This window comes from Lycium ferocissimum, unplaced genomic scaffold (assembly GCF_029784015.1).
Source record: "Lycium ferocissimum isolate CSIRO_LF1 unplaced genomic scaffold, AGI_CSIRO_Lferr_CH_V1 ctg60, whole genome shotgun sequence".
Taxonomy (NCBI): Eukaryota; Viridiplantae; Streptophyta; class Magnoliopsida; order Solanales; family Solanaceae; genus Lycium; species Lycium ferocissimum.
In genome coordinates, this window is record NW_026726189.1 from 431,466 (window position 1) to 492,413 (window position 60,948).

Consider the following 60,948-nt stretch of genomic DNA (forward strand, 5'->3'; position numbering starts at 1 on the left):
CGTGTTATAACTTTAGCCATTCTTTTGACCACATAGAGATGAAGCGTGGGATGGTTGAATGCCTTCCACTCTTAACTAACTAAAGCTTTCGGATTCGAACTAAAAAATGCTGAACATTTCGGGTGAACTCGCTTTGCCCGTTTATGAAGTAAAAAATTTGCAGATGCAATGGCTCATGTGAGTACTTTGGATGTCCTCATGAGGCGGAAGGGTGAGATCAGGAAACTAATTTGTTATTTTTTGCCTTTCGAGTTTTGTAAAGCTCTACTATTTCAGATTTTTTGTTATTGTTATTGTGAGTTGTAGACATCCTATTCAAGTGAGGGTTCAATCTTTGCTCAATTACTGTTATAGATGAATCTTCTTGATAAAAAAATTTCATGATCGGAGTACCAGTATTTTGCAAACATCAAAGCTCCTTCGGGGTGAAATAAATTATTTTCTCCCATAGACAATTGTACGTTGCACTTTAAAGAAAAATATCGATGTCCACTATGAGTGTACTTGTCATAACAGACCAGTCAAATAACCGAAATGCAACATACACCGAGAATATCATCTGTAAGGAAATATTACGTACACATGAATATATGACATGTTTGCACCTAATAGCATAAAACTGTGACTCATTCTACATTTTAACTACTAAACTTAATTTGGTTGTTCAAATTTTATAGGTTCAGAGAATAATCTAATCATTTGTCGGTCAACAAAAAAGTCATTTTAATAGGCTAATTGTTCATCATTTTTCCGCTGAAAAGTTTGGTATGCTCTACAATGCGATTTTAATATGACTTACACGATATGTACTGATTGCGCGCATGCATGGGACACACGTGTGTTCCAAAACTAGTGTGTATATATATATATAAATAGAGAGAGAGAGAACTGCTTTGGTTTTACTATTCAATGCCATGCTATTTCACTATGTTCTGTCTGGGCTTCAATTTTTACCATAATGGAAATTGTAAAGACCAAAAGAAATACTTATCTGCAGCAAAAGAAGAAACTTTCTTGATTCAACTTTCCTAAGCAAACTAGCAAACGCGTTCATTACTAAAGTACTATTTATCTTGCGTTTAGATTAATAAATTTCTTTTTTGGTTATTTGATTTGGCTTTGGTTATATTAAATTGAATATGTCGGAATATTACAGTTTCTTCTTTCTTATATAGACAGGGAATAAGGCTCTGCTTTTGTTTGGTTTTCAAGGCTCATGGTTCAACCAGTTTTACTAAGTGCTTTAAGAAAAAATATGTATTTATTTTGACGCTAAAATTAAACAAACAAAAAAGAGTAAAAATGCTTTGAATTTATTGGTTCTTTGAATTGTATATTCGTATGAGGTTTAATTCTTGAAAAACTTATTTTAATTAAGTATATCAAAATTCACCAACAACACTTTTTGACAGTTCTTTTTCTTCTCACTCTAATGATTCAATCTACCTCATTTTAATTTTTGAAAGTTATAATCTGAGTATAATATTACGGACGGAATTTTTATGTCCCAAAGGGAGTACTGCAATTCGGAATATGATCGATAATCAACCCTTCAGATATGAAGTGAGAAATGTCATATTTATTTTATCATGTTAAATATATATTTATTTCAAAAGATTGTATCGAAAAGAAATTCATCACGTCAAGGAAATATAAATGAAAATCAGGTGTGATGTTACTATCCGTCAACTATAAATACGAGTTATTTCTACAGTCCCTTTCCTTGGTTCCTTCTCTCCCTCTTTGCAATAACAAAGTATTGCTAGAAAAAATATGAGTTACTAGTCTTTTACATAATTTCAAAGGCTTTCATAATAAACATTAAAAACATTTTTTCTGTATAAACAATTCTAATAGTAAAACAATGGAGATAATATCTCAGATGGTCACTCAATTATGGATGTTTCACTCAGAAAGTCACTCAATTTTATTTTCTAACCAGAAAGTCACTCAACTACGGGCAGTGGTGGAGCCGCAGCCCGGCAAGGGTGTTCAACCGAACACCCTTCGCCGCAAAAAATTATACCGTGTAGACATGTCAATTATTATGTATTACAGACATCTGTTACATATTGAGCACCCTTAATATATAGATTATATGAATTCGAACACCCTTGACAAAATTCCTAACTCCGCCACTGACTACGGGTGTTTCACTTAAGGTCTGTTTGGAAAGCCACCTGGTAATTGGAATTGGTGTAATTACTACCCTAGTAATTACACAACCTAGTAATTACACAGTATTGTAATTACAATGACCTGTTTGTTTGTCATAATGTAATTACAGTGTAATTACAAGCATGCTGTTTGGTTGCACAAGTGTAATTACACAGTTAGTTTAATTTAAAAATAAAACTTATTAACTATAAGAATTTAAAATTAATAGTTAAAAAATATGTGCCTTTATAAATGATATTAAATTAGCTATAAAATAACACATTGTTTCTTGAAAATATGTTAATTAATAATCATATATTTGTAACTAATATTGTAATCACATTAATAATATTTTTATTTTAATTGATTATAAAACTTAAAAGCGTCCTTTTTTTACGAGAACATCATGGGATTTGATGTTTGAAAAAAAAAAAATTATAAATATAATGCCACAATATTATTCAAATGTTTAACAAAAATTCTATCAATTATAAGTGAAAAATAAACAACAAGCAATGTGAAATAACAAGTCAATAGTACTAAAGCAAATAAATTAAAGTCGAAAATATAACCTAAATTCAAAATCCAAAAGAATTTTGTTTAACATAATACTCTTATGTCAAATTCCAGCATTACATAAGTAAGTTCCAACGTAACATAAGTATATACTCCTATAATTCAAAAGAAAGGGAAAATATAAGTTTATAACCACATTCATAACAAAATTCTACTTTAATAATGTCACTCATTATATGCCAAGTTTGTTAATGACTCATTCTTTCTAATATTAAGAGATGTAGTTTCAAAAATTAGAATAATAATACGGTTATGCTAAATGAATAAAAAAAAAATATGAGCAATTGCATGGAACCACAAGAAGTAAAGGTTAGGAATGAAAAGAAAGGAAATGAAATATAAATAATATAAAAAGAAAAATATATTTTAAAAAAATAAAAATAATTAAAAAGTAAATATAAAAAATAAATTAATTAATAGAAATAAAAAAATAAATTAGAAAAGCAAAGAAATTAAAATAAAATAAAAAATAAATTAAATAATATAAATTAAAAATAAATTAAAAAAGAAAAGAAATAAAATAAAATAAAAAAGAAATAAACTAAAAAGTAACTTTGTAATTACAGGGTGTAATTACACCCAATTCTCAGCCACCCCTTGAGAATTGGAGAGTGTAATTACACCCTGTCAATTACCCCCAATTCCCACCTAACTGTGTAATTACCTGGTTAAACAAACAGGCCTACTGTGTAATTACACCCAATTACATCCAATTCCAATTACCTGGGTGGCTTTCCAAACAGGCCCTTAGAAAGTTACTTAACTTTGTTTTCTAACTAGAAAGTCACTCGACTATGGTGTTTCACATACAAAGTCACACAACCTATTTAAGTGGTTTTTAAATTACATTTTGATGATTTTTATTTAAACCAAAATTGTAAGAAATAAACAAATACCCATTTTAATTATTTTATTGACCAGCCCAGTAAAAATATATTGACCAAGACCTTTTATTTTACCCCAATTTCCTCCTAAATCATCCTATAAAATTATAATGGTTCCTCCTCTCACCCTCTCTCGATTTAGGGGGCTACTAAGTCTATGTGAAACTGAGAGAAACAAGGATCGGATTCCTTTTAAAAATAAAGAAAATGAAAAAAATGAACAAGGATCAGATTATTTGATTAAATTAAACCTTAGACAATCAGAATAAATGGTACCATAGGAAAATGATAAATTGAACTATGTCTAAGCTGTGAATTATATTGAATAGCGTCGTCTTTTGGATTGCTTAAGAGAAACCTTGGTGTACCTAACTCGATAAAACTGTTAGTTTTCACCATTGTAATTTGGAAAAGCTACATATATATACATATTAAGGAGAAATATTTAAGAAACGTGACGATAGTTTTCCTTATTTACAAAATATAACGATATTTTATGAAACATGACGGATTTTCATATATTTTTTGTTTTTTATTTTTTTTCGGAAAATATATTTTTTTTAAAAATAATTTTTATATTTTAATTTTTTTTTTTTTGCTCAAAGGCTTAAAAAATTACCTCAAATTTTTGTGTATGAAAGTTGTATGAAAAATGTATGAAATGTGTATGTGTGAGAAATTTTTAATATAATTTTCATACACAAAATTGTGAGCGAAAACTTTAAGCCTTGAATATTGTATGAAAGTTGTTATAATATTGTCGTAGTTGTATTAATTTTTCAGAAACCTAATATGAACTTTATATACAAAAAATGTGACAGAAATTCTAAGTCTTAAATGAGATATACACATTTCATACCATTCTCATGCAGAAAATTTTGAGCGTAATGTTTAAGCCTTGATCGAAATATACACATTTCACAAGTTCTTCATACATAAAATTTGAGCGAACTTTTTAAGCCTTGAGTAAGATATACACATTTCTTACATAAAAATTTGAGCGATTATTTTAAGTCTTGAATGTTGTATTAAAGTTGTATACAATGTTGTTGTAGTTGTATGAATTTTACAGAAATCTAACATGAATTTTATACACAAAAATGTGAGCGAAATTTTAAGACTTGAGCGAGATACAAATTTCATATTGTTTTCATACACACAATTTTGAGCGGATTTTTTAAGCCTTGAACGAGATATACACATTTCATACATAGATTTTTGAGCGAAAAAATATTTAAAAAAAAATAAAAAATATATATATATTTTTTTTAAAAGCATGTTTTGTATAGGGTTTGTAATGTTATGTTTTGTAAATATAAAACTATCGTCACGTTTCGTAAATATTTCTCCTTTTAGTTTTGTATGATGATTTAGGAGGGAGTGAGGGTAAAATAAAAGGTCTTGGTCCGTATATTTTTAGTGGGTCGGGTTAAGTGGGAGGTCAAAAATAAAATAATTAAAATGGGTATTTGTTTATTTCTTACAATTTTGGCTTAAAATAAAAATCATCAAAATGTGATTAAAAAAATCACTAAAATAGGTTGAGTGACTTTGTATGTGAACCACCAATAGTTGAGTGACTTTCTGGTTAAAAAATAAAGTTGAGAGACTTTCTTGAAACACTCATAGTTGAGTAATTTTTCGGGCAGAAAATAAACTTGAGTGATTTTCCGAGTAAAACACTCATATTTGAGTCAGCTGAGATATTATCTCATAAAACGTTACATGACCAAACACAAATTGTTTTGTTTTTTTATTTTTATTTTTGTGCTTTCCTGAAAAGCCGTTTTGGTAAAAGTGCTTCTAAAAAACAGTTTTTGGTAGCTTGGCTAAATAGGCATTTAATTTTAAAAAGAAAATAAATACCCTACTCTAAAAATAACCCAAACGCTTAGCAAAGCCGAACCCCCACCCCCCCCCCCAAAAAAAAAAAAAAAAAAAAAAGGCACCGCTTACAAACAGTCATAGTTTCATATGAAGGGATGTGACTGGTGAATGGAAACTTTCTTTTTCTGCTGTTATTATCGCTTATATATATATTCCTACTTTTGGATGGTCAAACATCTGCTTCATTTTTTGTTTACGTGAAGGATCTCAAGTAGTAGGTATGTTCTTGTTCTTTCCCCTTTTATTTACCTAATAATTTCTCAAGATAAATTTCTCTGTTTTTCTTCTTTACCTTCTGAAAGCACATGGTGACTGTCCGTATACAAAGGGAATTTGGCATGTGTTTTTGGAAGTACAGAAGCATTTATTCAAAGAAAATAAATTTTGACTTTTGAACCAATAGAAACTTATTAAGTGACCAATTTTGTGATATCAAAAGTTTTGCAGTTTTAGATTCTAATCTTTGAGAACTACGATAGTAGTAGCAGTTTCTCATAGGACAACACAAATTTAGGCTTTCATTCCCATCAGAATATGTTCTCTTTTATTACCAATAAAAACAATGATTCGTTGATGTCTTCCTTTGCAGACTCAAAAAAAGAGAATGAAACGAGTTAAGGGCATGGGAAACAGCAACATAGCAGAGGGAAGCAACGCTATATCTGTGAGTGTGAAACTGCAGGATGATTTAATAGTTGGGGAGATCATCTCCCGCTTGCCTTTGAAGCTTGCAGTTATAAAGTTATAAGCAAGAATTTTAATAGTTGCATTTCTGATCCTAATTATTCCCAAACTTTGCTCCAACATGAAATGGATTGTTCTACACAACTCATCTATACATTAAATGCTTCATTAACAACATTCCACAAAATCTCCTTAAACGCTATCCCAGCCACGCACTGTGAGATGACTTTACCCGATGACGTTGAAGTTTTGGCCTCATGCAAGGGTCTGATTCTTTTGACTTTGACGAAATTAAGGTTTACTGTGTTTTCAATCCGATAACTGGAGCGCACCAATTGATACCATACCCAGAGCCTACAACTTTTATGATATTTGGTAATCCAGGCCTAGCTGTTGATTACTCGAGTTCAGATCAATATAAATTGGTAACCATCAGTAAGCTGGCTGAAAATCCTAAGCAACTTTACAAATTTAACTTACTTTTATCGGAGCAATCTGGCTTGTGGCGTGAATTCCAACTGAGAAGCAATACTTTCAGTGATTTGGCCGTCGGTAGTCCACCTGTTTACTGTCATGGCTCTCTGCATTGGCTCAGGAGTGACGGTAGTGTTATAGCTTTTGATACAAACGGAGAAGAGGCTATAGTTTTGACCGTCCGGAGTTTATTGATCGTTTCAATACCATCTACGGTAAAGTTTTGACTGGTAACGATATATGGCTAGGAGTGGCGCAAGGTTTACTTACCCTTGTTTGCATATTCGAGAAGTCTGTTGCCATTTCTACTTATGATTGTGCAAACAGCAATTGGAGGGTTCCCCGCACTTTTGACGACGTGGTTTCTGCTCCGGACGGAATTATTAATGGTTTTCCAATCTTGATCGACAGCAAACGGGTGTTTTTCGTGGTGAAATATCCCCTGGCAATGTATGATCTATACGAATATGATAGTGAGATCAGTAGGTATAGGAAAGCGGCGGTTTTGGACATAGTTAATTATCCCCTGCATACAACCAACATTAGCCAGTCTTCATGAGACGCCCTCGGAAATAGTAAACACTCATCATTTGTCACATATCACTGCAAAGTTAGATGTGTTCAGAAGATTTATTGCCTAAGGTACCAGTAGTTTCAATTCAATTTTGTATTTTATTAGTTCTTGCGATGTCTTAAATGAGACGCAAGGTCAGGATTAGCCGTTCATGTCAAATTTGATGTCTTTTATGTTTAAAACATCTTCTCCCATATCATCTCAACTGAGCCAATCGGCATTTTCATAGAGAATAGCTACCTTCTTTGTCATGTCAAAACAGGACAAATTTATATCTTTTTGTTATTAGGCTTCCAGTTTCAATTTTAATGACTTTTTTCACCTCCTTCGGCAGAAAGATTAAGCAATCTAGTCCAATTCTAGGTCTAAGTCCAATTCTAGGTCTGATTTTTTACTTGAAATAAGTCTAAATCACTTTTAATCCTCCTCAAATTTTGTATATAATCTTGTCCAGGCATTTCCAACCAAGAAGAAGAAGAAGATGAAAGTTCTTCATCTTCATCATCAGAAGAAGAAAATTCAGAAGAAGAAGAAAGTTTATCGGAAGAAGAAGAAGAATCATCAGAAGAAGGAGGCGGAGGTTAGATCCAGAATGGAAGACACAAACTTGGAAGCTTGACCATTCTTCAGAAATAAATATTGTAATAGACGTGGCTTCTGCCCTCAAATAGATTAATTTCTATTCAAGATCCTCGGGATGACTTAATTTGTGAGTATTCTTTAGAAAATTGTTATAGTGACCAAGAAATGTTTTATTTATTCATCAGATTTGAATCAATTGGCGGAGTTTTCTTCAAGCACCATCTCATTACCTTTTTATATGCGCATCTTGATTATTTCATTGGGTGCCTGCTACTTCCCAACTCTGTGTCTTTGCCACCAGGTTTAGGCAAATAAAAAGAAATTACCACTAATATTTTCTGTTTCCACTTGAAATGAATCATCCACATTTATTCGTAATGTTTTTTTAGTAAATGAAAAATACGAAAAAGTTCAAAAAGAAGGAAGAAAGAAAGGAGGATACGAAATGTCATCAGCTGCTGCTTAACTTTCGGGAAACTGCAAATACATTCTTTATAATTTATAGTAATCTTCGTTTTGGTAAAGATTTATCCCCATTCTGTATTTACACCAAACAAATATACGCATGATATTGGTCGTTTCATAACTCATTTATTGCTTAACCTTGATTAAGTGATATATGTATTCTCACTTGTATTAACTGTTAGTTGAGGTTAAACTGCTTGGTTTAATATAAACTAGTAAATTTATCCGCACTTCGCGCGATTATAAGAAGTAATACTAAATTTTTCGAAATGACCTTGCAAAAATCTTTAGACAGAAAAGATTTTGCAAATACAAAAGATAAACTAATTAAATCTTCTATATATGTCTATAGAAAATTATATATGCGTATTTGCTTTTTATTTCTAAAGTATTTTCTGATGTTTACCATAATTTGAAAAATAAAATAAAGAGAAGATATGTGATATACAAAGAAAAAAAATACTAAACAAATAAGTCTGCCCATTCCTCTTTCTTCGCATTATTTTTTCAGTTTTTTCCTTTTCATTTTTCTTTCCATTTTTTTCTCTTTAATAATTTTTTGTACCCTGTAGAACGCCTTTTCCTTGTTTATTTTTTATTTTCTTTGGTCACTTGAAAGTAACTAAAGAATTGTCTTTTCCTTGTTTACAAAAAGACACTCTTATTTTGAGAATCACACGATTTTGCAAATGTAATATTTGTATGAGCAGATTAAGTACAGACAATTAAAAGAATGATTAGCATGAAATTTCAGTGCACTTGCAACTTTCAAAATTATTTATTATGAAATTGAATTATAAAAATTGAATCACTTCTTTGTGAAGAAAGAACAAACTGATAAGGGAAAAAAGACATTGTTCGAGCCTCAATATGTACTATTCGTTTACAGATGGTCGGTCTTTTAGAGAACTTCTTTTGTTTGATATTTCCTTCGTATCCTCCGACTCGATTCTGATCTCAATTCTTTCACTTTTTCATTATTTGTTCCTCTATCTTCATTCTTAGCTAGATCTTCTCTATTTCACTTTCTTGCAGATTTGTTCTTCCTTGAGTAGTTTTTTCTTCAGTTGTAAAGACCTCAATAGAATCAAACTAATGGCTCTTTAATTTCTCATCCCATTTGTCCAAACTCCTGTCCACCTTTGTCCAACGCCTTTGTAACTCTCCACCGTATGCACTCTTGCTTTATTTCATGTACCTTCATTTCATCGAACCTTGCAAAACTTTATTTTGACTCCATTAGCAATCATTTTTCTGGGGAAAAATATACCAAACCATAGTTTGTTAATCGGTTGTTGATCATGTGAACCTTTATATAGATGTGAGAGTGCACAAAATAAGCTTGATTCTTCCAAATAGTATAGTAATTGAAAACCCACGTTATTCAATTTATGATATCACATAAATAGCACATTCATTGTATCATTGTGATGTATTACGTGATATTGAAGATTGTGTAGAATGGATAAAATTTATGGGAAGGAAAACAAAAAGAGAAGGAATGAAAGGGAAAAAAAAATGCAAAAAGAGGAGGTAAAATAAGTGCAATCTAAAGATAGAGAGAAGCTTGAGGGCCATAATCATTGAACGTCCCTTTGTTTTTCCTAGTACAAGGCATTGAAGGTCCTCTGCAAATAGCATTTGAGTAACGGTTGTAGCTTTTAAAATTTGCATTCGACTGTAACCGATTGTTTCGCATTGATAATGAATTTTGGGTTTCCCTCTGCAAATAACCGATTGTTTCCCATTGATAATGAGTGAAAGTGCCCAAAAAAAAAAAAAAAAAAAAAAAAGAGAAAAAAAATAAATAGGAATGGACGCCATAAAGAGGTGTTACATCACCTTGTCTATGCCTAACTTTATAATATATATATATATATAGATTACCAGTGCGAGTAAGTGTTCACCTCTTTTCAAATACCACACTTTGTCAATTACAGTTGAGCTCAAAGGCACTTTAAAAAAAGCTACTAATTCACATTTGCAGCTCAAAGTTGAAATCACAACATAAATATAAGTTTATTGCATCTAGTCCTGAGAGGTTTTTGCCGATCTCCTATTCTGAATAAATAAACTAATAACAAAAGACTGGCATGAACTTGTACAAAGCAACTTCTTTCATTTGTCAACCTTTGATTTATCTCCTGCTGCAAAGGTCACTAGTTTCTTCTGTTCCCACCCTTATTTTATCAAACTTCCCTTTCTCATTCTGATAAATAATCAAATTATAAAATGCAGAAAGGAATGAACTTACACATTCTATAATTAGTCAACCCTTTTACGTGCCAAGAACCTCAAGCTCATGACTTACAGATCAAATTCAACTGCTCGACAATATCGCTGCTTATTTTCATTAAAGAGAGAGTTCATCAACTTCCACTACAATAAAGAAGACCATTGACAACAACAAAAAAAAATTTGTTGCCATAAATAGGTTATTGTTGCAAAAAGTATTTTTGACAACATTTTTTTTGTTGTGGCATAAAATTTTCCCAACAGCTGTTATTGCAACGACGTGCTACAACATTTTTTTTTAAGTTGCCAAAAATACTTTTTGCAACAATAGTCAATACTATATGGCAACAAAATTAAATTTTTGGCAACCAAAAAAAGTTCATTTTTAAAAGATTCATCATATATGCCAACAATAAAACTAAGTTGTTGCCAAATATTGACTTTTGCCAACTATATTATTTTTATTCCCAAAAAAGCGATTGCAATTTCTATACTTTCTTGTAGTGTTCTGTCTAAGCGAATATGTTATATGCCACTAGGCAGTATGCCTAGCAGCTATTTTTATTAAATAACAATAAATAAAATCCTCACCAGGGAGAAGTTTAAGTAATGGGAGTTAGGCCTTACCTTACTAATGAGGTAACTATCCTCCATTAATTAACAAGCGTGTAAAAAATAAGAACATAAAAAAAACAGAAACTCTATGATCAGCTAAATTTATAACATACTCTATATTGATATTACATAAGTTAATACTTAAATAATGAAAAAATATACAAACCAAGAGAAGCGTTGAATTATCATCCTCAAACTTCCTTTTACAAATGAAAGAATTAAAAAGAAGAATGGCCCAAGTAGAGCAATTTGCCGAAGACTTTGGCTTCCTCTTCAAACCGGTTTGTAATCACTGGATAGTTCATCAATTCTCCTTGAATTTATTGGATCTTGTTGAAGTTGTTGACACAGTCATATGGGTCTACTTTGCCAATCACATTGGTTGGTGCCTTGGAACAAACTCATCAGTCGTTGTGTGCCACCTTTTGGGAAAATCGTGCGGGCTTTAGTCTAAAGCAGATAATGTGATACTCATGGTGCTGGTGTTTCAGGTTTTGCAAAAGCTGATCGAATCTACAAACAAGGTTCTTCAGTTTACCAGAAAGTGTTCGATTGTTTGAGCTGTTCGGGAAAAAAAAATCAAGACGATTCTTAAGATCATTAACTGCAACCTACACTCATCAATCAATTTACTACTCTTTCCTCCCATGAGAGCAAGTGTTAGGGCCAAGCCCGAACAAAGAAGGAAGATTAGTATAAGTTGATAAACAGTGTAAAAGTAGTTAATTTGTTGCGAATCCTCACGGACAATTTGCAGGATTGCCCTTCGGTGGGGGTGGTCTTTAATTTTTTCCCCTCAAATCGGTGGTCTTTAATTTTTTCTCTTCGCTAAAAATGCCTTGGTTTCGAATTCGAACTCCCGCTCAGTCAAAAAATTGTACAAAAATTCACAAGGTAGAGTTTGCTTTCAAAATTCTGCCTTAAGGCAGAGCTTTGACTCTGCCTAGCGAATCCAAACATCTGCCTTACGAAAATTCTTTTTTTTTTTTTTTTTACTGAGCTAGGGTTCGAACCCAGAACATCAAGGTATTAGGCGAAGGGCAAAAATTAAAGACTACCAATTTGAAGGGAAAAAATTTAAGACCACCCCAAATGAAGGACGATCCGCGCAAAAAAAAAAAAAAAAAAAAATCCTCACAATACATAGTAGTGATTAATGATTCTTATAGCCTATCCAACTCAACTCGCCGAGAATTGAGGCACGGTCGTTGTCGTAGTACTAGGTCTAAAACATCAAAGCATGGCTGAATGTTAATGCAAGGACATTGAAATTTTTGGGAGTAACAATCAGTGATTCGGAAAGCAGTTTACGTTAACAGCCAAATGAAATTTGTAAAGGGTAACTTACATAAATAGCTATAGTTTAGGAGCTTCTAACCAACCTTAGCTATATTTTTGTTCATTACATTTCGTAGCTAGTTTTTAGCTATTTCAGGTGTATTCGAATACAGTGTTACATTGTATCTAAATATTTCAGCGAGTTAACTCGGTGTATTTGATTGTATTCATAAGTGTATAGATAAACAGTAAAATAGAATAACTTAGTGTATTTGACTGTTCATGAGTGTATAGATAAACGGTCCTTGTTGGTAGTGATACGAGTTATTAATGTATTTATGCATTTTACTCTTCATATTAGTACTATGTATATATAAAAGTTAAATATAGTCAGAAATACGAACTTGCCTAGATACTTCAATGCATAAATACATATATATACACATGTAGTTGTATGAAATATATCGGTCAGAAATTCAGAATTCCATATCTACTGCAATGCATAAATTCACACAAAATACACATGTATCTGTGTGAAATACAGACTCCAATAGATATTGCAATGCATAAATACACACAAGTATACATGTATATGTATGTAATATATCTGACAGAAATACAGACTTCCATAGATACTGCAATACATTCAAAAAATGATGAATACACTCAGATAGATACAAGAAGTCGAACGTATTCCGGCGACACGAGGCCATGGCGGCGACCAGATTTGAGGGGCAAATGTACTCCGAACACTGTATCTTTCATGAAGCAATTGGCAAACAACAAACGCTACTTTCATGGCGACAGACAAAAGGGTGGAGCACAGTGACCATCACTCAGATCAACGAATACATTCGAATCCATTTGAGAGGACTCGCGATGGTGGAAGCGAAGAGGGAGTAGGAGAATAGATTTGGCCATGGCGGCGACCAGATCTAAAACTAACAGAGGCGGAAAGAGAGGCCGAGATGTTGATTTTACGGTTGCATTGAAGTGAGGAAGTATAAGGTATTGCTGGAGAAGAAACGGGAAACCGCAGGAGCGAAGGATCCTAGAAAATTCCATAGCCATGGAAAGCTCTTTGAAGAAGTAGGTTTTGTAAAGAAGAGATGAAGGATATAGCAGTGACCGGTGAGACTCATCACTGCTGAGTAGTAGTTTTTTAGGAGTTGAAGTGAGAAGACTAAATACAATATAGCTATGATATGTGAATAAAAAAATAACTAAATTAAATAGTAGTTATTAACCATAAATACCTCTTAGAGTTAGTAATGTCGGGCGAAGCCAGCCTAACAAACATAGGCCCCTATAAATATTCAGACTAGTGGATTTGGACCATTAGTATTGGACATCGTGGATTCTGTTCTTCAGCTTCTAGAGTGGATGGGCAGGTACGATTTGCACAAAAAGGATCTTGAGATGTTACATAAACATCCTCTTCCTTACAGAACACTTCTATATGATGCAGAAATTGCACGACTTTCCCTTCAAAAGTTCAAATGGACTGGTCTTTAATTATTGTCCTATAGCAACTGAACTTATGTCTGGTGGGGCATAAGTTCTTAAAGTCACGGGACATAACTAATGGGATATTAGGATATTATGATGCGAAAATATAAATTTATACCGATGACCCCTAAATGATTGCAGGTTCTTGCTCCGAATGTTGGATGACCCGTAGTCGATCACATATATAGGAAGCAAAACCAGGTTACTGATCAGCTTGATCAACATAGTTGTACTCAATTTCCTTGTAATTCCATCATTTGTTTTTAACAAAACCTCCAACTTTTGTCCAAGACGTTCTCCACGATGATATATCAGGAAAACTTTACCAACGCAATGGATTAGTTACTTCTACTAATTCCCCAGCAATTCCCTTTTCTAATGACTCTACTGTGAGTCACACCCTAGGACTTCATGTCCTATGACTTGTTAATAAAAAAAATCCGGACCAAGAAAACGTTTCATTTATTTTCTGTAAAGTTGTCTAGCTATCTCCTACGTTAGGTGTTCTGTTTTTGTTCTTGGTATTGAGTCTCTTGATTCTTTTTTTTTTTTTTTTGAATTTGTTGGTTTTGATTGATCTATAAATTACTCACTCCGTCCAATTTAAGTATTTTAGTTTGAATGGTCATGCAATTTAAGAAAGGGAAAAGGGTCAAATATACCCCTTTACTTTAGTTTATTGGCTAATTTTACTCTCCGTTAGCCAAAGTAATCAAATATACCCCTCCCGTTACAAGTTGGGGCAAAATATACTCCTAACGTTAGCAAAGTTTCAAAAATACCCTTCATTTCTAACATATTCCACATAAGCAAGTCTAGTCATTGAAATTGATAATATGAACGCCACATGACATTTAACTTATTGTATATGGTGCCTACGTGATAATTTTTTAAAACACAATCTAGAAAATTGATTTTTTTTAAAACAAATCTGAAAAAAATTGCTTTCATTAAAAATCTAAAACTTTTTTGTTTTAATAAAACCCGCTTCTTAAAAAAAATTCTAGAAAATTGGATTTTTTATTAAAAAATCTGAAAAATGATTTTTTAAAAAATCAATTTTTCAGATTTTTAAAATTAATCCAGTGTTTAAAAAAAATAAGGACACTTTTTAAAAAAAAAAAAAAATTTACAGTTTTCCAAATTAAAAAAAAACATTTTCCAAATTTTTTAACTAAAATATCCAATTTTCGAGAATATATTTTAAAAAAACTGGTTTTATTAAAACAAATAAGTTTGCATTTTTAATAAAAGCCATTTTTTTCCAGATTTGTTTTACAAAAATCAATTTTCTAGATTGTTTTTTTTAAAATTGCCACGTAAACACCACATATAATAAATTAAATGTCATGTGGCGTCCATGTCACCCAATTTCAATGACTAGACTTGCTTATGTGAGAGTATGTTAGAAATGAGGGATATTTTTGAAATGTTCATTAATGAAGCGTATATTTGACCCCAATTACAAAATCTTTTTTTTATTTCCAATACAGCCAAACAAAAAGGAAAAACGGAGTTCTTCCCCTCTCCTTTTTTTTCGTTCGGTTTTAATTTCCTAGTTCATGTAGGAAAGTGAAAATCCTAATGCTCTATAAAATAAACCAATTAGCCCTTCGAAGAAATTAAAACACAACCATCATGTCTTCTGAAAAGCTCTTAACTTTAAAGACGAGCGACGGTGAAGAGTTTGTTTTGGAAGAGGCAATGGCTTTTAGGTCACTAACCATCAAGAATGCAGCTTCAACCAACACCAATAATAATACTCCTCTGTCAATTAATGTCCAAAGCAATACAATGATCAAAGTGATTGAATACTGGACGAAACACTCAGAGAGAGATATATCAGAGGACCAGTTGATGACTTTTGACAAGAATTTCTTCAAGTTAATGGATAAATCAAAATTGTTTGATCTCGTCTTAGCTACTAACTATCTTGCCGCTACAGAGCTGTTGGATGCTGCATGCGAACAAGTTGCTGATAGAATCAGAAGGAAAACACCAGAAGAAATACGTGATTTTTTCAACATCACTAGAGAGGATGAGGAGCAAATCTTTAAAGAGTTAAATAATTAATTGCGTGCTACTACTGGCGGAGCCAAGATTTTCATTCAGGGGGTTCAAAAATTCTAAAAGGTAAATATACGAAGAAGTCAGGGGGTTCAACACCTACTATATATACAAAATAAAATAATTTTAAGTTTGAAAATACACTGTAATTTTTCGCTGAGGGGGTTCGGAACCCCCTGGATATAAGCTGGCTCCGCCCAGTGCTAGCTTGGGCGGTTGAATGATTTTCTAGCAATGCTTCGATTTTTTTTTTTTTTTGGTTGAAATTGTCTAGCTATACCTTGGTGTTCTGTTCTTGTTTTTGGTTTGACTTCTTTCTTAGTGGAGTATGTTTTATCTTTTCAGAATTTGTTGGTTTTGATTGATCTATAAATAAATTAATTTTTAATGACAAAATTTATTTAATAGGGGTAGCAGTATGATTTCTTCTTTTTTGAGTGCATCTCGATGTTTTGGGTAAGCGAACAAAAAACCACATTAATAGTGGATAAAAAGAAGAAGAAGTTTCATACAAAATTTAGTAACACTCTTAATGGTGTGCAACCTTTTAGGAAAATTGTGCGGACTTTAGTCTAAAGTAGATAATATGATACTATGTTAAGAGTGTTTTGGATTGGTATTTAGCCCAGACCTATGCAGTACAAAATCTGGTAATGGTTTGTGAGGCAGTATGGAGATGGTTATAGTGATGGTGTGAGGCCCGCGACTTAATGTCTTTATCTATCTATGGACCGGTTTACTATCTTTACTCATAATTTTAAAGACGCATACAATAGGCTTAATGCATATGCGTCCCCCTAAATTTGCCCTTTTTTTCATTTTGACACCTCAACTAAATGTTGTTCCTATTGAATCCCTGAACTCGTCCTAAGTATATCTATCAAACCCTCTAAATTTGATTTTTATTCGAAGCAGAAATTAAATTAGGGAAATGAAAGTGGACTAATATTTTAGACATGTGGTAAGCTATTCTTTAGGTCATGAATGTGTCGGTTTATGGGTTCGCTTTGTTCACCGCGAGCTTAATTAAGAGCCGCTCTTTTTCCGATCCCGCTGTCGCTAATTTTAACTAAAAGATGGCATAATTAAATTAGAATATATATTAGCATGTTCTTACATTGAAGATGGAATACTATGTAAGTCGGATTGTGTTTGATAGACACAATTGAAGACGAGTTCAGGAGTTCAAGAAAAATAACACTTAGTTGAGGTGCCAAAATGAAAAAATGAAATAAGTTTAGGGACTGCATATGCATTAAGCCCATACAATACCTCACCATGAATCTTGCCTTTCATCACTGGAAGAGCTAGGACAGGAACAAACACACAGGCAAGAGTAATTGGCTTACTTTTGAATTCTTAATTGTAAAGACTTGAGAAAAAGTTATATTGGAGATTATGAATTAAAAAAAAATTCTACTGTTTTCTTTCAAAACTATTACAGTATCGACTGAAATGTGAGATTACTTAAAGTTACAATAAATAATACTATAACGTGTCAAGGTATAATTGAATTTAATTCGTTTTATCATATCATTCTTACAGTTAGTAAAATAAAATAATTATTATTAATGTAAAAAAACATATTTTTAAATAGTTTATGTAAGAAAGGTACATTATTGCATGGTCAGAAATTATAACCCATCCCTAATGTATAAGGAACCAGAAGAAAAAAGAGTTATATATCGTCTTTTTATATAATTGTTAAAATAGGAAGTCTTTATACTGCACATTTTCTTATGTTGTTATTATATTTTTCACTCACACATTCACCCCACCCCCCATGCCCCAAAAAAAAGAAAAGGTTAAAGAAACAACGGCAAAATTGCCCACTTTGAATAGTTCAAGGGCAAAATTGGGTCTTTGTTTTGAAGCAACAATTGGTAGGAAGGATATTTTGAACTATTTGATTAGTTTGAAGGCAATTTTGAGTTGGTCAACTAACCGAGGGCATCTTTTAGAGAAAAACATAATGGAAGGTAAAATTGACATATATCAATAGTCAAAAAATATTTCTGACCCTTTTCCCGTTCAGTTATGATGAATCTTACACATACTAAATAAATTGGCATGTATAAAATCGAATCGATATAGATTTGGGGACTGGTTAGGTTTTCTAAAACTGGAGTTCTTTAGTATACAGTTCATCAGATATATGGGATTTTTATCTTTATTAATTTCACCAAAGAGTAACCATTCAAAGGTAAATCCATAATTATAACTCCACAATAGCAGTTTATGTGAATACATACTCTTGATATATTATTACTTCTTCCACAAAAATTACGATTGGCACAATAAATCATCACATAAAAATGTCAAAAGATAAATGAATAAGTCTTATAAAATTAATTTACAGACATTTCGCCCGTTGCCAAACTTGCAATTATATTGATCGAACACATTGGTGAACTGAAGGTATTCAAATAACATATAGTATCTCAAATACCAAGCCCATTGGAATTAATTAATTTGGAACACCAGCAGCCAATCTAGCTCTCAAATCCTTTCTAAGAATTTTTCCTGACGGAGCTTTGGGTACTGTCTCCACGAAAAATACACGCTTTATTCTCTTATAAAATATCACCTGAAAATTTGAAAAAGAAAACAAAAATCAATTGTTGTTCTGTATCACAATTTGATCTTTATCCAAAAGATATTACAACTTTGGTTCTAACTTATTTGGTATAGTTTTGACTCGATATAAAATTTTACAAAGAAATAAAGACGTTTCAGCTATGTGATTTTAAACATGATACGCGTATAACATTGATGACTAAAACTTCTAAAATATGTAGTTTTACATATGTTACTATATAATATTGTCTTTTTTATCTTAATTAATTCTATTGCCAGTACCACGTGCTAAAAGCAGTATGGGCCACGCTTAACGTGACCAAGAACTTGAATATCTTATATAGTACTCATATGATTTCAACTGCACCTATTAATTGAATGTTGCAAGAAAACAATATACTAGTGGTATGATTTCAACTGCACCTATTAATTAGTGACGCTCGCCAATTTCTTTTCTTTTTATATGTGTTCTAGGAATAATATGAATCTTTCAAAATAAATACACATCAATTAATTAAATGTTGGGAACAACAATATACTACTAGGAGATATAGAATGGATGCAGGCCATATAATTAGTGATGCTCGCCGGTTCTTTTCTTTTTATATGTGTTCCAGAGAAATATATCAGTCTTTCGAATTTAAAATATATCAATTATTAATCAAATGAACAAATTGAAACTAACCTGCTTCGAGACGAAATCCTTGACTTCATCCTCAGTAATTGTGGATCCATTTGACCTGACAACAAAAGCCACTGGAACTTCTCCTGCTTGCTCATCTTTCATTCTGCACAACGTATTTAACAAAATATTGAGAATTTAGACCATTTTTCTAGCTGCATCTATAGTACGTTACGCCTTTTATAATTGTACATTACCAAAATTAGTGTAATTAACTTACGGGACAACAGCAGCATCAGAAATATTGGGATGGTTGACTAGAAGAGCTTCAAGCTCGGCAGGTGCCACTTGAAATCCTTTATATTTTATCAATTCTTTCAACCGGTCCACAATGAAAAGCTCGTCATCATTGTCGATGAGCCCAATGTCGCCGGTGTGTAACCATCCTTCTTTGTCTATTGTTCTCGTCGTGGCCTCCGGATCATTCAGGTAACCTACAAATATAATATTTGTCATTATTATTAATTGTATATTCACATTAATAAATACCGTTTACGTAGTCGATGTTAGTTTAGAGAGAAATGATAGTATCATGTATTTTAATATAACAAAAGGATTGGTGACTTATTGACCTAGAGAATTGGCAATGATTGGTACAGTTTTTATGACCAAAGACAAATAAGTTGTTGGTGGGTGGGTGAATAGTTCCACGGTGTTGTCCTCAAATTATTTATGGTAAGGTCCCATAAGTTTCCAATAATATAGTAATAGGTAAATAGAGGCTACTAGATTGGAGTCACTTCCTGGTACTAGCAGCTTGGTTGTGATCGGATAACATTGCCATATAACCTTTTAATGCAATCACTGTATTACATATAAATGCCTGAATATGTGGCTCTCTACAATGCAGTGCTGATTAATGAATGAAATTAGAAAATACTGTATCAATCATGTTTTCAATAAAATAAAATATTTCTCCTTTTTTTCTTGAGTAGGTAGTGCGGGGTTAGGTGAAGTTTTGATGCTTAAATTTTTTGTGGCGTTTGTAAGATCAATCAAATCAAACATTATATTATGTGCCTAACAGGCTGTTGCCAGCTCGGTGGCCAAAACAAAAGGCTGAAAATATATGTGAATATACTAATGGCCCCTACTGCATCTTTGTCTGAGTCTACTAGTTGGTATATTTGTTCTTAACACACTGAATACGTACTCTAGATAATTGGAAAAAGAAAACGTGTATTTTGGAACTATATATGTATGATCACCTAACATGGAATACCAACGGAACACTTGTAATATGTAAATATTAAATTTTGACACATAATTAAAGTTGGTAGACAATAATCACTTGTAATATTAAGATTTTAAGATAATAAAAACATACCTTTCATGATCTGGTCACCTCTAATGCAAATCTCACCGGGTTGGTTACGGGGCAGAGAGCAACCCGTATCTGGATCCACAATTTTCATCTCAGCATTTCTCACGACAGTTCCACATGCACCTGATTTTATCTCAAAAGGTTCTTTTGCAAAAGCCAAACACATTGCCAGCACTGGCCCGGCTTCAGTCATTCCATAACCCTATTCAATAATTAATTTTATTAGTCAATGAATTTAAATATGGAAATTTATTCAAACATAATAAGTTATTTAAAAGTAATAAAATAGAGCCCGTTTGGATTGGCTTATAAGTTGGCTTATAAAAATTTTGCTTTTCACTTTTTTAGTGTTTTTGTGACTAACAAATGAGTCATTTTGTCTTAAAATAAATTCGAAAAAAATAATTGGACCAGATTTTAAACACTATGAAATTATAAGTGAAAAGCGCACTTTATAAAAAAAAAAAATAAGTTAATTTCACCCCAACTTATTTTTTGAACTTTTAGTTTCGCAAACAAGCTTATAGAAATAAGCCAATCCAAACGGGCTCATACTATAGTATAGTTGATCCTGGCTGGGTAATCAGTAATCACTATCAAGTAATCATAAAGCAAATGGGTTGTCAAAAAGTCCAACTAAGATGTCCACAAAGGTGTGCGGTATTCGAGTACATTGGTAACAAGTGGCAATTGCTCCATTGCAAAATTTTCAAACGGATAATCCGTCCACCAATTTTAGGAATAGACGTTTACCTACCACCACAATTTACTCAATCAAGCAAAATCCACTTGTAATTCCAATAATAGGAAAAAAAAATATATAAATGCAATTAAAATTTTGGGCAGTTATATGGGGTTTAGAGGATCTTTTAAAAATATTCTTTTTGGGAAACTAGCGTACACTCCAATTCAGGAAATCATCAACTTTCATGTGCATCAAGATCCAAACTTTCATCGAGTAATTAATATCAGCACATGGATTGTGTTTCAGGATAAGAACATAAATAATAAAAATCTAACATGTAGGTAAATATATAAACAGCAGAACATTGTAAAATTAACAGTTGATTTTCTAAAAAAAAAAAAAACATAGACATTTTTCTTTACCTGACCAAGTTTAGTGTTAGGGAATTTGATTCGGACAGCGTCTTCAAGTTCCTTTCCTAATGGAGCACCACCAGACATAACTGTTCTTACTGACGAAAGATCATAGTCATCAACTAACGGACTCTTGGCAATTGCCAGAACAATAGGTGGTACAAATGGCCCAATTGTCACCTTATACTTTTGTATTAACTCCAAAAACGAAACAATGTCAAATTTTTGTATAATCAATATCGCTGCTCCAACTCTCAATCCACATAGCAAAATAGAGTTGAGGGAGTAAATATGGAACAAAGGCAACACACACATTAACACATCCTCACTGTGCATATACAAGTTGGCATTTTCACCATCAACTTGTTGTGCAACACTCGTGACTAATCCTTTGTGTGTTAACATCACCCCTTTTGGTAACCCCGTGGTCCCTGAGGAATACGGTAGAGCTACGACGTCGTCTGGCTGGATTTTCACCTCAGGAATGTCGTGTTCGTTCGATTGAGTCAATTCGGAGAAATGGAGACAGCCTTCTGGTGCAGTATCAATGCAAATTACCTGAATTTTTTTACCAAGTAATCCATTATTCAAACCAATTAACGAGAGTAATACGTTTTTTTTTTTTGTTTTTTTTTTTATTATTATTTTTTTAATTTTTTTTTTAAATCTAAAACTACTCCCTCCATCCTAATTTATGTGATCCTAAGATTACAGAAGTAATCCATAATTTAAACCAATGAATCATGTAATTCTAAATTAAAGATGTATGTCATGTATTAAAATGTGTTTTGAATCTTGTGATTTTAAACTAATCAAGTTGCATATTTGAACTATCAGCTTACTAAACATAAAAAAAATATACTCTTTTTGGACAGACAAAAAAAATAAGACGCTTAAATCGGGACAGAGAGAGTAGTATAAATGTATTTCCCAATAACGTATTAGGTATTATTTTTAAAAATAGAAAAAAAATCGAACAGGCAAAAATTAACAGCTGACGGAGGCAGGGTGAATCGATGCAAATTACCTTGACATCATTTTCATTTGCATAGTCCTTAACTTTGCCCACATAACACGCTAGAGTGATTATAATCTTAGCACTTGAGGCTTTGGCTTGCTTTACAACCTCTGCAGGAGTAAACATAGGATTAGCCATTGTAGAAATGGCTCCAAGATACGATGCGCCCATAAAAGCAAACACAAATTCAGGGGAATTTGGTAACAGGATCATGATGGTGTCCTTTTGTTGGATCCCCAATTTGTTAAGACCAACTGCAACTTTTCTTGAAGTGAGTTCAACTTCAGCATAAGTGTAGATTTGTTCATTTGCACCATCAATTAAACAAGGACGGGAACTAAACTCCGAAATGTTTTCGAAACAATAAGAATGTAACGGTAGATGATTAGGGATATAAATATCAGGGAGTTTTGATCGAAAGATTATATCTCCTGATTGCTTTGTTTCAGAGATTATATCTCCTGATTGCTTTGTTTCGGAGATTATATCTACTGATTGCTTTGTTTCGGTCTCCATAGGCATCCTGGTTAATAATGGTTCGAGTTGAGACTCAAGACCAAAATGAAAAAAAAATTGGAGCACGTTAAAAGCTAAATGGAGATAGTTTTTTTAGCTGTGTGTCCTGAGGATGAATGTTCAAAGATGGATGAACATAAATATGAGACAAATGACACAAGAGTGTGGTTGGTGAAAGGGAGTTGATTGGTATTTTGGGTTGTTAAGGGGCAACTTCTTGGAAACTAGTTTATTTTTTTTCTATTCAAGTTTTTTTTTTTTTTTTTTTTTTTTTTTTTGGGATATGAAAAATATGGGAGTGTGTGGTTGGTGAGAGTAGTTCAGGGAATGGGAATTGCGGTCCTAAGGTTAGGTGATGGGTAATTGGGATTTTAAAAAAGAACATTGTAAAAAAAAAATGGTCAAAATTGAGATTCAAAGTTGACATTTTGAAGTTAAGCTCTTCACCTACCACAAGACCACAACTTGTCGGAACGGGGTTTTTGCTGATGGCCAGTGGACGGAACTCTTTTACCTACTGATATATGTACTAACCTACAATAACGGGAATTGGTCATTGGCCCTTTCATAAAAGATAAGCGACACGCAGTGACGTACACCTAATTTTTCATAAGCAATGTCAATATTAAGTGAATAAATTACTATAATAACATATAATATTATTATTTCGTGGAACTAGCCAAAGTGCGCATAACCTAGCCCGGACACCATGATTTTCAAAAAAAAAAAAAAATCTTACTTTTAAATTTATATTTAATATTTTATATTACATATTATCTATGTATATATATCTAACAAAAAAAATTTGAGTCCGGAGCTTTTTTAACCCAAAAAATAACTTTTGGAACCAAACTAACCCCTTTAAACAAAAAAAAAATAAATGCTATCCACGCGCCGCGAATCGTCGTAAAATCTGCTTTCCACGACCCCAACCTTTATTCTTTGAAAAATCAAACTCAAAATTAAAAGCTTTCTCCGTACTTTGAGAAGATTAGTCGCGTTTCAAAATACCGAAATATAAATATTTTATATAGAACTTAATTTTTTTTAGCGTAAAATAATGTCACCATTACATCAAGAGTATACATATATGTTTGGATTGTCGTTTTAGGGGTTGTAAAGTGTCTCGAAGTAAGTTTGGAAACTTGTTATCTTTAAGTTTTTTTTTGTACTTTGACCGAAGATTAGTCACGTTTCAAAACCTCGGAATATAAATATTTTATATAGAACTTAATATTTTTTTTAGCGTACAATAATATCGACTCATTACATCAAGTATACATATACATTTGGATCGTCGTTTTAGGGGTTGTAAAGTCTTTCAAGTAAGTTTGAAAACTTGTTATATTTAGGTTTAAGTGTCATATTTTATAGAGTTTTGATTAATCTCTTTTGTTTTACTCCCAAAGCTATGAGAGTAGTTTTCTGGTTCAAGAAAGATAGAAAAGAAAAAATTACTCTGCTTTGTATTAGGTTGTTTTTTTTCTTTTATGTCTTTTTTATTTTGTTATTGTATTGTGTAATCCGCACCTTTTGAATGTGCAAAAATAAATATAATATTTAAAAATAATTCATCCAATACAAGAGGTTCATAATAATTGAAAAATATTTCATTCCATTAGCAACGAAATACATTATTAAATTACAATATACTTAAAAAAAAAAAATCAAGTTCTAAACACTCTTTTACTTCCAGATGTGCTGCCACCATGGGAGTTTTGCCCACATGAACGCTTATCATACCCAAATTGCTTCCATGTCGAGCACTTGCGAGAATAAGTATTTTCTCTAACATCCATTTGATTGGGATAACGGGTTAGCTTATTTTTTCCCAATTTACGGATATGCTCCTTGTTCGCAACCATAGAAAACGGCGTGGCGTCAATAAGCTTGATTACCAAAGGGGATCGAAGTGGCGGGATATGCTTTAAGGTAATTTACGACCTTATATTCCCCCGACACATAATCAGTTACATTTGTGGCCATTCTCTCAAAGCACTTGACTGCATGAGAACACGGCATGTGGTACGTTTGCCACTTCCCACAAGTGCATGATCTTGTACGCTCAGTAACAATATGTTTGTTTCCTCCTTTATCGTCGTAAGAACCCGTTCTAACTTCATACCCTCATTCAACGACGTCATACTTGGTCATGCGGTGACCTGCCTTTTCCCGTGGTGCTTTATCTTTTTGTAGGGCTTTGGCATCCATGTTCGTCCTCGGCTAATATGGCTGCGGCACGCCTTGTCTATCCGCAAACCGCTCCACGACCTGCTTGAAAGTTAGTCTTACCATTGCGGTGACAGGTAGTCCCCGAGCAGATTTGAGGAGTCCATTGAAAGACTCCGAGCTATTCGTTGTGAGCATGCCCGTCTCCTTCCTCCATCAGCATAGAGCGCCTATTTTTCAACTTCTAATTTCATCAACCAAACATATGCCTCTTCACTCACTTTCCTTAGCGGCTCCATTTTGCGGTTTCATTTTCTTTGTTGATCTTTGTGTATCGCAACCCCCACATCAATTTATTTATTGCCATTTCCAAACTTTGTTTGCAAATTAGTCTTTAAGTTGCCTTAAACAATATCGATGGTAAGCATGTGGAGGCTGCCACCCTTCCAGAGTACGCATATTGTGCAATATGCCTTTATGACGATACGATAGGACACATATGCCCTGACAACCCCTAATAACATGAGTCTTCAGATGAGTCAAGAACATCCCCCATGTCTCGTTGCTCTCGTTGGCGGCAATTGAGAAAGCAAAAGAAAATATTGACCCATTAGCATCCATACCTACTGCAATTAGGAGCTTGATGTCATATCAGCCATATACATGTGTCCCATCTATCGATATCACATTCCGGCAATGAGCAAAACCATCAATACTTGGTTTGAATGCCCAAAAGACGAAGTCAAAAATTCTGCCCTCTAAAAGCCGTCACTGTACAATAGTGCCAGGATTAGCATGTTGTAGAGCCGCTATATACCCCGGCAACGCCTGAAAAGAGGATTCCCAAGTTCCAAAGATCATCTCAAAAGCACGTCTACGCTTGAGAAATCCTTTTCTCTTGCTTATGGTTTTACCATATTTGGAGTGGACCATGCTAATACAAGTTTTGATGGGCATCCTGCATAAGTTTAAACAAACAACATTTAGCAATGATATTTTAATTGCTATAAGATATATAATGTACTAGGTCAGATAAGTTACCTTAGAGTTTCCTCAATGTCTTTAAGTAACACATGAGCAATCAGGTTTATATCTAAATTAAAATGATCTGCTCGACTTTGTCCTATATCACAAGTATGCTTTGGGTGGAATTTTGTGATTTCCCACACACCATCAGGCTTAACAATTCTCCGAAGTAGCCACCGACAGCTTTAAGTCTTTCGCTTACAAACTAGCCTTCATACCGATTTGTTTGAGTTATCAACCTTAAACTGCCTCATATCCTTTATACAATAAATTTTGACAGCCCGTTGCAATGTCTTTTTTGATGCGAACATCATTCCCTTTGCAAGGACGCATTCATCAGTCATGAGATTTTTTGGTTCAATCCACATTTTTTGGCGACTTTGATCATCATCTCTTGTGAAGACAAATGCATCCTCACGACCTTGTAGGATCGTCAAGATATGAAATATAGTCAGAACGCCACCGCACGGGGTACATCGGGGAGAATGGATTTTCCGCCATCGGAGGTGGTACGTGGTGGTGAGTTGGTTCTGGTTGGTTCGGGGGACTAAAATGTGTATCTTCTTCATCCCCTTCACTATCTTCATCATTGGTTACCTCTGCATTATTAGCTGGTTCATCGCCATCACTCTCTGATGTATCCACATAACTTGGACAATCAGCGTCATCTAAGAAAGGCCTCCTCCTGCTACACGATAAAAAGCATATGTTAAATTCCAAATTCAAATATATATATATATATATATTATTTAACATCAAGGTGATAAACCTACACATATTGAGAATGAGCATGGTGTGGAGAATGATCAACTCCACCGAACTGAGAGGACTGCCCAACATCCATAGTTGGTACCATCGAAGTAGTTTTGATAATAATCAACTACACCGAATCGAGAATTATTATAATAATCTCCACCGAATCGAGAGTTTTTATAATAATAAGCTGCTCCACTAAATTGAGATGATAGCCCAATATTACTCTTATCAGGTCTATAACCCCTACAAAGATTTAAAAATGGTTATTTACCAATACATAGAATAAACATGTGCTATTACACAAAATAATAATATAAGAATGCATATTTACCAAGTTTGATTAAATTGTTGGGTTAGATTTTCCAGCCACAGCTGGCGACTCAAAATGTCCCCGTAAGAACTAATATCCCCATAAGTGTTAACTTGACTGGGTTGTTCTTAAGGGACCTCGGGGTATCTTTTCAACATACATCTGAAGAACATTAAAGGCGACTAAATGTTTATATTCTTCTGGCGCATTTAAATAATCCCTCAAAGAATCATCATCATTGATATAATGCATACCATAAAGCACTATACCATGGGAAAGCCTGTTATAGAGATTTCATACTCATCTGGACTAATGTTCATTTTTTCATGTATGTAAGTAACTAGTGATTCATAAGACATTTCAAGTGGACATTTAACATGAACTTTTGATCTTTTATTGTAACGAACTGTACTATTGTCATCAAGGATAATACCATCCCAGTATGGTGAAACGCTAACTGATGGAATATCTTGAGCCATTTTTTGTATGAAGTATGATTTTTTTTTTTTTTTTGAATGACTTAAGAGAGGTTTTTTTGAATCACTTAAGAGACTTAAACTTATGAAATTGATGAGTTTTTACCTCGTCGAATATTCTTCTTAAATAGATTCATATTGACCCCTATTGCGTATTGCGCAATAGTCACTATTTTCGCCATTTCATGCATTGTATTGTCAAATCGGTCCGTTATGCGTGATAAAAAAATTGAAATTGACATGCATGGCGTGTAGTCAAATCAAGCATGGGGTATAAATACATTTGTATTGCGCAATATGAATTAATGTCTAATAAAACGATCAAATAATGCATCATTGTATCGTCAAATCGGTCCTTTATGTGTCATAAAAAAGCTGAAATTGGCATGCATGATGTATTGCCAAATCGATTCTTTATGTGTCATAAAAAAGCTGAAATTGGCAAAATGCATGATGTATTGCCAAATCAGTCCTTTATGTGTCATTAAAAAGTTGAAATTGGCATGCATGATGTATTGTTAAAAGCTGTCCTTTATGTGAGATAAAAAAGCTGAAATTGACATGCATGACGTGTAGTCAAATCAAGCATGGGGTGTAAATACAAGTTTACAACTCCTAAAACTTAAAGATAATAAGTTTCTAAATTTACTTCGAGGCACTTTACAACCCCTAAAACGACGATCCAAACATATGTGTATACTTGATGTAATGAGCCGATATTATTTTACGCTAAAAAAAATATTAAGTTCTATATAAAATATTTATATTCCGGTGTTTTGAAACGTGACTAATCTTCGATCAAAGTACGGAAAAAAGCTTAATTTTGAGTTTGAATTCCAAAGAATAAAGGTTGGGTTCAGGGGAAAGAGGATTTCATGCACAGATTCTGTGCGTGAAGCCTAGTTTGGTTTTTTTTTTTAAAGGGTTAGTTTGGTTCCAAAAGTTATTTTTTGGGTTAAAAAGATTCCGGACTCAAAAAATTTAGACGAAATGGTGTTTCGAGACACTACTTGGGGCGAGGTACATTTGCTCTGGCATTTAGGGCGACTTGAAAATCTTAGTGGGCGTTTGGCCATAAAAATTATTCACTTTTTTCCGGAATTTTTTTTTCACTTTTTTTACTTTTAGCGTTTGTCCATAAAAATTATTCACTTTTTTCCGGAGTTGTATTCCGGAATACTAAAAACAAGAAAAACTTGTTTTTCAAAAAATTTCCACTTTTTTACACTATATTTCACCAAAAACTACAATTTCAAAAACTATGGCCAAACACAACTCCAACTTTAAAAATTTCAAAAAAAGTGAAAATGTTTTTGGTATTTATGGCCAAACGGGCCCTTAATTTCACAACCATATTTTGTTGGATACTTGCAAATTTCACCAGTCACAGGCCCAAATCCTATTATGTACTTGATTAATTAATACTATATGACATGAAAGGAATATGACATGCAAGGAATATTAATAATTGTTGTCCTGCTAAATAATTGTCCTTTCTGGTGAGATCTCTGATAATTAATACTTATTGTAGATGGGAAAGTAACAAAAACTAGCTGGATTGTTTATCATCCATCTTGATGATTCTAACTATAGAGAGATGGATTTCTTGGGATGCTAGTAAATAAAAGAATACTATAGAAAAAAAAAAATACATTTTGACGTGGCTTAAGTAGGAACATGTTAACTCTTCCTAAAAAACTCCACCGAGATTTACTTATTTAATAATAGAGAAATATGACATAAAAGAATATTACTGACCGTTGTCCTATTCTTCAATAATTTTCCTACCTGGTTGATCTCAATGATAATTACCTTAGTAATGGAAAGTAATAAAACTAGTTATATTTTTGTTATCCATTTGGTGACTCAAATTATTGAGAGATGAATTTCTTGGGATGCTGAATAAAGTGAAAGAAAAAAAAAAAAACACGTGGGTTTAAGTAGGTAATATAACCCTTCTTAAATTTTCTCATGGAAGAATGTAGTTTAGTTCCTTAAGTGCCGTTTGTTTCATTTGGATTTTAGTGTTCCCGTTAGGTCCTACGGTAGGTAACAGCAGGCACAAGCAAGTTGACCAAAGGGGACCAGCGCTTCTACTCCTCCATCGAGGAGCCGTTCTTGCGAGAAGCAAGGGATGTTGTGAACGGTGGGAGGTCACAGAGAATTGACCTGAAAGAAAAAAACTTTAAATTGAAATTTCATGTGAATTATAAAAAAACTTTAAATTGAAATTCCATTTGAATTATTAGTTGATCGTAAGCAGGTGAATACTTAAAAAACAAAGGTATTGAATCTCAATTACAAGTTGTGGCGATGAAAATAAAATTAAGATAATTTATTTTGACTGATATCTGTGTTGATTTGTCAATATAATTTACAAATTGGATATTTGTATAATTAGATTATTGATAAAAAAAATAATGGGTATATCAATAAAATCTGTTATTCATATATTATATCGTGGTTGCCATAAAAAAAAAGTATTTCAAATATTAATTCATTTTCTCAATCAAACAGATTAACTACTCTATGAATCAAGGAAATAGAAAATTTAGCTAAATTATGTGCCGCCCTATTAAAGATCATAGGGGTATATACAAAATTGACATGATCAAAAGTAGAAGACATATGTCATATATCTCGCACACAACATCCACTTCCATGAGGCTTGAATCATCTTTTAATATGTTTACTGTACCGTTTTTCGCATCAGATAATATTTTGATTGAGCTAATATTTTGATTTTTTGTACTAACCATTTTGAATCGCAATCATCATTGCTTCTTTTAATTATGTACAGGTTTTATCTATCATAACTTTTCCAACTAATTTACTGAATAAAAAAGTCATGAGCATGAAGGACAACACTATCTTCAAGTCTTTAATCCATGAACCAAACGCTCAAAAATTATGGAGTAGTCCGTAAAAGTACAAGTAAAGTAATGACCAAGTACATTGGGAGATGAACACTTGAATAGTTAATCTCAGAAGACGATGTTTATTTCATTCAACTAGTGCTACATTATAGGTATAATTAATTTTTCAATTGAAAATATATCAAAAGAAAGCATATTCTGAAATCTTGTCGCCTTTCTGTTGTTTAATTGTTCACTGTTGAAAACTACTTTGCTTTCAGAATTAATAAAAACGTGTAAACTTCTTTTATTAAAATAATTGATTGAACCGAAACATTAACACCCTTACTGCCGTTTGCAACTTCTCAGCATCTTCTATTGGTGTGCACGTGTATATCTTTTCTCTAAAAGTTAATCATAATCATGAGATTGTATACGAATATTAGGATCTGATTTGTCCGGTTTTTAAGGAATTTTTCCAGTGATTCGTTAATAGAGAAAGTACTTAGATCACATCTCATGAATCAAAGGAGAAATCATCATAATCCAGGATTGCAATGGAATAAATTGAATTCTCATTCTTAACAAAAAGTATCGGATTAAAATTTTGAAAGTAAGAAAAATCCTGATAAGGAATATTTCTCTGACGCGACGCGAATTCAAATTAATCAAATTAGTGATCAATTATTACAAAAAAAGTGGGAAAATCGCCAAGTAGAAACAAAAAAATAAATAAATAACAAACTGGAGAGATAGATCCGATTCTCGTTAAAAGATAAAAAGAATGTGCTTCTCGTGTCTAACAAAAGAAATAAGTACTGATGTGGCAATATGTTTTCTTTCTTTTCTAAATTTACTGAGTAAAAAACAAAACAAGTCACAGTCAACTTATAGAGCCAAAAAAAAAAATAAAAAAAAAAAAATATATATATATATATATATATATTTCCATGTGCAAAGTTAGCGAAAAGATGTGCAATGATTTGGCTTGTTGTCCTCGTGGGGTTATTAATTATCCATCTCAATATTCAAACTTCAAGGTATCATTGAGCAAGTCTCCATTTTATAGGCTACGATCTGAGAATTTCTCTCTTAAAATAAATTCATTTCATAGTGTGTCTCCACATTCAGCAATGTCTATACCCAGTCAAATATCAAAAATTAATTCTAAAGAATATATTTCATAATCCAAAGTTCAACCTTTTATTATTAACCAATAAACTATGGTTCTTTATTTCTTTTTTTCGTTTTTTGTACAGGACTAGACGGAGATCTAAACGTGAATGTAGGTAGCACTCTTCCGTTTGCTTTCATCGAGTATATGTAAAAAAAACCATTTGCTTATTCATCTTGGCGAATAAAGAAAGAATTAAATATTTCTTTATGATTTTACCCTTATGGTTAATTAATCATTTTTAAAGTTAACTGGAGTATCAGTAATCAAATCTAGATCCTCAAAGTACCATTAATAAGAATAATTTAGTAAAATAAATACTTAAGGAAAATTCAAAATGCAAATTGAACTAGTTCCTTGATGAATTATTACATTTTAGAAATAGATGCTTGATTTAAAATCGCATTTAAGAAAAGCGATTTACGAATTTCATTTGAGAAACACTACTTACAAATTGCATTTTAGAAACCCAATTTACAACTCGCAACTCACAAAGCGGTTTACATCTAATGCTTAGACCAAATTATCATATGAACTCAACGTTTGGTTTAAATGTAAAATTCGTACCTAAGTATAAAAATGCACATAATAATCCTCTTTAACAAAATTTCATAATTTAACATCACCATTTTTTTTATTATTTCCCTTCATCATTATTTCACGGTTCAAGACAAATTCGTGCATGAGCTCATGGGTCATTGGCACTTATGCCCTATTTTTTGTGTTGGTCTTTCATTTTTGCCCCTCATAACAAACAGCTACTTCGCGGGGCATAAGTTTATATTTTCAAATCATAATATCTCACATGCTTCGCATGACTTTTGCCCTTAAAAAGTTTGTGTCGACAAGAACAACAGCATGCCTAATGTAATTCGCCACAACTGAAGTCTGGGGAAGGGGGGGGGGGGGGTAGTGTTTAAAGAACTTACGCTTCGCTAGCATAAGTTCGATTGCTAACGGCCAAAAAGTGAAAACGAGTCCATTTGAAGGACAAATCGTGCAATTTCTTCTAAGCTCTTTGGTAATACAGCATGTCCAATGTAATCCCCCACAACTGAAGTCTGGGAGGGGGGAGGGGTGGGGGGGGGGGTAGTGTTTAAAGAACTTATGCTCCGCTAGCATAAGTTCGATTGCTAACGGCCAAAAAGTGAAAACGAGTCCATTTGAAGGACAAATCGTGCAATTTCTTCTAAGCTCTTTGGTAATCGACTCGAGCCCGCTAAGGGCGGATCTAAGTATTACATTTTTTTGCACGGATTGCCCTTCTTTTGGGGTGGTCTTTAAATTTTGCCCCTCATATTTGTGGTCTTTAACTTTTGCCCTTAGCTTGGATACCTGAGGTTTCGGGTTCGAACCCCCGCTCAGGCATAAAATAAAAAAATAATTTCGCAAGACAGAGCTGGGGAGAGTGTATGCCGGATCCGGCATACAATCCTTGAGGAAAAACTAAAGCTATGCCGGAGGGGGCAGACTTTGCCTTGAGGCATATATATATTTTTTTTTTTTTTTTTTTTTACTTTTCAAGGCAAATTTTTAGTTATGCCTTAAGGAAAAATTCCGCCTTATGGGACATACTTTTATTTACGCCGTAACTAAAAAGTGTTTCTATAGAGACATAACTAAAAGATGCCCCATAAATGCGTAACTTTTCCAAGGTATAACTAAAAGTGTGCCTTATAAGGCAAAGTCTATGCCTTAAGGAAAAGTTCTGCTTTATGGGACATACTTTTAGTTATGCCTTAATTAAAATTCTGTCCGTTAAGGCATAGTTCCTTAAGAAAAAAGTTTTGCCCATAAGACATAACTAAACTATGTCTTGAGGAAAAGTTATGCCCCCTCCGACATAACTTTAGTTTTTCCTTAAGGACTTTATGCCGGATCCGGCATACACTCACCCCAGCCTGCCTTGTGAAATTATTTTTTTATTTTATACCGAATGGGTCGAACCTTTAACTATCAAGATCAAGTCAAGCAAAAACTTAAAAGCACTCACAAATATAAAGGCAGAAAATTTAAAGATCACCCCAAAATAAGGGCAATCCTGCGAATTATATAAAACAACTAAATCATTCTTTCACCGAAAAGTTTTAACAAACAAATACGATAAGAATAAAACGAAGTCATATGTATTTATTGTGGAAAAATCCAATGAAAAATCCAATAAATACAGAGTAAGTCGAATGCAGTTCAAGACGAAGCTGCACACGACATGTGCCTGCTCCAAAGTGCCATTTGCAACCACCTATATGGGGATATTCACACAGTTCTCTAATGGCCAAAACGTTTCTTGAGTCAAATAAGTCAAAGATAAACAAATAGTAATGTCAGCTCATGTCATGATTAGTAATAATAGAAGATGTTTTGATAAAAACTCTTTCCTTCCGTTCAAAAATATACATCGGATCTATCTTGAACAACCACAATTAATACCAACATTAATTTTTTTTTTTTTAATCATACAAAAAGCACAGACTAAGCTTTCAAAACATCTAGTGAACACAATTACTAAAGGAACTCTACAAGTTTACACGATTTGCCAATTCTTCCCTCCCTTAACAAAACTCAGTGAGAACAAACAGGCAATGCATCAATCTGCCTTTCCTATCCTTAAATCAACTGAATCAAAATCCTAATCCGAAAATGGTAAATAAACTAGCTTTGCCCTTGGAGAAGCTCGGGGGAAACAAATCAATTCCATGAGGAAATCCCTTTCTCCCTTGATACCAATGGTTTTGTACAGTTCAATGCACATCCTTAGCAAAGATGGAGAGTAAGAAAGCAATAGCTTCACAAAAAGTAGTTCACTCTCTGAACCGTCACAACAATCAATGGTCACAAGCTTGAGCTTGTTGAGTGGTTGCTCCAAGCGGTCTGGTGCGTCCAGATATTTCAAAACTGCACCATCATCATCACCGGTATTCTGCCCGACCTAACGGTATAAAGAAAATACAAGTCACTTTAGCTTTCTCAAGTTTACAAATATGAAGAGCAAAAATGAACCACCAAATATATTTAAGATAATTTCTTACGCAAATGTGAAGATCACTCAAGTTGGGGATACTCTTAATTAAGTGTAGAACATAAGATGTCTGATCCAATTTGCCAAAGTCTACAACGAGGGATAGATACCGCAGGCAGTTGAGCATTAAAGGAAGACCATTCGGAACTACACCCTTACTCAAACGCTTTGGAGGAGAAAGAGTAATTAGAATCACAATATACAATACATTAAAGAGATATTCAAGTGAAATAAGCAGTCAATTTCTTACCTCGACGAAAAATGAACTCAAATGGAGTACATCAAGTGCAGGCAAGCTAATAAGAAGCTTCTCTACTATTGAACTTTCATCATGACTTGAATTATAAACCTCTTTGTCAAATGTGAGTTCTAAACAACTCAAATTCTTGCAATTCATAAAGCAATTTAGCACGAGATAGTAGTAGGGACAGTCACGAAGACGCAAGTACTCCAACCCTGGTGAAACAATGTTTAGGTATTGCATACCAGCACAATTGCTCAAGATCAATTTGGCCAGAAGTGGGGTCTTGATAACACAGTACTCTGATGTCGGCACAAAGGTTAGTGATTCCAAACTAAGGAATACAACATTCTGAAAGCCAAGGAAACAAGTGGATGGTTTGAAGACACAGTTGGAGAGTTGCAGATATGTTAGCGAAGGACAATTAAATATAACAAGGAGGCAGTTTATATTTAGTATCATTAATATTTGAAATACTAATGCGTAGCTCCTTGACACCATTTCTAGTGACATAAAGCAGCCAAGTATCAATAGATGTAAATGAAGTCAAATGTGCTCCTCTAACATGAAGAACAACCATGACCATGTCTCCCATATGCTGTAGCAGAATCTTATCTACTACTTCTCTGAAACTGGATTCAGACTTTCCTATTAACTCATGGCAAAACTGGTAGCCCAGCACCAAACTCGGAAGCATGGTAAAAATGTATCTCCAGCTTTTGGACAAAACACAAGTTCTTGCTGCATCTTGAACTGGCAAGTGCACAAGGATACTGTTGATCACATTTCTTGGTAGATCACTGATTCTATCTTCTCTATCCTCTTCAACAGCAGCTTTAGCTGTTTTCATATCTGTTAGAAAGACTTTGGATATTGAGGATTAAAGCGCCCTCGATCGAGATTTAAATTTTTTGAATAATACTAATTATGCTTAAAATTTATAGTCCAGAAAGAGGCAAAAAAAAATAAGGGAAAGAAAAACTTGCATACCTTGAGTCATGCTGATATTTTTGTTATGGATATCTTTTTCTACCTCACTTGCAATGTGTGGAATTTGAGCAAAGAGGCATCTTGAGCTGCCAGTGCAAGAAGAAGTTGGGGTTGAGTGCGGGCAGGAAATTACTCCTTAACAACAAGTTTAAGGTATAACAGTAACTAACTTCTTCTTTTTTTGAGAAACAATGATCACTAAGGCAAGAATCTATGGTCATGCATCCAGCTTCAAACAACGTTATAACCTCCCCCCTCCCCCCCACCAAAAAAAAAAAAAAGAACAACATACCCAGTGTAATCCCCAAGTGGGGTCTGGGGAGGATAGAGTGTACGCAGACCTTACCCCTACCTCCCAAGGTAGGGAGGCCCGAGGCTGTTTCCGGAAGACTCTCGGCTCAAGAGAAAGCATGTCAAAAAAGTTAGACAAGGATTGAAGAGAGTAAGAAAGCCATGGCACAACATAGTATAGATAAGCACTATAAAGAAAAGTGACAGTAAATGCAGCAAACTAGTACGATAATCGAAGTACAAGAGCTAGCAGATAGTAACAGGAAATCGAAGGACAAGAAACCACAAAGGTAATACTACGCCTACTAGTATGGACAGACATGAGACACGCTCTACTACCTACTAACCTTCTACCCTAATTCGCATCCTCCACAACCTCCTATCTAAGGTCATGTCCTCAGTAAGCTGTAACTGCGTCATGTCTTGCCTGATCACTTCTCCCCAATACTTCTTCAGACTACCTCTACCTCTCCTGAAACCGTCCATGGCCAACCTCTCACACCTCCGCACGGGGGCCTCCCGTGCATCTCTGTACATGCCCGAACCACCTCAGTCTCGCTTCCCGCATCTTGTCCTCCATCGAGGCTACTCCCACCTTACCCCGGATAACTTCATTTCTAATCCTATCCTTCCTAGTATGCCCACACATCCATCTCAACATCCTCATTTCCGCCACCTTCATCTTCTGGACGTGAGATTTCTTGACTGGCCAACACTCCACCCCATACAACAAAGTAGGTCTAACAACCGCTCTGTAAAACTTGCCTTTAAGCTTTGGTGACACCTTCTTATCACACAAAACTCCGAAGGCGAGCCTCCATTTCATCCAATCAAAAAAAAAAAAAAAAGTAACGGCCCAAAAAGGACCACTCCCCCAAGTCCTCACCTACTTTTTCGTTATTGATACAAAGATTGTTGTTTGCTATCAAAAATGTACCAAACCAATATGTACAGTCGCTAATCTAACAATAAAATGGGTTGTGAAAACCTAAACATTTCAATCCTCAAATCCACCTGAAGGCTAAAATCACGTATTAAATTCTTCCCGGCACATAGGCAGAACTCTGCTAGAACGAGCTTCAATATCACTATCACCAGACCAGAAACTAAAGTAGGATGTCAGATATCTTCTATTCTACCCGGACGTTATATAATTGCTAACCTAGAAACCAGGTCCAAACAGGGAAACAAATTTAGTACTGAACCGAATACCGACAAGCTTCATAACAAACACAAAAATTGATTTCTAGACCTCAATTTACCAAAATAGAGAATCTTAACACAAAAAGAAAAAATCTTACATAAAACAGAAGCACTAGTTATGTCCAAAACAAGCTAACTTAAGATATCAAAAGGGGAATGAGAAGGGCGAAAGGAAGGAGAGTATAGAGTATGACTGGTCCAAAACGAATGGGCATAGGTTTGGCAGAAGGAACAGAAATACCGCAAAGACATAGCCAAAAAAAAAAGGCAAAAATATTAACTAACTTTAGAATTGATGTCAGCCGATAAAATTGAGACTAGCTATGAAAGACAACAAGAAAAGAATAGATGAATAGTGACAAATGTGAACTTAATTTTGATGATCAAAAGAAAAACGTTGCAAATCTTCACACGTTCGTGACAGTGAGAAAACTTAGCTACATTCATAGAATTATGTTTGTCGAAGTAAAGAATATTAAGTTAATAAAACCTGCAGTTGAGACAGTAATCCCAGTAGATGTTTGAAAGTACTTGGAAGTGGCAAAAGTAGTACAGGCAACCAAGCCATTCAATGTTACAATAAGGAGCGGGAGACAAAAACGTCAAACAAGTGAAGTGCTCACATTGTTTTGAAACATAATAACATAGGAGATATTCCAACTAATGAGTCCTGGATGAAATCTGCCTAAGCCTTGGTGAACAGAGTTACCCGGTACCTATAGCTGGTGGGAAGCTACAGGTATCTAGTGCAACTTGCCGAGGTATACGCAAGTTGGCCCGGACACCGCTATTATCAAAAAACAAATATATTGGAAAAAGTGATGGACCATAAACTTCACTCAGTTAACAACAGTACAGAGGGTGTGTTTGGTATGGAGGAAACTGTTAGTTTTCCAATTTTCCCATGTTTCATTGGTTAAAATGTTTTGGAAAACATTTTCTATAGGAAAACAAGTTACTTAAAATTGAGGAAAATGACTTATCTAATGGATGTAAGGCAAACAAATTTCATAAGTGACATTGTAACTTGATTGTCTCCTACCCACAGTAGCGTACGCAGGAATTTTTATAAGCAGTGTCGACATTTAAAAAGAAACAAGTGAATAATTGATATAACAAAGTTATGTTAATAAAAATACTATATTGAAGATTAGAGAACGGTTTATTTTTCAACGCCAAGGTTTAGCTTTAAACGTTAATATTGTGTCCAGCTCCTCGTTGGACTTGTAATTTAATTACTACAATTTTACCTAATGGTTTGTTTCCTAACTTGACAAGGAATTGGAATTTCGAAACTCGTTAGCAACATTAACTTTTTTAGTGCCCTTACGAAGGGGGCATAAAAAGGGAAGGCGCAAGTGCGCTTGCTGATGCTCGAACTCGGGACATCTGCTGCTATAGCAAGGCGCCAAAACAGCGAGCCAACGAAGCTCATCTGATTAAGTGATGTCATTTACATTATTTGTCTAGTCATGAAAGCAGACAAATTCAGGGAACCAAAAATCACAGAAGACAAATAGGAGTACCAAAAAAAGGTTAGAAATGATGAAAATGGACCTCATTAGAACAAAGTTTACACTTACAGCTACTAGTATTGTTGTTCAGAGAAGAGCAAGATATAGGGCAACCGGAAATGTGATACACGGCCGAAACCCTCGTAGGGAAAGAAGGATTTGCTGAGTGAAGAGGGGTTTTGAGTACGGGTCTAAAAATGGATCCTAAAAATATCGTTGAAAAGTTACATTTTTCATTAGTTTTACCTTTTTATTCAAAAAACATTTAAAAGTTACTACTACTTTAGCGGATTATTTGTACTATTAGGCCCCGTTTAGACATGATTTGAAATCATGTTTGGACATATAATTTGGATATTTTAAGTTATACTTTTTCTTATATACATAAAAATTTCACAAATTGTAAAAACTATCAAAACATTCTCAATTCTTATATAATCTTACCAAATGAGCAAATCATAGTTTATAACAAAATTAGTACACTACTAGAAGGCTTTTCTAAAAAATGCAACATCAATTAATCAAACTTTACTTCAATAAAAACGAAAATTTAACATAAATAGTAATGTAACTACTCTTTAATATAATCTTCCAACATAAATTAAAGGTTGGTAGACATAAATAAAGGTTGGTGGAAGTTAATGAGATTGGTAAATGATTGATGGGGATTAATTGTTCAAAATATTTATCAACTTATGGGTCTTTTTTATAAAATATAAACTTATGGGTTAAATTTTGTATTTAAAAAAGTTGAAACTATGGTTTCAAACCATGACTGAAAACACACATCCAAACGTTGGTTTGATGGTTTCAAACCATGATTTGAAAATTGATGGTCAAACGCCTACTTAGAATGACCATTTGAGAAATTGACTCAAATGTTTCAAAATTCCTTCGGCAACATTGTCCTAGTAGAATCGATCTACTGGTTTTTTTTTTTTTTTTTTAACGATCCAAAAATGAACCATCATGAACTTAAAATATCTTACCAAATATAAAGTTTGCTCAAATTGAAGGAACTCTTAATGAACTCGAGAGTATAAGGAGTGGGACCCAATTTGTCAAAGTCATCTTATGCACTAATGTTGCATGAATATTTCTCTCGGACGTGTGCTTACCTCAACCCGCTATCTCTCACCAATTTTTGCCTTGAATATATACAAATACTTTTAAAACACGATTATATTTTTCAACTTACATATCAAACACAATTTCTTATATAATCAAACACACACACACACACACACATACAAAAAAATACTTATTTTTCAGGAAATATTTTTTTTGAAAAACATTTTTTGTCATACCAAACACACCCAAAAACAACACTTAATTTACATCAGAAGGAGAAAGTTATTGTATAGTTTCTCCCTTATTTTATTTCAGAATTGTATAGTTTCTTTTCTTTTATTTTGTTGCGGAAAGGACTCGCACGTGTTTATATTTGAAAAATTTGCAATTTCAATATTCCTCATTTAGTTATTAAATTGTTGTCAATACATACGTGCTAATATTGACACAAAAATAGAAACATGTGTCTGCTCACAAGAAACTTTAAATTGTGTCTCACACAATTCACACTAACTATGTGATGGTTCTTTTTATCTCACAAACCGTGAATCTCAAAACTTTACGTTTTTTGGTCCACAAATTTTAGTTGTCCACTGTTTGTGAGATAAATGATAGCCCTCGTACAATTAGTGTAAGTTGTGTGAGATACAAAACTCCTCTTTTTGCAGTCATGCATTTTAATTTTCGAGGTGAATTCATGATTTTAGTTTGGTATTCATATCGCTTGCATTCTAGGTATCGTAACAAATTGTGTAGATGTTATATTATCCAAATATTTTAGTAAATACCCTGCTTAATGATTATCCAAGTTAACCTGACCGTCTTGGTTCTCCAACAAATTTAATGACGTAAATTGATGATGATTATGAATAATAATGAGAAACGTATTGATTGTGATGATAGCCATTTTATAGCATATCATTGCATTGGGACAATAATGGAACATTGGGCAGTTGGATTACAATTCATTACATTATCAATTTGTTTCTCTGAATTAGACCCTTTGGATATCTTCAACAAAAATAAAATAAAGACTAAAGAGATTTTGAATATATGGTGGGACAAGCAGAATGGATATTATGAAGGGTGTAGCCCTGTGCAATGTGAAGCGATCCCCTTATCCTTTTTCCATTGGGTAGTGGACTAGTGGTCCACCTGCTGTGCTTACACCACACTCCTTATCCTCTCTCAACTTCTCAAAATTCATTTTCCTAATGTAACAACACGACTATGCACTATTCATTTGGTTGGGATCGAGGTATAGTTATTGCTATTATTGTCAGTGGCGGATTCAGAATTTTCACTTATAAAAATAATGTTGTACCTTGGAATCGAACCCTAGATGCTAGAGAGAATTTTGAACACCCTAAACCGCTTGAACTAACCTTTTGCATTTGTTTAGGATATTCAAAAAATATATATCTACATAAATACAAAATATCTAAGCTATATAGACCGCATAATTTTTGCCAAGGGTGTTCGGGCGAACACCGTGGCACCCTCTAAATCCGCCCCTGATTGTTGTAATCATACACTATCAACATATATTCACGCAACGGAGCATCCCATCCTTGAAAGCAAGGCCCAAAAAACGTCAAGAAAATCCAGCATGAGACAGAGTAAATAAAAGATCGCAAGCAAGCCAAAAAGGATCAGGAACGAAAAGAAAAAAAGTCTCGCACGAGTATTTCACAAGTTAAGGGTCGAAAACTACTTAATAGGAAGCGTTAGACTTAGGTGCCGTTTGGCCATAAAAATTATTCACTTTTTTCTGATTTTTTTTTTCACTTTTTTCCGGAATCAGCGTTTGGCCATGAAAATTCCGAATACAACTTGAAGTTGTATTCCGGAATACCAAAAACTCAAAAAACTTGTTTTTCAAAAAAACTTCACTTTTTTACAACTACATTTCACCAAAAATTACAATTTCAAAAACTATGGCCAAACACAACTCTAAGTCTAACTCCAACTCCAAAATTCCAAAAAAAAGTGAATTTTTTTTGGTATTTATGGCCAAACGGCCCCTTAGTTTAGTTGGTAGATCCAACGCGAATGGAAATTAGTCAAATCCAATACCAAAGTTCGGCTACCACTCAACCATTGAACTTCTATCCCCGCCCCTCCTTTAAACTCCTCCTCCGGGTAACAAAAGACCCCAAAAAGAAATTAGTGCTTCATCCATTTCATTTTACTTGTCATGTTTAATTTTTTTGAGCACCTCTTAAGAAAAAACTAATATTAATAAAGGATATTTGACTAAATTATCCTTGCTTACTTTTTTTTTTTTTTTTTTAATCTCATTTGATTGTTGTTTCTTGCTACACAATATCTCAATATTTATTAGAAAATCACACCAAGAATGCTTAAAATCTACTGCTTATTGAAGGCCAAGGAGAATGATGATAGTTAAGTAGACTTTAAAAGTTTTCAACTTTTCCTCTTTACAGCATGGCTTCCACAAAGTAGGAGAAGAGGAGTACTTTTTTAGCTCAGTAAGTTCCATCAAATCTGCATTTTAACTTCCCATTTCAGTGATTTCAGTGACGTCAAATAGCTGAAAACTCAAATTTTTGGGCAGTGATAAGCCTTAACTGAAACTGAGTGATAAATGGCTCTTCCCACTTTGGAGAAATATTCATTCAAAGATGACGTACAGATAGTAGCATTTTACAATGTTAGAGCAGTAATGAAACTATATTTTCCAGATTATGCAGGTTTCAGCACGCATTTTGCTGTGACAGTAAAAAAGTGCGGGGTTAAACCAACTGGTTGTCTTATCTCTCATTCTGCACAGTATTAAAAACTTGACTCTTCTGTTGTAGGTCTCCTCAAGTAATAGCGCAGGCTGTTTGCAAGAACCTGAAATGTTAAAGATTGAAGTTTGTGAATGATTTATTGGTAAATATGACAATTGAAATTGCTTGCACACAACAACATTGCGTACCTGTTGAAGGGGCTTGATGAGGGCTTTGTTCTTGTAGCTTACGTGAAATTTTGCCTTAGCTAGCAATCCCTGTAACAAAATCAATGTATTAATCTACGCTGTCACTGCTAATTCATAATCACCACTAGGAGTAATTTTTAAAGCGTGAATGATTAAACAACTCTGTAAAAGTCTGACCTCAGTGTCAAATTCTCCTGATATAACATCAATGTTTATTTCAGTGATGATCTTGACGAGATCAACTATCAGTCCAGGTCGATCCGCTGCCTCTACACACAGTAAGCTGCAAAACAGCAATGTTTTACTACCGCCTTTTCAAGTCATGCACATGATAGCATCTTATGACGAAGCTGCTAGTTTATTAACATTAGTGTGAAAGATACAAATATCACAATAATATAACCGGACCTTTGTTCAGGACCATCGTCATAGACATGGATATGGGTTGCTATGTCCACATCAATCTGAAAATTGGCACAATAAACAACAAAACGTAAATGGTTAACATTAGACTAAAAAAGTTAAACTACTGTTTATGCATCAATCATCTGCATTAGGGAGAGGTATTGCTGCCAATTATTAACAAGCACTATGCAAGAAGTTCCAAGGCACATGCAAAATTATGTAATACAATAACAAAGATTTGCAACCTTATGATCTGGTTGAAAAGCACCAAAGGCTTCACCCATAGCTAACTGGGAGCTAGATTCCTGCACCAGAAATTATGCAGTAAGAAGAAGCAGCCATAAAAGACACCACAGAGGTACTCTTAACAAGCATCCAGTGTGTGCAGGACGGCTGAAATTGCAGTGCTACCGGATGAAACTCCATCATATTGTTGATAATTGTCAATCGAATTGCTTCTAGTATCTCTGGATCCTCGACCTTTCTACCTGTAGAACTGGAGAAAACCCCAATAACAGAACAATCAGAATGTCCAGATTCAGGCGTAGACAAAGTTAAAAACAAAACTAGAATACTAGGTCAAGAAATGACACAAAACTATAAAAGCATAAGGGAATCTAAAATGACTTACGCATGTGTGATGCATAACTTATTGTGCTTCCCTGATTGATCTAGATAGACATTAGCCTTGACAACATTCAGTCCAAGATTTTTGAGTGCACTCATCTGTAAACACATTCAGTTAGAGTTAGGCGAGTACTAGAGAAAGATATGCTACCAAATGACGAGAATTTCCAGCAATAATATTGAGTACTTAAATCAAGAAGCAAATAAATCATACCGTGTCAATAAGAGCCCCAAGGCGATCACCAAAAGTAACCTCAACTACAGTTGCCTCCGGGTCGGAATCCAAATCTATGATGACCTTGGGGGTTGGCACAGCGGTATCTTGGGAACTTCCATCCTGATTCCCAGTCACATGAATCAAAACCAAATGTCTCAATTTTCGGAAAACAAAACAAGGGCAAAAAGTTACTTCAATGAGTCATTGGTATATAGTTAGATACCTCAACAGTTGCAGCTGAGGATGCTTTTGGAATAATTGTATTCTCAGAAAAAGCTAATCTGAAAGAGCACAACGTGTAGATTAATATTAGTACTTAAATTCCAGGATAAGGTAATTTATGAACTTTTAGGAAGTGATGATGCTCCAGTCATAATCATTTTGCAAATATTCCACAGCTAAAATTCATCCTGTATTCTAGTCCATGAGTATAAACTCATCACAGAAACTTCATTATGATTAGCGATTGGTTCGTGATTAATCCCATTGCATCTCGATTTTAATCACCAGTACTTTATTAGATTTAGAATTTTACTTCACTGCCTGTTTTCAGAGATCAGCTACAAGAACCGAGACAATAAAACTTCAATACTGCTTGAAAAAGAAAACAAGATTCTAAATTTAAGATTGAAATCAGCTAATTCCAAACAACAGAATTACGAAAGATAACTAAAGCAATCAGCTAACAAGAAACCAAGATTTTTAGTTTATGGGTTCTAAGCCAAAGTTACTAGATTTTGTCGAACCGTAATTATCACTCAACCAGTATGAGGAATGTATCCAGAAAACTCAACTAAATCAATTTCCTTGTGGAAGATGGATAATTAAAGTGTTGGGTATGCAACTAATTAACCAAATTCCATATAGAAACAAAAACAAGTAAAATCTGCTAAGGCAATAACTTACCTCTTGGAAACAACGGATATTCTCTGTACAGGGTCCAAACCAAAAGAACCTCTGAAGAGACATGGACTTGAAATGGGTAGTTTCTCAATTGCATTTAAATTAGTGTAAATACCAGAAATGCTTCCACAATAAGCCATAGTCATTTTAGTTCAAGAATATACTAAGAAAATGGAAAAGCTTTGAAGAAAAACTATATAAAAACTAGTAGTTGTAAAAAATTGTCTTTTTCACTAATTTGTTTCTTCGTGAAATAGTATACTACTAGAGGAAGAAATTAAAAAGAATCACGGAAATGTGAATAGAAGAAAACAAGCTGGTTTTAAGAGAAGAAGAAGCAATAATATTGCTTGTTTCTAGTATTATCCGCCATTTTAATGCAAGGTTTTTTTTTTTTATATAGTATTTTATATATTACGTGAAAGGTACAAATTTATGGGCCTTGTTTGTCTTTCTTGATGAAAGCTGAGCCTTAGAAATTTACTTCAATTTTATCTCACCTTTTTGCAGTGTGAAGCTGTGATTGTATTGAGAAAGACAAGGCAAATAACATATGAGCAAGATATGAATGATCCTCAAAGCTACCTCGTTATCTTTATTTAATTTTCTTTTAAAAATATTTTTAAAATTACCTCCTCATCTTTTATATATATATATATATATATATATATATATATATATATATATATATATATATATATATATATATATATATATCTTTAAATTACCTCATCTTTTTCAAAATTTCTTTCAAACAAATTTAAAAGGAATAACTAGCATTTTCCCTTCCTTAGTTATAGGTAAATTCTGAATTTGGTCTTTGTGATGTATGATTAAGTATAGCATCCAATTAATTTTAATGTGCACTTTTAATCCTTATTCAGTTATGCTTACGAATTTCAAAAAACATAATGAATTATGAACTGTTAAATTATTTAATTATTTATGTGGCATGCTAAATTTATATTATTAATCCATTTTTAATGATAATTAGTTTTAAATTAGTCTAAATGTAAGATATTTACTGTATATAGGAACCAAAATCACACATTTAAATTAATTAAATATTAAATATGCTGAATTAAATATTATAAGGACTAAAACCAAAATAAATCAATAAAAGTGATATTATCCCAATTTAAAATTACCTCCTCATCTTTTACTTACCCACTAAAAGAGTCTAGTAATAGTGACACTATTGGCTACCATTCATGGGCCCTTCATTATCTTCTCCCATGACGTGTCCCATTTTGATCTCTCTCTTTTCTTTGGGTGCTTCCTTCTCTCACCTGTAATTGGATGTTGAAAGAGCACGTGGTAAAATATGATACCGATATCTGCTCTTAGCTGGAAATTATGATTTGGAGAGTGGAAATTATGGTTTTGGAAATTATGGTTTTCGGAAGAAAATAAGGATAAGAAGACCATTTGTGACTAAAAATTGTTTATGTTTTCAATTGTTCAACCTGGCTGAACTTTAAAATATTAAATAGCGGATCAAAAAGTGGCCAAACCGCCGAATTATCTCATCAGAAACCTATTGAAGCCCAAATACGACCCCGGTATCAATCCTTCAAATGGTCTGGTCTTTAATTTTGGTCTTCAAATGGGTTAGTTATTTTTATTTTTGTCCTTTAAAATCAAACTTATGCCTAATTGAGCATATGTTCTCTAATAGTACGGGCATAACTTATGGATATTATAATACGTAATTTGTTCCTCTCTTAACATAAGTTCGATTTGGAAGGTCAAAAATTAAAGACCAGCCAATTTGAAGGCCAAAAAGTTAAAGACCAACCTATTTGAAGGCCAAAAAGTTAAAGACCAGCACAAAATAAGGCAAATGACCCTTGGTTCAACAGCCCAATAAGAAATTTCAGAGTCTGGCGGCCTGGTCCCTTTATTGACTGGAAACATCCAAAAGAAGGGAGCCGGGGGTTTTATTTTAGAAGAAGAAGAAATGGCGAAGTCCTGTAAGGGCCTTGCTATGGAATTGGTCAAATGCCTCAGTGAATCCGATTGCGTTAAGGTATCCCTTTTTAATTAGTAAAATTCTTTGTTAATTTATGTAGTTCCTGAAACTTCATGTGGTTTGATGATGTTTTAGGTTGAGAAGAAGAGTTTCAGGGAATGTGCTAAAGAAAAGAGTCCATGTATTCCTAGTGAATGTGTTGGACTCAGGGAAACTTACTTCAATTGCAAGAGAGGACAGGTATACTTCCTATTTATTTTCCCTAAAAAAACAGTCTTCAACTTAGAAGTTGGCATGTGTTATCGATGAACTTGTCTTGTATAGCTTGCCTTGCTTCTGTAACCTCCCAGACACCCACCAGTATAGGTATTGGGTAACTCTGACAACCAAGCTTAGGCAAATGGAAAGAAACCACCTAATGCTTTTGCCTCCGTTGAGATTTGAATCTGAGACCTCATAGTTATCCTCCCTCTTCATTGACCACTAGGTTACTCTCATACTTCCTTTTTCTGTTAATGAAAGTAACATTTCGCCAATTAGTAAAATACTAAATTAAATATGGATACTCAATTTCATATGGCGAGAGTATTTATGCATTTCTTTTGCATCTTTGCAACATTTCAAGCTCGGAGTCTTGTTCTCCAAATTAGAGCTGAATATTTATTATGTCTTAGAGCTTGATTCAAACTGATTCCAAGAGCCTACCTAAATTCAAGATCAAGAAATTCAACTAGTGCCCAATTTGTTGGATTATTGCTGGAGTATTTCGGATTAGATTCTTGTTTAACTTTTGGTGCCTTTTGAAGGTGCTTTAAATTGTATGATTGATTGAGTTGGAGATTAGAGTGAGCATCAATTTAGAGAAGTGCTGGACAGTTTTAAAATAAGGTTGACTATAATATTTTAGGCCGTCTCATTTGACGCAGTGCTATTATTGAGCTAAGAACTGAAGCTTTATTCTATTATGGTGAACTGCTTCAAAACTTGAGCATTTAATATATTTGTATCATAACTTTGAACTTTGGTGGTGTCGAAGTAGGTTAAACATATTTTTGCAAATAGTATATAGAGAAGTATTGTGAAGTGTAGGGAGAGCCTCTTTTCTTTTGGCAAAATTGGACACAATTTTGGAATGAACCAAGAAGGGAAGTAGGACATGTAAATAGGAACAAAAAATGATGTGAAACATTCCATTTCAAGAAAGTGGACGCCATTGTTGTGCAGCACAAAGTAAAAGCCATGAGGTTCAATTTGAAAAGGAAGGAATATTTGTTATGTTTGATTCAGATTTTGACAAGGCATTCTTTGTGGTAGACAGGAGCGCACGACTTTGTTATGATTGATAGCAATAGCTACGTGTTAGTTTGTTGATTTCCCCCCAAACGAAATGCATTCTTTGTGGTAGACAGGAGCGCACGACTTTGTTATGATAGGAATAGCTACGTGTTAGTTTGTTGATTTCTCCCCAAAAAAATTTGCTTCTGAAAGTTCCATGATTGGAGAAATCCAAGAATTAATTTAAGCACCTTGTGGTACTATCATGGAAAGTGCGTCCAAGTGGCACCTTGATGGTATTCCTCCGTTCCAGTGCGTTGGTCGAAACTACTTTGACATTGCCCTCCTGCGTGATAATTTTTTTTTCTCTGATCAAGTAGTAAGATTTTATTTTCACATTTCTTTTCAATAGCTTGATAATTTCAAAACTGAATATAGGAATTTGTTCTCTAAATTTAATTTTGTTGGGGAGATGAAAACGGTTGGAGCTTGTACGGACGAATTGAATCTTTCAGGCACATTGCTTTCAGCATGTGCAAGTAGGTTCCAATTTCATGACCATACGTCTCAATGTGATTTTGTGGTTCTTTCCAGTGATTCTTTTAAGTCCATGGCTTCTAAGAGCTCCAGAGCTGTCAAACTCTTAATACAGGAGCCACTAGAAATGTCTATGGCTCCCAATTGAATTAGAAGAATAATCTGAGATAAGATGCTTAATTAAAGTAGAACTTGTTTAGTCCAGAATGTGTCTGGCTCTGATTATTGAATAATCAGTTTTGTGTTGGTTACTTTTATTGGAGAATTATGTATGAATTAGGTATATATCTGATTTTTGCGTGTAATAACCAAACATTGATTATGATAAATGAAACTGATTTGATAGGGAAAATTATTAACCAGGTAAAAAGATACAAATCATGGTCCTTGAACACATTTATTTAGGAAATAGGGAACAAGTCCGTAGCCTTCCAGATCCTTGATGTAAAATTTTAAGACGTAAAAATTTTAAGATGAAGAGATTAGCATCGTGTAAATTTCGGCCTATTGCGGCTAGATTTAATCTGAACTGGAATTCTGAAAATGATTTCATATTTGGAAATCTTTTTGAACTGAATCTCCCTTATTTCAGTTCTCTCTTCAAACTAATTCGGTCAAATACAGGATGTCAATGTTGTTTACAACTTTACATCAATCTCAAAAGCTTTATTCAGGGTGTAGGTAGAGAGTCTGTGTCTTTAAGCATTTGAACTGTATACAAGGTCTTCTGCTATCCTTGCCCTTCTCTCCTGACCTTTCGGTGATAATCGCTTCTAAAGTAATGCCTACAATTACCCCTACATTTTTATGCACAACTAAGTGATTAGGTATTGGACGACCAACATACTGGATGAAAATAAATCATATATGTTCTTATCAAATGAATAAATAAATCACTTATGCCAATTTTCAGTTCTGACTGCAGATATGCTGATGTTTGTTATGCTAGCAATTATTACTTCATCCTTGCCGTTAGAAGTGTACTGATTTGCGCTGTTTGCAAGAGAAAGAGATCATTGTGGATTAATTTATGACTTATGATATGTTACCATTATCACAAAAAAGTTATGACTTCTGATTTTGGTATTACGTTGTGGATGTGAATGCTATAATGGTTTTTCTTGGCCTTTGGTATCTTATGGATTTGTTTACGTGTCCTAACTGAGGCATGTGTCACTGTTGAGGAAGGTGCTCAAGTACTTCAGTCTTCAGATAGTGACGAATTCTAGATTCTTCTTATGAGTTAAATACTGAAGGCTGATGCCTTTTTGCTCTGTGATATTGACATGCATCTTCATGTTATCAACAGACTGTCTGACCAACAATCCTCTCTTTCAGGTGGACATGAGAGCTCGAATACGCGGAAATAAGGGCTATTAATTGGTAGTGCTGGTGCAAATTCCTCAAATAGGAAGCATGACATTTTTCCTGACTGGGACGCATGTGTTGTACATGCAGTGTCTTTGTACAAATTGCGATCTACATTTTTCTCAGCGATAGCACATATTACAAGCTTCTTGGATACACAATTACTTGACAGATTTGTACTTGGTGCTTCGAACCCTTCTTAATTTTGAATAGTGTTGATATTGGTTTTGAAGTTGTGGAAAAAGGTTTAGTTCTCACTTCTCATCCTGAATGACTAATTTGTTTTTCTTTCACTGATGTGCCACGGAGAGATGATTTGCTTATCTATTTCTTAGCACAAGTTCTTGGTGGGGTTATTGGTCCACAATTGAATAAAATGAATCTTTTTGAATTTTCCCTTTTCTTTTTCAAGTCTTTGCCTGCTCTTGGGATTACACTGAATATGTTGTTGTTGCCCGCTTGTATATGAGCAAGTTAGAAAGAAAACAAGTCAAGTTTGGCGGGGATTTGCATGATTTGTTTGAAAGTGAACCTTGTTTCGAAGGTCAGATCAGGTTGGCTGGTAAAGCTTGTGTCCTTGGTGAATAAAGACTACAAACTAGTACTGCTAACAAGAAGCTAACAAAGCGAGGCTGCTAAAGAAGAGCTTGTTCCGGTTCCGGATACGAGAATAAGAAGAACGGAAGTACAAGAGGACAAGAAGGAGAGGAGGCGAGTAAAGTTTCACTTCAGTTTCAAAAGACCTAAACTATAATTTTGGAAGGAAAAAAAAAAAAAAAAAGACAACAGAATAAAGGAAGAGGCATTTAATAGGTACATCTAAAGTCTAAACCAAATAAGAGATATAGTACACAAAAAGTGAAACCATCCAATCTTGACAACTTTAAAATCTAAAAGTAAATTACGAGCCTGGATGGGCTTATTTTAAGGAGCTTATAAGCTAAAAAAAAAAAATAAGTTGGGGTAGTTCAATTTATTTTTTTTGGTTTATAAGCTGTTTTAGATAAGCTAAGTCAAACGGGTTCAATTATTTTTTTGAGCTTATTTTAAGACAAAATAACTTTTTGGTCAACCCAAACACTCAAAAAAAAAAGTTTAAAACAAAAATTTTAGGCAACTTATAAGCCAATCCAAATGGGCTCTATATTGTGAATGTTTTAAATGATATCTTTTTCTCAATAAGTATTTACGCAGTATTTAAGATGAGAAGAACATAGATACTCTATCCGTACATTATTACATTTCATTCAAATAGGCCCATGCACTCCAGTAAAGGAAATGATCTCTTATGACCACTTACAAAGTGATTAAATTTGATATATATACTTCTAAATTTGATATATTTACTTTTAATTAAACATGCAATATAAATACATATAAATTTTAGCATTTAATCATAATTAATTAATTTATATTTTGCTTCACCAAATCATTTAATTATAATAAATTAAATTACTTTCATGTATATATTTCATGTAGATAAAGTATTACCTTCCAATCCCAAATAGCAGTGTCCATTAAGCGAACAGAAGTTTATTGGGCCAGTTTGGGGTTCATTACGAATTTTCATTTGCGATTGGGAAAAAAACAAAAGAAACAATGAGGAAAGCGAGGAGGAGTGAGGATTACAGGAAGAAGCGTCCGTCTATGAATTGTGCATCAACAATCTGATACTTGTTGAATTGTTATCGATATTGCCCCTTTCAACAGGACATAAAATTGGAAGGATACAAAGAAGAAAAAAAAAAGTTGTTGATATTTGTAAGTGTCTCGTGATGATTGCTAAATCAGCAGCCGCAACTGCCACACCTCAGTCACAGCAACAAGAAAATGTAAACCCCACACATCCCCATGACTATATTGCTTATCTTCGCAAACTATCCGACTGCCTCTCAGCATTCAAACACTGCTTCACTGAACTACACCAACACATTGATTCCTTTCGGTCCACAATTCACTCTATACTGCCCCCACATATAACAACTAATATCACTCTTTCCTCTTTTACCCCCTTCATCACTAGTCCCAGCCCCAGCCCCAGAACCAGAAACATCTTGGGAATCTGATCCCTCTGAAGAAGAAGAAGTGCAATCCCCTCACAATGAAGAAGTGCAATCCCCTCATCATGAAGAAGAAGTGCAATGGCTTCATCCTTCATCTCCTCTGGAAAGCCTCTGCAAAGCTTCCAACAGTCGTTTTCTTCGGAGGTGCATAGCAATGCAACTCTCAGATATGAATAGACTGCTTGAAAAACTCCCTAAGGCATTAAGACTTGCGCCCAATCCAGTAAGGCTCGTATTGGAATGTATAGGCAAGTTTTATTTCCAATGGAGCAGCTCTTATACTAAAGGCTCACACATTGCCAGGGCAAGGAAGGCTTCTATTTTAGTTTTAGAGTGTTTCTTAGTTTTAGAGTGTTTCTTATCGATGGGAATTGATTGTCACCAATGTTTTAAAAGGCGAGGGCGTAAGGCGGGGCGTTTTACGTCTGCCTCAGTGAGGCGTAAGCCCCGAGGCACGGGGCGTAAGCCCATGATTTTAATTTTTAGTATTTTATAAAATGATATAATTATAATAAATACTTTTAAATAGGTGAAATAACGTAAAAAATTGAAGAAAACTATAAATAAGTGATATATATATATATATAAAATAGATTGTTCTAATTAGTTTTTTTTTTGGGGTGGAGCATATATATATATATATATATATATATATGCTCCACCCTCACAAAAAAACTAATTAGAACAATCTATTATTCGCTACTTACAAGTACAAGTGACTGCTCATTACTTTTTTGAGATAGTAGAAGACAAGATAAATATTTGGAAAAGAATATATATTAGGCATTCTAGCAATAAAAAAAGGTCTTGACTTTTAAATTTAATGCTTCAGTTCCTTTTTAAAACATTTGAGTAATTACATGTTGACTTTTGAGAATTTGGGCATTATATTAAGGACTTATTTAACAAATTTCGTTTTAGTTTGAAGAAGTTTTCTGGGCTTACGCCCCAAACGCCCGGGCGTACGCCCCGAATTGCTGGGCGTACGCCTTTGGGGACTTTCGCCCCGACCCATCGCCCCGGGGCATTTTTGGTACGCCCCGCCCCAGGGCTCGCCCTGGGACTCGCCCCGAAAACGCCTTTTAAAACACTGATTGTCACGACCCAACCCAAGGGCCATGACGGGTACCTGGAGCTAGCCTACCGAGCACCACCTAACATGCTTCTTCCAATCTTATCTCGGTGGACCTCATATCTAACTCGCTATAATCATAATCTGTACAAATATGAATTCTCAAATAAAACTCATTTACACAATAATCATCAACTCCGCCCCATATATACATATATACAAGCCCACAAGGCTACAAAAATGATATACAAGATGTGCCTTTGGTGAGGTTATGAAACTCCTACTATCCATACATGACTACGAGCCTCTATATGGAGTACTGAAAATCATAAGGACGGGACAGGACCCTGCCATGCCCCAAATATATACACAAAAGAGAATACCAATAGACTGCGGTTCCGAAGTAAGTGGAGCGCTCCTGAATCTCCGCTGATGAAGCTCTTAGGGATCAGATCAGTCTCCCTGTCTACCTGCGGGCATGAACGCAGCGTCCACAAGAAAGGACGTCAGTACGAATAATGTACTGAGTATGTAAGGCATGAATAACAACATAATCAAGACATAAGGAAACATGAGATAAAGAGATAACCTGTATATCTGACTGCCTCTTAAGGCGGATACCATGCATGCTAACTTTTACTTTTAAAACAACATTATAAATATATATAAGCAAATTGCCCGATCGTATAGGTACAGTATTATCATCATTAGCCCTCGTCCGGGCGTCCCGCGTCCAGGGTAATCATCTCACGCCGCCCACTAGTGGTGCTGCCCGGCCATATAGGCACGGTAATATCATACATCATCATCCATAAGCCGCCCACCGTAGTGGTGCTGCCCGACCATACAGGCACGGTAATATTGTACATATATATAAAGCATGCATGAGAGCCCAATTAAAAGCTACAACTCTATCGGAGTGACATAAGGTCGGTAACCTCCGATGTGTAATTATGGAATCATCACCATCGCTATATCTCACCTTGAAGGAACAACTATCATGAGGTGAGATTAACAATAAAGTAATCATGTGATAATGAGAACATTAAGAACGTTAAACTTTGGCCTTTCTAGAATTGACATCATCATCATCATTCTATCTCATTTTAAAGAAACAATAGCATAAGATGAGGCCAATTGTAATGAATGAAATCAAGAATCATATGGTAGGCTCAATCATATCATGAGAACATCTAGAACTTTAAGCTTTGGTACCACTAAACATGGAGTCATCATAAGAGCCTTGAGAATTAAGGACCTCTAGCATTTCTAGGAGTAAGGGTAACATGGATAGCATATATGGGATCATAACATAGGAATCATGTCTTTTGAAAGAAAGGGTTGGCCTTATATACCTTCACGTCTTCTTAACTACTAACGTTTTTCTCCAAAGCCCGCAAAATCTACATTCAAGAGGATTCATAACAAGGTTAAGTCTTGAAAACATGCTTAAGTTCAAACTAGATAAAAGGCTAACGGAATTTGGGCAGCACTTCCCCTATTTTTTCGACTTCCACCATTTTGCAAAACAGCTCCCAAACAACAATAACAACATCCACAATATCACAATCAAGAAGTTATATTCAAATTAGTCTCAAGTTTAACCAAAATCCCCTTTTTGTGTTCACCTCATAGTCATCTTCTTCAACTTAGTACCTCATGACTTCTCTATCCCCATTATCTTGACTTTAAGACTTACTAAAACTCCAAATCAACTCAACATAAGCAATAAGATGACAAACATACCTTGTATTTGAAGAACTTCAACTCACACAACTTATTTCAAGGCCAAGTTCACCACAACTCCATGTAGAAACAAGAACAAGTACCTTTCTATAAACTAGTTGAGGATTTAGGAGTTTGATCCTTTCTTGATTTGATTTGGGGTGGTTATGGATGTTAGAGGGAGCTTAGAGAGGCATTAGGGATTTAATTTGGGTGAAAAAATGAAGCCTAGGTCGTGGAAATGGCTATTTAAAAGCTTAGGAAAAAATTCCACCGACTTCAAATTCTGGAAATTTCGGGCAAAGTACGGGTTACTGTTCATACCGTACTTCAAAGTACGTGCTACTGTTCATCCCGTACTTTGGGGTTAAAAATTTCAACTTTCTGGAAATTTTGGCAAAATACGCCCAAAATGTACGGGACGTACATTTTTGTACGGGGCGTACTTTCCTCCGTACTTCACAGAAATGCGATCTGTCAGTTGCATTGGAAAGAAGACTCGCTGAACTTCAATTTACATAGGTTATGGATTCCCTAACTCCTCATATTCTAGGAGATATGCCTCTTTGAAGTTGGACCAAAAATCCTGTCCAAAATTCTGCCAAGTTTTTCCAAATTTTCAACGAACCTAATTTCTTCACCTTTAAATACTTGTCTAATACTTATTAAAAGTCTTCCTTAACCTTATAGGGGTATCATAGCCTCTCGGAACTCACGTTAGTTTGCTTATGACGACGCGAAAATTCATGAGGTGTAACATTGATGGAGTTGAGATTGGAAAGAGGTGAAAGAAGAGGCTGAGAAAGCAGCTTTAGCATGGAGAAAGAGATTGATCGTTGAAGGAGGTGTACCAAAGGCTTATGAAATAGATGCATGGGGTTTGTTATTGCTTATTGGGTGTTACGGGATTCCAGGAGGATTTACAAATGAGGATATAGGGATTTGCTTCTGGCAAGTCACATCAAGAAGATATCTGATGCCCTCAGGAGATCAAATGTCCTCGCGCATAAGATTCCAGGTCCGCATTTCATATCGATATAATTTTTCAGTAAGCTACATTTGCTATTCGCTTTTATGAAATTTGGTGTCTTTAACTAGTCTGATTGAATCAAAATCACCTAGAAGTGAAAAATAAATACCTAATGTACGGTGGTAATGGAAATCTATGGGAAAACGGTGTACCTGTAGAAGTGGTTTGGTTTGGTTCGATTGCTGAGCATTATGCTAATTTCAATGAATTTGAAAGTATGTATTCAGTTTTTTCTGATCAAAACAAGAAAAAGAAGTTTGAATACAGTTTATGAATAACATTATTGGATAAGTTGTTTATTAGTGCTAATAAGTGTTTTTATGTGGAAATGACTGGTTAATAGGCCAAAGCATAATCTGGTAGTGATAATATCTAGCCCCGGTGGAGGATCATGCTAATGGTACTTGAGACTCAGTGACACAAATACAGAATGGAGGGATATTCAATGTCTGAATTTGAATGATGAAAATTTAAAGCATTTGGGGAACTCTCAGCATCATTATTGGAGAGAAAATGAACTAATCTTTTTGATTAATCAAAATAGAAAATGATACGGACAGGAACAAGCAGTCAAAGTTGGGGCAGAAGGATGTTTGCCTTTTCTTTCTTTCCTCATTCAATGGGGCAACATTTCAATTTAGGGAAACTCAAAGTTCAATTCAAGGACCCTTTTCAACCTTATATCTGCTTGGAAGTTACAATCTTGTTTTTAATTGTTTGTTTTCATTGTTCGTTGTTTCATAGATGAAGCCTTATTACGTGATTATATCTTAATATGATTCATTTTGCAGTTTTCCGTACCTTCGCTTTATCCCAAGTATTACATTTGACCTTGTCGTAGTTGCTAATTTATCTGCCTGGTTAACACTGGTTTGTGTTAATTTGTGACAGAAATAATTGCGGGGTTGGTGAAGCAAAATATGGAAGTTGACGCTGTTCATATTGCCTATACTTTTGGAATTGAGGACAGATTTAATCCTCGGAGACTTTTGACATCATTTTTACAAGACTCCAAAGAGTTATTGAAGGAACAACCACAAGGTTCACTTGCTGCTGTAGTAATTCTTCAATTTCATTCCAGCACTGATAGCCCTCTATCTCTGATTTCTCTCCCGGTCTCCTCAAGTTAAATGCATTTTTTATGTTGTACAGAATGAAGCAAAAACGAAGCATTTGCTTGCTCTGACATCTGTCATCAAATGTTTGAAACACCACGATATTGATGCTTCAAAACTTCTTCCTGGGCGGAAAATCGATAAGAAAATAATGAACTTGGAGAAAGAAATTGCTAGGTTCGATGAGCAGATAGGTAAAAGGATGGCACAAAAGAGAAAAATTGATGAAACTGAGTCGTCTAGAAGGCCGTCTAGAAGGTTCAGAAACAAAGAAGCAAAACACTCATGTATTCCGCCATGGCTACGACACCAAAGATTTGATGATCAGGTCGATATCAACAACACCTTGCTAGAAGGTCGAACTACTGGCCGTCTTACTGTGTCCTCATCAGTATTGCATGGACCTGCTGCAGGCTCAATACATGAAAATGTTGCTAGCTCACTTGCAGGAACTGTGAGAAGTGTGGCCATGGGTGGACCTGGGGCAGTTATATCAGCATGTGCAGATAGTATGCATGCAGGTATATCAGCAGGAACGGATGTTGTTCAGTAAGGAGGTTCATATACTGGAGGTCATGGAAGGACTCTAGTTGATAGTACACCGAGGCAACTAGGGAGTCATACTGGTCAGTTATATGGACGGCATGGGGATGCAGCCGTGTATGATAGACTGGCCTCCTGCAGCTATGCTTATAGGCCATCATCGTACTTGGAAGGCTCTACGGGGTTGCCAAACAGCCAACTCAGTGATGCTTATAGGCCGCCACCATACTTGGAAGCCTCTGTGGGGTTGTCAAACACCATACAGAGTGATGCTTATAGGCCACCACCATACTTGGAAGGTTCTACGGGGTTGCCAAACACCATACCCGAGTGATGCTGCTGGACGGAGCTCTACATCTGATATCTACCGGGTTGGTGATACTGTTACAGCAAGTGAATTGTACATGAGCAGTTGATACTGTTTCATCTGCTGCATCTGCTCATCCTTCATCCTACTTGTACTGGCTGAGATAGTCTTGCCTCGGGCAGTCATTACTTTCTATCTTAGTTTCCCTTTTTTAACTATAGCCAGCCTAGATGTGATTTCTCTATGGTCTCTTAAGACAGTTTCAGAAATATTTGTGTTCATTAGTTACTGAAAGGCTCTGGCCAATTTTGTAGGCTGCTTAGTGATGTCTAAACTTTACTTGGAAAAAAATCATTTGTCTGGAATATAAAACCTTACTTTTGTACTCCCTTCCGTTGAAGCTTGTGGTGTAATTGCTTTTACTAAATACCAGTCAAAATGTTATATTTTCTCCTTTGGGGTTGGAGTTGAGAATGCAAGCACCCAGTAAGTTACTTAACAACTGCATATTGAGCTGTCAGATCTAATTTTGTTATATAAGAGAAACTAGAAGCAAGTTTTTTATTTGCGTGACAAGAAGCTGAAGAACAGGCTAAAAAGGAATCTGTGAAGACTTCTGTACTTGGTGAGGTTCCCGCGCCTCCCGAGGAACCAAAGGAAGATCAAACATGTAAACCAGCTCCTGCTCCCAAGCAAATTATAGCAAGTAAGGTACAATATGTCACTTATCTGTTACTGTTCCTCTTCGAATGTATTTTAAGGATTAGGATGGTGGAACAGATTGTTTTCGATGTGTATATATGGCGAGGATTTTTGGTGTTATGACATATGGATAGAAAGAAAGCAACATATTGGATCATAGAAGCAACAGTACCTTCTGCTGATATGGGCCTACTTATTAGAATCTTGTAAGAAAAGTCATCAGACTCCAGCATAAAAAGAAAGTCATCAGACTCTTCCTGTGACTTGTGAGTCAATATTGGCTCTTCTTATTCTAAAAGGAGCCCGCCACGTCCACTGAATTTCTTGCCGACATCAATGAACCGTTTCCAAAGAGAAGTTAGAAGGAGCTTATACCGATTGGCCTTGATGCACTAAAATTTTCTCGTTATTGATAAATTTTGGTCTAAGTATGGATTTTCATGATTATGGAACTGTACCTGGTAGATTGAAGCATGCTAAATAACTCTTCTGCCACAGATTTGTGAAAAAGGACCACCCCAAAAGTGAATAGAACGGTCCTTTCCTTTTTGCTAGTTCATTAAATGTTTCTTTTTGCATGTGCAGGCTGCCATTGTGAAATCCCAAACTCTTGAGGAGGTGGCTAGACTTGAACAGGTGATACATAAAGTTTTGATTTACTGAAAATATGTATATGTTATTTTTCCCCTTGTGAAGACTTTGCTCATATTCCCTTTCTTTTTCTAGTATGTTTTATGAATCTGATGATGATGTATAAAATTTTGCAGGCATTGAAGTCTGGCCAGCTTCCTGCAGATTAGTTATTGGTGGTTACTATGTTGCTACAAAAAAAAAAAAAAAAAAAGACACCAAAGAAGACAAGATGGCAATAGATGGCAATTATAAAGCTAACAAGGGAGAGGAGGAAAACGTACCTGAACAGAAAACGAACGGTCCTACAGATATGGAGCAGGTGCAAATTATTCTAGATAAAAATTTAATGACTACCGTACCTGAACAGAAAACTAACGGTCCTACAGATATGGAGCAGGTGCAAATTATTCTAGATAAAAATTTAATGACTTGTCTTTCTTTTCTCTCATGTTATACTGCCTCTTGTTTAAGTTTGTTGAGTTATCATCTGGAACTGGTTGGTTTTTGCATTACCTTACAAGAAGAAAAATATCAATTGGGGTATCATACATAGTCACATAAGTGTTGTATGCCTAAATTTTGGAGCAGTGAGACAGAGTTTTGTGCTTGGTTGTTTCATTTATGTTCTTAACATGTCATTGCAGTAGTAGACTTGCCTATTTGTTTATGCCCGTTTGACTCACTCTTCCAGAAAACTGTATTGTTTTTGTCACCTAATTTCCTCTACCTGTTTCTTTTTTTTGTGGAGTAGAAATCCAGGGTTTATCATGTGTAATTGAGGTTGAACATTTGGATGTGAATATCGTACAGTTCAGTCATGCACGATTTATCTGTGGATGAAGAGCTCGTCTTTTTGAAGAGAGGGGGATTGATTAATCCATGTAACTGAAGCCACTGTATTCTGTTGTGTACTGAGATAGACCCTTTCTTGCATTTTGATTCAAAAGACTAGATAGCTGTCAGTTTATCAAATCTTAACTTCAAGGCAGAACCGAAGATACCACTCCAGCAACCAAAATAAGCAGATTTTGTAAGTTTGACCGAGCATGGTCTGACACCTACTGTTTCTTTGTTTCCAAAACTACTCGAGTTTCGTTTATCAGTCTATCCATCTCCTTATCCATTATTAGACCTTGCTTGGTTCATTAATAATGATGGGCTGGAACCTTCGAACAGAGGCCTTATCCTTCTCGGTATGCAAGCTAAACTCATC

At 34.5% G+C, this 60,948-nt stretch overlaps 6 protein-coding genes and 2 pseudogenes across 6 annotated transcripts in view; 5 read left to right on the forward strand and 3 right to left on the reverse strand.

The window, feature by feature from the left end:
• Nucleotides 1-6,252, forward strand: part of LOC132045148 (uncharacterized) — a 9,705-nt gene extending 3,453 nt beyond the window's left edge. The window contains exon 3 of the mRNA XM_059435687.1: nucleotides 6,094-6,252. Coding sequence (XP_059291670.1) covers nucleotides 6,094-6,252 — 159 coding nt within the window. The remainder of the gene's footprint in view (nucleotides 1-6,093) is intronic.
• Nucleotides 6,253-6,445: 193 nt separating this feature from the next.
• LOC132045149 (uncharacterized) lies at nucleotides 6,446-7,221 on the forward strand. The gene is made up of 2 exons (XM_059435688.1): nucleotides 6,446-6,791; nucleotides 6,911-7,221. Exons 1-2 carry the CDS (start codon nucleotides 6,446-6,448, stop codon nucleotides 7,219-7,221), a joined length of 657 nt encoding a protein of 218 aa, XP_059291671.1.
• An 8,203-nt stretch (nucleotides 7,222-15,424) lies between these two features.
• LOC132045150 (SKP1-like protein 11) lies at nucleotides 15,425-16,020 on the forward strand. Its single transcript, XM_059435689.1, has one exon. It carries the CDS (start codon nucleotides 15,559-15,561, stop codon nucleotides 15,991-15,993), a length of 435 nt encoding a protein of 144 aa, XP_059291672.1. The 5' UTR covers nucleotides 15,425-15,558; the 3' UTR covers nucleotides 15,994-16,020.
• A 2,202-nt stretch (nucleotides 16,021-18,222) lies between these two features.
• On the reverse strand, nucleotides 18,223-23,323 carry LOC132045152 (4-coumarate--CoA ligase 1). The gene is made up of 6 exons (XM_059435690.1): nucleotides 22,696-23,323; nucleotides 21,678-22,226; nucleotides 20,574-20,772; nucleotides 19,467-19,680; nucleotides 19,250-19,352; nucleotides 18,223-18,574 (listed from the first exon to the last, which is right to left on the reverse strand). Exons 1-6 carry the CDS (start codon nucleotides 23,206-23,208, stop codon nucleotides 18,455-18,457), a joined length of 1,698 nt encoding a protein of 565 aa, XP_059291673.1. The 5' UTR covers nucleotides 23,209-23,323; the 3' UTR covers nucleotides 18,223-18,454.
• Nucleotides 23,324-34,391: 11,068 nt separating this feature from the next.
• On the reverse strand, nucleotides 34,392-39,289 carry LOC132045142 (F-box/FBD/LRR-repeat protein At1g13570-like; annotated as a pseudogene).
• Nucleotides 39,290-42,895: 3,606 nt separating this feature from the next.
• Nucleotides 42,896-45,773, reverse strand: LOC132045106 (ACT domain-containing protein ACR11-like). Its single transcript, XM_059435636.1, has 10 exons — nucleotides 45,397-45,773; nucleotides 44,714-44,771; nucleotides 44,488-44,610; nucleotides 44,278-44,372; nucleotides 44,058-44,142; nucleotides 43,892-43,951; nucleotides 43,650-43,705; nucleotides 43,419-43,524; nucleotides 43,242-43,310; nucleotides 42,896-43,156 (listed from the first exon to the last, which is right to left on the reverse strand). Exons 1-10 carry the CDS (start codon nucleotides 45,537-45,539, stop codon nucleotides 43,094-43,096), a joined length of 858 nt encoding a protein of 285 aa, XP_059291619.1. The 5' UTR covers nucleotides 45,540-45,773; the 3' UTR covers nucleotides 42,896-43,093.
• A 1,494-nt stretch (nucleotides 45,774-47,267) lies between these two features.
• LOC132045141 (mitochondrial protein pet191 homolog) lies at nucleotides 47,268-50,936 on the forward strand. Its single transcript, XM_059435681.1, has 3 exons — nucleotides 47,268-47,422; nucleotides 47,501-47,605; nucleotides 50,516-50,936. The coding sequence occupies exons 1-3, from the start codon at nucleotides 47,354-47,356 to the stop codon at nucleotides 50,555-50,557; spliced, it is 216 nt and encodes a 71-aa protein (XP_059291664.1). The 5' UTR covers nucleotides 47,268-47,353; the 3' UTR covers nucleotides 50,558-50,936.
• Nucleotides 50,937-52,028: 1,092 nt separating this feature from the next.
• On the forward strand, nucleotides 52,029-58,793 carry LOC132045143 (protein FRIGIDA-like; annotated as a pseudogene).
• The last annotated feature ends 2,155 nt before the right edge of the window (nucleotides 58,794-60,948 follow it).

Excerpts from the sequence above, each read along its gene's own strand:
- LOC132045149 (XM_059435688.1), top strand. The coding sequence starts at position 6,446 with ATGCAAGGGTCTGATTCTTTTGACTTTGACGAAATTAAGGTTTACTGT. Across the intron at positions 6,792-6,910 it reads GCATTGGCTCAGGAGTGACG|GAGTGGCGCAAGGTTTACTT; the intron begins GTAGTGTTATAG and ends ATATATGGCTAG.
- LOC132045152 (XM_059435690.1), bottom strand. The coding sequence starts at position 23,208 with ATGCCTATGGAGACCGAAACAAAGCAATCAGTAGATATAATCTCCGAA. Across the intron at positions 20,773-21,677 it reads CTAACACTAAACTTGGTCAG|GGTTATGGAATGACTGAAGC; the intron begins GTAAAGAAAAAT and ends ATTATTGAATAG. Across the intron at positions 19,681-20,573 it reads AGGTGACCAGATCATGAAAG|GTTACCTGAATGATCCGGAG; the intron begins GTATGTTTTTAT and ends TTATATTTGTAG.
- LOC132045106 (XM_059435636.1), bottom strand. The coding sequence starts at position 45,539 with ATGACTATGGCTTATTGTGGAAGCATTTCTGGTATTTACACTAATTTA. Across the intron at positions 43,952-44,057 it reads ATATGATGGAGTTTCATCCG|GAATCTAGCTCCCAGTTAGC; the intron begins GTAGCACTGCAA and ends TTTCTGGTGCAG. Across the intron at positions 43,706-43,891 it reads CTTTTCAACCAGATCATAAG|ATTGATGTGGACATAGCAAC; the intron begins GTTGCAAATCTT and ends GCCAATTTTCAG.
- LOC132045141 (XM_059435681.1), top strand. The coding sequence starts at position 47,354 with ATGGCGAAGTCCTGTAAGGGCCTTGCTATGGAATTGGTCAAATGCCTC. Across the intron at positions 47,423-47,500 it reads GTGAATCCGATTGCGTTAAG|GTTGAGAAGAAGAGTTTCAG; the intron begins GTATCCCTTTTT and ends ATGATGTTTTAG. Across the intron at positions 47,606-50,515 it reads TCAATTGCAAGAGAGGACAG|GTGGACATGAGAGCTCGAAT; the intron begins GTATACTTCCTA and ends CCTCTCTTTCAG.
- LOC132045150 (XM_059435689.1), top strand. The coding sequence starts at position 15,559 with ATGTCTTCTGAAAAGCTCTTAACTTTAAAGACGAGCGACGGTGAAGAG.